We start from the raw sequence: 72,089 nt of genomic DNA, 5'->3' as shown, positions 1-72,089 counted from the left end.
CGTATATTCGCGGTTCGCACTACGGCCGGAAATATATGTGTAGTGTGAACATAGCCTTAGGGTGCGTTCACACATACAGGATCTTCAGCAGATCTGCAGCAGATTTGTTGGCGCAGATTTGAATCTGCAGCAGATCCGCAAAAGATTTGATGGCCTAGAATTGATTTGCTTTGAATCCGCAGCTTCATCTGCACCATCAAATCTGCTGCAGATCCTGTACGTGTGAACGCACCCTTAAGAGTTTTTTTTTAACACACCAAAATAATATTGATGGGTTAAGGTTTTGTGCCATTGAAAAATAAGAATGCCTCCTAGGGGTGGGGACCTGAATCACAAGTTGCATGACCCTGAGGCGTTTTGGATGTTCTTATTAGATAGCTGCTTTCCTAAAGGGTTAAGTCTAAAAAAGGAACTCTTGTCATACTATTTGGAAAAATGTCTTGCTGCGCTTATAGTTACTACTAAGATATTTGCAGCATGGTTTATAGGGTTATAAACACATATAGAGCCATCCAATGGCTGCACAAGTCTTTATTTTCTGTTTGTAATTATGTTTATATATTCTTTGCACTTTGTTCTTTCTCAGTAATGTTGTATGTGATATTGCTTGTTTTTAAAGCTGTTGTTATTAGACTGGGTTCACTTTAAGGGATTGTCTCATTAAGTGACGTCAGGGTTACACCTGTTGGCACTCTGGTCAAACCTTTGGCTACAAAATAGTCTTTCCTTTGTAGCACAGCAAGCAATGAGTAAGGGTGCTGGAACCACACCACAAATGCATTGGTTTTAAATCCAATGGATATGTGTGCAGACTGTCACTGTGTTGGTTTTAGAGCATGAAATAAAACAGACTTGTGTTTGACCTGGTGAATCCAGTGAATCTTTCTTTGTTACTTGATGTTTACACATATTGGAGTGGGGATCAGTGCAAACAAGATCAGAGACAGTAAACTGGACTTATTTTTTCTTTCTATATGTCCTGATAACTAAAACAGGAGCCATAGAAGTCAGCAACCAGGGTAGTACAACTAAAGCTGCTGAAAAAAAATATTAGGACCTAAAGGAGAACCTTAACAGCTTGCTTAACGGACATTGTGGAACTTGTGTTCCTGGATTTGTGTCCCTCTGTGCCCTCGACCAGCATTAGGCGGAACTTCATAGCCGTGGTACACAGGTACTTTCAAGTTTATCATCACTTACTCAAAGTGATTAAAGCCCTTAAAATTGAAAACCAAGTGCCTGGATAGGTCCCCCTTTAAGGTAGCCCACTACATACTCTAAGTCAAGTCTATCTCCAGTAACCAGAGACTGTCTTAGGAAAACTTAAAGTATAACTGTCGTTGTAACTTTCAACATCTTAATGAACAGCAGATGTGATATAAAGCAATTTTGCAATTTACATTCATTTTTTTTTACTTATCATAGAAAACACGACACTTCCTGTTTTCTGACTTTTTTTTCTCAGAACACAGGAAACAGTCAGAATACAGGAAATCCTGTGTTTCCCAGGCAATCTAAACGTTCACAGAGAGAAAGAACTAATGTGATTGATAGATACATAAGGCCGGGACTCTCTGTACTGGCTGGAATTCCTGTGTTTAGTCTATTTTCTTTAATCAGCACAGAACTAAAAATGTGCCTTTAGAAGACTGGACCCAGATTTCTGGTAAGTTCAGTTTTGTTTTACAGTATGATAAAAAAAAAAAATTATCTCAAACTTGCTGTATTTTACTATCTTCTTTCATCAGTTAGGGCTACAGTTATATTGTTTAAGGACAAACCCTTGTCTAGGAGCCTACAAGATGGCTTGGAAGAACAGACAAAACTAGTGTCAAGCTGCTTGCTTATTTTTGAATTGTTCTGACTTTTACTGATTAAATTATGACAGTAAGGCTATAAGTATTAGGTTGTCTCCCTGGTGGTACTCTACTATAACTCCAATGAACAGTCTTCATGTGCAAAACTGTATTCCAAAGTTATTATATGGTTTGCAGGGCATAAAATACATAATTCATAAATTAAACAGCGGCTAGATCTCCTCATTACTGAATCCAGATTGCAGAATGGCAATCAGATGTCTCACTGGACCAAAACTCTTCCTCTATTAAAATAACAGATGTAATCCCTATTATTGTTCCATTTAATGTAATGCAAACGTGTAATTGGCATGCTCCTTAGCTGAAAAACACTCAAACTGAATATGTATCAAAGGAAGACACATTAAAAATTCAGCAAATTCTGTCATATGCATGACAGAATCAGTCCAATAATATCTTCCTATTTTGCTTAAGCCTATTTTTTTAAGTGACCAATATAATTTAAACCCTTTCAGAGTACTTTCAGCCAAACATACAGTCTTGATTAAGTCTTTTTGTGTAGTATTTTTACACCATGTATTTCTTAGATGCAAAGTTTGTGTCCTAAGTTTATCCTGCCTTCCATTTATTGAAGGGGAGGTTTGACTATCTAACAGCTACCATGGTGAGGCTGCATTTTCACGATCCACAACATGGAATGCCTGTACCAGACTCTCCCAGCATCCCTGTAATTAGATGCTGGGAGCAGGGGAACTGTACAGATACGTGCTGCGCTGTAAAGAAGCAGCCTCAAAGCATATCTGTACAGTTCCCCCACTCACAGCATCTAATTACAGATGCTGCCCGGGCGGGGGAGAGTCCGGTACAGGCATTTCACGTCCATGTTCCATGAGGAACACGGAACGTGAGAATGCAGCCTTATTCTTTTAGCTACCATAGAAATAATGCTTATGTCACCTCTCCCTTTTCCCTCTGTACCATATAAGACTGGCTGGAAGCAATGTGACCATTTTAAGCATTATATTTCTTTTGACTTTTCATTCTGCGGATTGCTTTACAGTACAGTACTATAGACATTATGCTTTAGTGAAGTTTAATAATTTAATAATTATAAGTATAAATTATAATTATAATTTATACTTAAAATATAGTTATATCTAAATAATTATAAGTATAATTATTAGAATTATGGATCCAAAAGCCTTAGCAAATGTACTAGCTGATTATAACGCAACTATAAATTTAAAAAAAAATTACCTGACAACATCTTAACCATCTCCTACCCTTATCACATTATTCTTGGATAAGCTAACTCTTCATCAGATTACTCATGATTAGAGATGAGTGAACCTCGAGCATGCTCGAGTCCATCTGGACCCGATCGTTTGGCATTTGATTAGCGGTAGCTGCTGAAGTTGGATAAAGCCCTAAGGCTAATTAGAAAACATGGATATAGTCATTGGCTGTATCCATGTTTTTCAGACAACCTTAAAGCTTTATCCAACTTCAGCAGCCACCGCTAATCAAATGGCGAACAATAGGGTTTGGATGGACTCGAGCATGCTCGAGGTTCGCTCATCTCTACTCATGATTAGTGATGAGCAAGTACTAACATGCTCAGGGGCATGGACAGGTAATGGACAGGAAATAGCAGGGGCAGCATGTATGGATGCCTCTGAGGCTGCCTAATCACACCATTATGCCAAATTCTGGGCAACAGCCTGGTTAAAACAGAGGTAGGCATATGAACCACCCAAAAACTCAGCCTGACACAGCATGGCGGTGAGGACACAGGGAACCATTAAAATAGACGTAGCATATGATGAACCAATCAAAAACTTAGCCTGACACAGCATGGCGGTGAGATCACAGAGAACCATTAAAACAGTGGTAGTCAATGAACCACCGTAAAATTTACCCTAACACAGCATTGCGGTGAGAACACAGGGAACCATTTAAACAGAGGTAGCATATGAACCACCCCAAAATTTAGCCTGACACAGCATGGCGGTGAGGACAGAGTGCCCATGGTAGAAGCGCTAGCCAGTGAGCCTCCCAAAAATTAGGACAGACACAGCATGGCAACGAGCAAACAGAGAACCATTAAAAGTGAGTGAGGAAGCAAGTGAGCCTCCCAAAAAATTTGAGTGAGGCCAGGGGCTGGGATTTATAGTGGACACGAACCTAGGTGCTGACAGCTAACTGGCTAGGCCAGCTGTCAGTCACCATCAAGGATATAAGTGATGCCAATCGACCGGGGTTGATGAGGCCCTGGCTGCGACTACACAAAAAAAAAGATAACACAGCTGGCTGGATGCCGGGGACGCGATCGGCGGGCCCCCGGCAACCAGTTCTGCTCCTCCGCAGACGTAGTGACATCAGAGCATGGCAGTGAGGACACAGAGAACCATTAAAAGTGAGTAAGGAAGAAAATGAGCCTCCCAAAAATTAGGCCAGACACAGCATCGCGGAAGAAGGCTTGGCTGTTGGCTGAGAATTGAAGGAGGAGGAAGAAGAGGAGGAGGAGGAGGAGGAGAGGAGATACCAAGAATCTTCATGTTGAGCTGCTTTCCCCGGGTGGACAGTTGAATTCAGGTGAAATCCAGGCTTTGTTCATTTTTATAAACGTCTGCCTGTCAGCGCTTTCAGTTGACAGGTGGGTGCGCTTATCAGTAATAATGGCGCCAGCTGCACTAAAGACCTGCTCTGACAACACGATAGTGGCAAGGCAGCCCAGCACCTTCAAGTCGTAAAGCGCCAGTTTGGGCCAAGTATTCAGTTTTGCAACCTAGTAGTTGTATGTAGCAGAGTGATCGGTAAGGTCGTTGATATGGTCAGCAAGGTATTCCCTTACCATCTTTCTGAAGGCCGCCCCCCTTCTCTGTCTTGACTGGGGACAGTTGACATAGTCTTGCTGGGGTGCCATAAAACCGTCAAAGGCTATGGAGAGTGTTCCCCTGCCCCTTGACAAGCTGCCTGCTCCACCCCTCCTCTCCCCCGCTCTTTGGACCACAGAACTACTTCCTCTACCGCTAGTGGTGTCAGATGGGAAGTACATTTTTAGCTTCAGCACCAGGGCCTGTTGACATTGATTCACTCTCATACTGTGTTCCTTGGCCAGGGTCCCAACAGGCAAGAACTCCCTCTCCTCAATAGGCTCAATTTCCTCCTCTTCAGGCCATACACACTCAACAACTAAGGATTGAGCATTGGTACCCTCTCCAGTCGCGGCAGCAGTCTGCTCCTCTTCCTCCTCTTCTTCATCTACCTCATCCTCTACTCCATGGTGTTAAACTGACATCAGGGTGGTCTGGCTATCTACCAACAAAACACAGTAATCACTGAACTCAAGGAGAACAGCGAAAAAAAATTCCAATGAAGTACTCAATCAAGAGTCTCCACTGATGCCCCCAAAAATATGCAAAACAAGAGTCCGTGGAGCCTCAGTTACGAGTCTCAAAACACGGGATAGCAAGATATCTGTAGCCTGTTGCCAACGGGGTGCCTCCATGATGGGGAGAGCACCACACCACCCTGATAAATAACCCCTTAAGTCCCACTCGGTTGCGAGTATTGGAACATAGACAGAGAAACAACAGGGTGGCCCCTTTTGTCAATGTCTAACTCAAGGTGCGAGTATTGCAATCATGACAAAGGCTTGCAAAGGCAGGCTTTCACCCACAGACAGCCGTTTCGGGGTTTTTGCCCCTCGTCAGTGTGGGGTAGGATTCTGGCTAGTTGGGGCAATGAAAAATCAACCAACAAAACACAGTAATCACTGAACTCAAGGAGAACAGCGAAAAAAATTCCAATGAAGTACTCAATCAAGAGTCTCCACTGATGCCCCCAAAAATTTAAATATGCAAAACAAGAGTCCGTGGAGCCTCAGTTACGAGTCTCAAAACACAGGATAGCCAGATATCTCTAGCCTGTTGCAAACGGGGTGCCTCCATGATGGGGAGAGCACCACACCACCCTGATAAATAACCCCTTAAGTCCCACTCAGTTGCGAGTATTGGAACATAGACAGGGAAACAACAGGGTGGCCCCTTTTGTCAATGTCTAACTCAAGGTGCGAGTATTGCGATCATGACAAGGGCTTGCAAAGGCAGGTTCCTGGGTCCTTCGGCAGCACACAATGGGTTAAGTCTAGGTTCCCTAGAACAAGGCAGAAGAGACATGCAAAGCAGTAACCAATAAGAATTGGTCACTACCCATATAAGGCAGGAAGGACCACCCACAGTCAGAGTTTTTTTTCTTCTGCATGGTAAGAAGAGACAATGTGTTTATTCATGCTTTAAATAGTCATTTTATTTGTTTCAGATTGCCTTTTCAGTGCTGGGGGCACAACGATCTATACCTCATGGGTTACAAAATCACAGTGTGTGGTTTTCTATGACGGTATATTGGTATATTGAAGGATCGGGAATCTGGTCAGCGGTGGCGCATACCCCTCGATCCCTGGGAATATACTCAACATCCTTGCGGTGGCAGGAAAATGATCGCTTCTCTGGCGCGTGAAATTGCTTTTTTTCTCTGCGGGACACATAAGGGGTAAGTGTTATTCCCGGTGACCGTATTGATGCATTATTTCCAATGGGGGAATCGGCTCCAGGTAGGATTTATGTGTTTCTTTATTTATATACAATCACCCCCATCATGCTCTGGTCGTATTACCAGAAACCTGTGTCCAGCCTGGACTCTGATGGGAGAGTAGTGCTGACGTCATCCCGCCGGAGCCTCCCGCCCGCTGTTTTTTTGAATTTGGCGCCAAAAAAAAAAAAAAAAAAAAAATTTTGAAAAAAAAAAAAAAATTAAAAAAAAAAAAAAAAAAAAAAAAACGTTCCACTATCTCCGCTCCTCCACTCAGTGGCAAAGACTCCCCTGTCAGTTGGCAGTATGGGAGGAGTATGGGCGGTATGGAGGCGGTCCAGGGGCGTGCTACAGCATGGCAAGGACTCGCTCCTCTTTTTATTCCAGCGTGCTGCAATAGGTCAGTGCCCTCTGCTAGGCAGCCGCTCGCTTGTGACAAAACCGTGAGTACCGCTACCCTGTAGTTTTTTTTTTTTCTGGGACTCTTTCATGAATGTCAGTGTTGCATTTTATTTATATGTTATAGATTCAGCATGGATTCTCCTGCAAGGAAGAATACAAGCAAATCTAAGCATAGATTATGCATGTCATGTCAGCAACCTCTGCCAGAGGATAATGCCTCCGATACATGTGCGTTATGTGTTTCTGCGGTACCAGCGTCTAACACCTCACTGGCAGAGTCCATCCGGGAGATTATAAGGAATGAACTGTCTAATATGTTTGGCGAGGGACCTGCAGCTAAGCGCAGGAAAGTGTCTAAGGCGAATAATTCTCCGGCTGGCTCATCTAGGGATGAATTGTCCTCCTCAGATTCTGATGATGATATCACTAATGATTACTACTTGTTTCATAAAGATGAAGTCTCAAGGCTCGTAAAAGCGGTCAAAGGGACTTTAGAATCTGACAAGTCTGTAAAAAATAAGTCACCCAGGGATGCACTGTATTATTTCCCTACTAATGATGACAGAACCTTTCCTTCCCATCCCTTACTAACATCTTGGATGCAAAAGGACTGGGGGAAACCAGATAAACGGCTGGATGTAGGATCGAGGTTTAAATCCGTTTATAGGTTACAGGAGGCGCACACCTCCTCATGGGAAGCTCCTCCCAAGTTGGATTTGGCAGTTGCAAAACTGTCCAAAAAGTCTATATTCCCGCAAGAGGAAGCATCCATGTTGAAAGACCCCCTGGATAAGAAAGCGGATGTGCTTGCAAAAAAATCCTATACGGCAGCTGCGGCGGTTTCAAAAGTGGCTTTGGCTTCAACGCCGGTGGCAAGAGCTCTCCGCGTATGGCTCAGTGACATCACCAAGGATCTCTCTTCACAGGTACCTAGAGAGGAAATCCTAGAAAAATTACCAACTATGAAGGCGGCAGCAGAATTTCTGTGCGATGCTCCATTAGATACGCTGGCTTTGGCTTCAAAAATCATGGCATCATCCAATTCAACCAGAAGGTGTCTATGGTTGAAACAATGGCCTGGGGACGTATCCTCTAAGCAACATTTCTGCTCCCTCCCTTTTCAGCCTGAGTCCCTGTTCGGATCCCAATTAAAAGACATCCTGAAGGATTTGCATGAGGAGAAAGGCACGTCCTTTCCCTTCCCAAAAAAGCCATTCTCCAGATCCAGAAGGCAGAACAAGTCTCCCCCCAGGGGACGCAGGGATTACAGGATTAATAGATTCAAGAATTTCAGATCCAAACAATCTGGAGCAGCATCTTCTTCCTCCAAGAAACCATCAGGGAAAAAAGATGCGAATTTATGACGCCAATTTTCCAAACTTAAGCGTAGGAGGGAGAATCGGGCATTTCTTGGACGCATGGACAGAATCTACAACAGACGAGTGGGTTATATCCCTCATCAGGAACGGCTATTTTCTGGAATTGAGATCAATTCCTCAGGACCGGTACTTCCTCAACAAATCCTCAGATCCATATCTTCTCCCCTTGATAAGGGAGTTCATCTGCAAGAATGCTCTAGAACCAATCCCAAGTTCTCAGAGAGGCCGAGGTTTCTACTCGAGGATCTTCGTAGTGCCGAAAGCCAGCGGGAAATACAGACTGGTTATAGACCTGTCCCACCTAAACAAGTTTATGAAAAAAATCCCATTCAAGATGGACAACATCCGTTCAGTAATTCCACTCCTGGACGAGGGGGATCACCTGGCATCATTGGACCTTATAGATGCATACCTACATATCCCGATAGCCCCAGCCCATCGGAGGTTCCTGCGGGTAGCAATTCTGTGGAATCAGAGGATTCATCATCTTCAGTTTCGCTGTCTTCCCTTCGGGCTCTCATCAGCCCCCAGGGTCTTCACGAAGGTTTGCATAGTCCTTTCGGCAATACTAAGAATCAGAGGAATTCGTGTGGTCCCGTATCTGGACGATTGGCTGCTCATCGCCAAGTCTGCAGATCAGCTGTCAGGTCAACTCACAGAGTCTATCCATCTGCTTCAGCAACACGGGTTTCTGGTGAATTTTGCGAAGTCTCAACTGACTCCTTCTCAGTCCTTGACATTTCTGGGATTTGTAATCAACACGATACAAATGAAATTATATCTATCGGAAGATCGGATCAAGAGATTGAGAAGACAAGTATCTTTTCTTCTGAACAATTCTACGTGTACCATCAAGACTGCTATGAGAGTGCTAGGTACCCTATCATCGACCATAGATGCGGTCCCATGGGCTCGAGCCCACATTCGTCAACTACAAAAGGACATATTGACAGCCTGGGACAGGGATCATCGGACTATACAGAGGTTAATGACAATCTCAGGATCAACCCGGTTGGACTTGCGCTGGTGGCTGAAGCCTCAACATGTCTCCCGGGGGATGTCGCTCATACCTCAGGCAAAGATAATATTAACAACAGATGCCTCACAGTTTGGATGGGGAGCACACATCCAGAACTCTTGGATACAGAGAGAATGGTCGACCAGAGAAAAAGCGATGTCCTCAAACAGAAGGGAGCTCAGGGCAATAAAATTGGCCCTTTTTCATTTTCAGTACCAGCTGAAGAATCAGAACATTCTAGTGCAATCAGACAACCTCTCTGCGGTTTTTTACCTGAACAAGCAGGGGGGCACCAGATGCCAGTCCCTCCTGGAAGAAAGCCAAGCGATTTTTCGCTGGGCAGAGAAGAATGTGGCACAAATATCAGCGGTCCATATCAAAGGGACATCGAATCAATCAGCGGATATTCTCAGCAGGCACACTCTATTCCCAGGGGAATGGTCCCTCTCGCCGACGATATTTCATCAAGTGACTCGGAGATTCGGAGTCCCAAACCTAGACGCCTTTGCGTCTCGGGAAAACGCGAAACTCCCCAGATTCTGTTCGAGAGATCCAGCTCACCATCCAACATTCCTGGACGGTCTAGCGACTCCTTGGGAGGGAAATTTTGTCTATGCCTTTCCTCCTCTAGCCCTGATCCCGAGAGTCCTCTCGAAAGTGAAAACAGAACGATCCAAATGCATTCTGATTCTTCCCTACTGGCCGCGCAGAACATGGTTCTCCCTAGCAAACACGCTTGCAAAAGGAAGAATATGGAGGCTTCCAATGGTTCGGGATCTGCTCTCCCAGAAGGGGTTCCTACACCCAGATCTAGAACGTCTGAAATTAACGGCCTGGCGGATGAACTAAGCGGCATTAATACAGAGAATCTATCAGAAGATGTCCTGAATACTATAGTCAACGCTAGAAGAAAGAGCACTAGACTCAAATATGCGGGAGTCTGGAAAACATTCCAAGCCTTCTCCTCAGACCATTCAGTCGCAAGTGTTCTGAACTTCCTTCAAAAAGGATTGAACCAAGGTCTCAAGTTAAGTACGATTCGCGTACAATTCGCGGCAATCAATTCCTTCATGGCAGGGAAATACTCGGGGGACCCCCTGATTACAAGATTTCTCAAGGGTGCAAGGAACTTGAAACCACCGATAACATCCCCCGCTCCATCATGGGATCTGCATATAGTGTTGGAAGCCTTCAAGGGGGCTCCATTTGAACCATTAGATTCAACAGAACTACATTACTTGTCCTGGAAAACAGCATTTCTGGTGGCCATGGCGTCGGCCCGTAGGGTCAGCGAAATACAGGCCCTCTCCTGCCGGGAACCATATCTGAGAGATTTGGGGGATGCTTTGTTCTTGCGCACCATGCCAGGTTTTCTCCCGAAAGTCGCTTCACAATCAGCGCTGAATCAAGAAATTGTGCTTCCGAGCCTTCCAGCATCAGATGACTCAGGCAACCCTCTGGATGTCAGGAGAGCAGTCTTGGAATACCTAAGAAGAGTAAACTCATTCAGACTCGCAGAGAACTTATTTGTTCTATATGAGGGGAAGATGAAGGGCTTTAAAGCCTCCAAGAGAATCATCTCTAGCTGGATCCGTAATGCCATTACGCTATCCTACTCTCTACAAAATCTGCAGGCACCAGTAGGAATTAGAGCTCACTCAACCAGGGCAATGTCCTCGTCATGGGCGGAGTTTGTGAATGTACCACTACAAGAGATATGTAGAGCAGCGACGTGGTCAAGCACCTCTTCATTTACATCACACTACAGACTAGATGTCACAGGCGAAGCAGCCTTGGGCAGGAAGGTGCTAGAAGTATAAGTATTGGATTTGTACCCCCCCTTTAATTTCACTGCTACGTAGTCCCATTGTGTGCTGCCGAAGGACCCAGGAATGAAGGAATTTCGAATACTTACCTACCGGGAAATTCCTGTTCCTGGCGTCCGTAGGCAGCACAACGCACCCTCCCTATTAAATTGTTTTGCTGCATACGAACTCTGACTGTGGGTGGTCCTTCCTGCCTTATATGGGTAGTGACCAATTCTTATTGGTTACTGCTTTGCATGTCTCTTCTGCCTTGTTCTAGGGAACCTAGACTTAACCCATTGTGTGCTGCCTATGGACGCCAGGAACAGGAATTTCCCGGTAGGTAAGTATTCGAAATTCCTTCACTTCCACCCACAGACAGCCGTTTCGGGGTTTTTGCCCCTCGTCAGTGTGGGGTAGGATTCTGGCTAGTTGGGGCAATGAAAAATCAACCAACAAAACACAGTAATCACTGAACTCAAGGAGAACAGCGAAAAAAATTCCAATGAAGTACTCAATCAAGAGTCTCCACTGATGTCCCCAAAAATTTAAATATGCAAAACAAGAGTCCGTGGAGCCTCAGTTACGAGTCTCAAAACACGGGATAGCCAGATATCTCTAGCCTGTTGCCAACGGGGTGCCTCCATGATGGGGAGAGCACCACACCACCCTGATAAATAACCCCTTAAGTCCCACTCGGTTGCGAGTATTGGAACATAGACAGGGAAACAACAGGGTGGCCCCTTTTGTCAATGTCTAACTCAAGGTGCAAGTATTGCGATCATGACAAGGGCTTGCAAAGGCAGGCTTCCACCCACAGACAGCTGTTTCGGGGTTTTTGCCCCTCGTCAGTGTGGGGTAGGATTCTGGCTAGTTGGTGCAATGAAAAATCAACCAACAAAACACAGTAATCACTGAACTCAAGGAGAGCAGCGAAAAAAATTCCAATGAAGTACTCAATCAAGAGTCTCCACTGATGCCCCCAAAAATTTTAATATGCAAAACAAGAGTCCGTGGAGCCTCAGTTACGAGTCTCAAAACACGGGATAGCCAGATATCTCTAGCCTGTTGCCAACGGGGTGCCTCCATGATGGGGAGAGCACCACACCACCCTGATAAATAACCCCTTAATCCCACTCGGTTGCGAGTATTGGAACATAGACAGGGAAACAACAGGGTGGCCCCTTTTGTCAATGTCTAACTCAAGGTGCGAGTATTGCGATCATGACAAGGGCTTGCAAAGGCAGGCTTCTACCCACAGACAGCCGTTTCGGGGTTTTTGCCCCTCGTCAGTGTAGGATAGGATTCTGGCTAGTTGGGGCAATGAAAAATCAACCAACAAAACACAGTAATCACTGAACTCAAGGAGAGCAGCGAAAAAAATTCCAATGAAGTACTCAATCAAGAGTCTCCACTGATGCCCCCAAAAATTTTAATATGCAAAACAAGAGTCCGTGGAGCCTCAGTTACGAGTCTCAAAACACGGGATAGCCAGATATCTTTAGCCTTTTGCCAACGGGGTGCCTCCATGAAGGGGAGAGCACCACACCACCCTGATAAATAACCCCTTAAGTCCCACTCGGTTGCGAGTATTGGAACATAGACAGGGAAACAACAGGGTGGTCCCTTTTGTCAATGTCTAACTCAAGGTGCGAGTATTGCGATCATGACAAGGGCTTGCAAAGGCAGGCTTCCACCCACAGACAGCCGTTTCGGGGTTTTTGCCCCTCGTCAGTGTGGGGTAGGATTCTGGCTAGTTGGGGCAATGAAAAATCAACCAACAAAACACAGTAATCACTGAACTCAAGGAGAACAGCGAAAAAATTCCAATGAAGTACTCAATCAAGAGTCTCCACTGATGCCCCCAAAAATTTAAATATGCAAAACAAGAGTCCGTGGAGCCTCAGTTACGAGTCTCAAAACACGGGATAGCCAGATATCTCTAGCCTGTTGCAAACGGGGTGCCTCCATGATGGGGAGAGCACCACACCACCCTGATAAATAACCCCTTAAGTCCCACTCGGTTGCGAGTATTGGAACATAGACAGGGAAACAACAGGGTCTGGCTATCTAGCATCGAATGTTCTTCACCCATCTCCTGAGATGAAGGCAAAGTGTCAGACTTAAGGCTGAGCAGGGAGGTTTGAAGCAGACACAGCAGCGGGATTGTGAGGCTGCTGATAGCGGCATCTCTGCTGGCTATCTGTGTTGACTCCTCAAAGGTGCCCAGTGGGGGGGGGGGAGAGGGGCTCCTTTACCATAATGATGAGGTGGTGTAATTTTCTGTGTTCATGGTTTTGGGAGAAATGTTCCTAACATATGAGCTTTTTCCATTACCTAGTTGGATATATCTGGTTTACCATCCCTGGCCCTAGAGTCTGTCTGATCTAACTTTATCTCTCTCGGAAAAATGAACAAGATGTAAGTATGAATGTGGGGTTCTTTCTTGGATTGCTTAATTTATCAACCAGCTACTGTCCTAAAAGAGTCTGCGGGGATGGAGATAAAGTGCATAAGAAAAAAGAGAACTTAAAGGGTTTGTCCAGGATTTTTCAATAAACTAGCATTGTATTGACCTCTGTGGGTGTTGCATATTCTACATACGCTTCTATTTTTTATTTAGAGTGCTTACTGTGTTCTCCGTCTCAGTCACATGACCACTCTGCCTGTGTTTTCTTTACTTCCTGTCATGTCCTGTTCCTTTTTTGTTTCCTGTTCCTGCCAGTGAGGGAACAGTGAGTCATCATGGCTACTGTAGTGTATATGTAATCCAGGACTACAACTCCTATCATGTACATGTGTGCTGGGGTTTGTAGTCCTACAACAGATAAAAGAGTAAAAAAACTAGTTGATTTGATAACATAAGTAATTGGCAGACACTGAGCCACCATGCTGCTCAATAGACACTTGTAGTAATACAGACATTTCCCTGCCTATGGGTAGAGTAGGAGGAGCTATATTCAGAGAGGAGGGGCGTGCAGAGCTGTGATGTCACTGCTGACTCCTGTGACCTGGAAGTTCATTATGTAAATAAACACAAATCCAAAAAGCAGCAAATGAGGAGGAGGCCCAGGGGCACAGATGGAAAAAAAAAGTGAGACAAAACCACTAAGAGAAAGGGACATATTACATGTTATTCTCATTTCCAACAAGAAAAAAATTGTTGGACAACCTCTTTAATGACTTGGGTCCTGGAGTCCTAATCTTGCCTCTTTTGGTGAACTGATAGCCTTTCTTTATCAATAAAATTGACTGATCTCCATTTGAGGTTTATCCTGTCCCTCCAACGTAGTAATGTCATGATTATGATCATGGTCAGCATACTTCACAATTCTTGAAGATGAAGAGCAAATGTAGACTGAACATTTATGGATCGTTTGATACATTGTCCAGCACTAGTGCTGTAAACAACGTCGTAAATTTTTAAAATTAGTGTCCAGTATTTTGATGGACTTTTGAATGTGTGCAGTGGGCATTTTAGGGCCTTAGGTCCACTGCCCTTGTGTATTAGTACATGTATCCTTCAAAAAATGAAGGATACAAAAAATGCCGGTCATCCCAGGTGCCAGAGGCAAGTGGAGGTACTGCTTGTGTCCCACCCATTCTGCTCCATCACCCTGCTCTGTCTGTGTGTGTGGTGGACCTGGGTGTGTGTGGTGGATCTGGGTGTGTGGTGGGCCTGTGTTTGTGTCCTGTGTGTGTGGTGGACCTGGATGTGCGTCCTGTGTGTGTGGTGGACCTGTGTTTGTGTCCTGTGTGTGTGGTGGACCTGGGTGTATGTCCTGTGTGTGTGGTGGATCTGTGTTTGTGTCCTGTGTGTGTGGTGGACTTGGATGTGTGTCCTGTGTGTGTGGTGGATCTGTGTTTGTGTCCTGTGTGTGTGGTGGACCTGGGTGTGTGTCCTCTGTGTGTGGTGGACCTGTGTTTGTGTCCTGTGTGTGTGGTGGACCTGGGTGTGTGTCCTGGGTGTGTGTGGTGGATCTGTGTTTGTGTCCTGGGTGTGTGTGGTGGATCTGGGTGTGTGTGGTGGATCTGGGTGTGTGTCCTGGGTGTGTGTGGTGGATCTGGGTGTGGGTCCTGGATCTGGGTGTGTGTCCTGGGTGTGTGTGGTGGATCTGGGTGTGTGTCCTGGGTGTGTGTGGTGGATCTGGGTGTGTGTCCTGGGTGTGTGTGGTGGTTTTGGGTGTGTGTCCTGGGTGTGTGTGGTGGATCTGTGTTTGTGTCCTGGGTGTGTATGGTGAGCCTGTGTTTGTGTCCTGGGTGTGTGTGGTGGATCTGTTTTTGTGTCCTGGGTGTGTGTGGTGGATCTGGGTGTGTGTCCTGGGTGTGTGTGGTGAATCTGTGTTTGTGTCCTGGGTTTGTGTGGTGGGCCTGTGTTTGTGTCCTGGGTGTGTGTGGTGGATCTGTGTTTGTGTCCTGGGTGTGTGTGTTGAGCCTGTGTTTGGGTCCTGTGTGTGTGTGTGTGTGTGGTGGATCTGGGTGTGTGTGGTGGATCTGGGTGCGTGTCCTGGGTGTGTGTGGTGGATCTGGGTGTGTGTCCTGGGTGTGTGTGGTGAATCTGTGTTTGTGTCCTGGGTTTGTGTGGTGGGCCTGTGTTTGTGTCCTGGGTGTGTGTCCTGGGTTTGTGTGGTGGGCCTGTGTTTGTGTCCTGGGTGTGTGTGATGGATCTGGGTGTGGGTCCTGGGTTTGTGTGGTGGGCCGGTGCTTGTGTTCTGTGTCCTGGGTGTGTGTGGTGGATCTGTGTTTGTGTCCTGGGTGTGTGTGTTGAGCCTGTGTTTGGGTCCTGTGTGTGTGTGTGTGTGTGGTGGATCTGGGTGTGTGTGGTGGATCTGGGTGCGTGTCCTGGGTGTGTGTGGTGGATCTGGGTGTGTGTCCTGGGTGTGTGTGGTGGATCTGGGTGTGTATCCTGGGTGTGTGTGGTGAATCTGTGTTTGTGTCCTGGGTTTGTGTGGTGGGCCTGTGTTTGTGTCCTGGGTTTGTGTGGTGGGCCTGTGTTTGTGTCCTGGGTGTGTGTGATGGATCTGGGTGTGGGTCCTGGGTTTGTGTGGTGGGCCGGTGCTTGTGTTCTGTGTCCTGGGTGTGTGGTGGGCCGTTTGTGTGCTAGTGCCATCCTCTGTCGGGCCCACCTCCTGGAGTGGTATGGTGTTACTGGTCAAGAGGGGGCCCCAAGTTGACCTTTCGCACCAGGGCCCATGACATATTAGCTACGCCCCTGCATGTAAGATAATATCAGATAAAGTCCTTTTTGTGGGAATCAACTTCAAAGATAAAAGATGCTTGATCATAATATGTGCATGGAGATGAAAAGAAAAAAAAAAAAATTAAAAGTTCTTTGCTTTATTGCAATATAAGCATTACAGGTAGAGAATACAGCATGCTGTGCGCGTGGGACCACAATGAAATGATAAAGTGCTGCAAATAAATTAGTAACACAATGAAACTGCAATGTGTGAACACAGCCTAGATGTTCTGCAACAGCTTTGGGTGGGGAATAGGCAGGGAAGAGAACTGTGATGGAACAGCTGAGGGAAAGCATTACATTCTGGAACCTTTAGTACTATGTACATCTGCTCAACCAGGAAATACAGAAACACAAAACAGAACAAAACCCCCCAAAACAAATGGATTTTTGGTAGTTTCAAAACTGGGATAGATAGGTAAGTATTGTTATATGCTTCTGCAGAAGTTTCATTTTTTTTTTAACCTCTACCTGGAGTTCCCATTTAACCATGGTGTTTCGTAATTTGGCTTTTCAATCTAAAAAATATCTTTGGGGGTACGCCACACTATAATTATGCGCGCCGGCCTGCCTCCTTGGTGAATTTTGGGGCCAATGGACCGACACAGTGTATGATAACATGCTGCTTTTGTTAGTATTTTCCACCCTGGATGTTGGGCTGGGCCCTAAATTTAGAAATATAACTTTATTCTGTGAGCTGGGTGAAAATGGCAGAAATAAATTGGCATCATGGAACTCGCTTATCTATTTATGGTATTGCATATATTCTGAGTATATATATAAATATATATATATATATATATATATATATATGTATATGTGTGTGTGTATGTATATACATATTTGGTATACAAGATATGAATAGTTATCTGTGGTGATGATAATGTTTATGGGGACAGTTGATTGCTTACTGTCTCTATGGTTATCACAGTAACAGATGAACTAGGTTATGGTATTGTGGAGTTTGACTACACACATGATTAAGTAATAATAAATAACTGGATGGTAAATATGTATAAATTATATAAAATACATTATAATTAAAATAAACTGAAATTAACTAATAACTAATCAAAACAAATAAATATAAATGAATTAATAATCAATTAAATGATGAGAATCAAACTAAACCATAACATATTCAATAATAACAATTTAATTGGAATATACTAAACTAAGTACAAGTTGTATACTGTGGTCAGAATCGTGAGAATGGGAAATACATTCTACAGATAATGTTTGTTGTGCTTGAATACATTGTACCCACGCATAAGAACAGGAATGTACGGGTTCTGTACTGAGAGATTGAGCCAGCGCTATGTGATTTTGTTAGAACCAGGCATGATATGGTTTCTTACTAAGCTGGTTCCAAATGTATCTATAAGAGTGAATATCCGGCATATGTTTTTTTAATTTTCCCGCATGTGCGGGGATAGTGAGGCATGGACATTGTCTACTGTCTATGTGAATATGCCAGAACTAGGCATGACATGGCTTCTCATTAAACTGGTTCTAAGTGCCTCCGTAAGAACATTCATTCGGCATATGTTTCTAAGTTTTCCCGCATTCGCGGGGACATTGGGGCTTCGGTATTACTACTTGTCATATGACTCGAATGACATAGTTGTATGCATCACATGACTAGATGAATTGGAACATGCGCACTACGTCTAGGCTCGATGCATTGAGCCGACCTGTATGAGGAGTATCAGGTGATTGGAATGACGTAGTAGCGCATGCGTAGTCTGTATTGACACACACCTGTGTCCGCCATGCTGGGTGCACTGTGGATCTGTCCGGCTCCATCAGGTATAAAGTATATGTATTAATTATTGATTACACAGCTGCTATTCATGTTCGCATGATATTTAAGGAAGCACTGGAAAGTAATCCACACTCCTGATGAAGTCATCGGAGGGTGACGATACGCGTGGAGTCTGCTCCAAGGTGGCTGCTCCATGATTGTCTGAGGTTTATTTGATGTTGACAGTGTATTGGCTCATATACACTTTTCTGTGTAGGGGGATATTATTTTCTTTTCTTCTCACATGATTATACAGTGTATTCTGTATTGTATACTGAAAGCTGGCGGTTGTTGAGTCAGTTGATGTTCCCGCTTGGGAGCAAGTGGGACCTTTTGCACTATTTGGCACTTTATCTCAGGGCACCTTATTTCAGTGCACAGTTTGATTTTGAATTTGTTTAGTTTACCTATGCATATATTTGTCTGGTATCATTCTTGTATAAGCAAATTTGTGTATATTTATTTATTTATTCATATATATTTATGTATTGTTCTAATGTCCAATACCTGCAGTTCATTTACAATCTTGTATTTATAAGTCTCATTATTGATTATTTCTCGGATCATGATAGCAATATTACTTGTTAGCAGCCCCCTGATGGTTTATACCCGTTGAATATTTTTAGGTTAACCTTAGATTTGTTATCCCTTATGGCAGGGGTCCTCAACTGGCGGACCGCGGTCCGAACCCGGACCGCGGAGGCCAGCTGTCCGGACCCCTGGTCAGACCTCCTAACCGCCCCGGATCCGGTCCGTCCCGCTCCCCACCGCACTGCCTCCCGCCCCATAGGCGTACTGTCCTTAGATGTCAGTACCCCGGTGGGGCTGGGGGCAGTGTCGGTCCGGCCCCCGGCTGATACGCGCTCTCTGGGGATGTCCCGGGGATTCCCCAGCAGAGCGCGCACCACAGACCTCAGTGTACGCTGCCGGCCTGTCCTTCCCGGAAGTGCAGGCCGGCGGTGTACGCTGAGGTCACTGATGCGCGCTCTGCTGGGGAATCCCCGGGACATCCCTACAGAGCGCGTATCAGCCGGGGGCCGGACCGAAGGGAAGAGAAGAAGACTGCCGCAGCGGGGAACGAGGTGCTAGGTGAGTTGTTTTTGTTATTTTTTTTTTCTGTCTGGGGGGCATCTACAAGGGGAGAGCGCACAGGTGGACTATATACTACAGGGGGGAACTCACAGGGGGCTATATACTACTGAGGGGGCTATATACTACTGGGGGGAGCACACAGGGGGCTATATATTACAGGGGGGACCTCACAGGGGGCTATATACTACTGAGGGGGCTATATACTACTGGGGGGAGCGCACGGGGGGTTATATACTACAGGGGGGACCTCACAGGGGCTATATACTACAGGGGAAAGCACAAGGAGGGCTATATACTACTGGGGGGAGAGCACAGGGGCGCTATATACTACTGGGGGGAGCTCACAGGGGGCTATATACTACAGGGGGACAGCGCATGGGGGGGCTATATACTACAGGGGGAGCTCACAGGGGGCTATATACTACAGGGGGGGAGCTCACAGGGGGGCTATATACTACTTGGGGGGAGCTCACGGGGGCTATATACTACAGGGGGAGAGCACAGGGGGCTATATACTACTGGGGGGAGCTCACAGGGGGCTATATACTACTGGGGGACAGCGCACAGGGGGCTATATACTACAGGGGGAGAGCGCACAGGGGGCTATATACTACTGGGGGGAGCTCACAGGGGGCTATATTCTACAGGGGGAGAGCGCACGGGGAGGCTATATACTACTGGGGGGAGCTCACAGGGGGCTATATACTACAGGGGGAGAGCGCACAGGGGGGCTATATACTACTGGGGGAGCAACAGGGGGCTATATACTACTGAGGGAGAGCGCACAGGGGGGGCTATACACTACTGGGGGAGCAACAGGGGGGCTATATACTACCAGGGCAGTCACCCCCTTTGTACCTAATATCAAAGGCCTGGTGAGAGAGAAAAAAATGCCAGTTTTCCCGCTAATAAGCAGCAATTCTGTATATCAATAGTTGTACGTTTGTGACAAAGTAACAAAACACGTTTCCTACTGATGTTCAGCTCGGACCTTCACCTGACAATAGACCCCGGTAAGTGGACCTTCACTAAAAGTTGTTGAGTACCCCTGCCTTATGGGAATTTTTAAGTGTTTTTAATCACGTTTTTCAGTGTGTCTTTTAATTTTGTTTGTTACAATAAAATTATCCTTTTGTGATTCAATTATAATTTGTGGAGTGAACTCTCCATTTGTGTCTGGTCTTTTTCTTTTTGTATCTAATGGCAGTGTTCTTCAGACATTGAGTGACACCCCTACTTTTTATTAAGTTTGTATTTAGGTTGAGCCCCCTAACATTGCTACAGTCCCTGACAGATAGCAGACATCCACGTCATCTCCTCATTGTAGATTTGAGATAGCTGACTGACCTGACTACCGCTTCTTACCGAGGTTGACATCTGGCATTCCACAATGGCTTTGCATTGCTGGTAAACCCTGGCTACCATCTGCCTACAACTACTGGGTTGCAAAGCTGCATACGTGGCCCTAACTGCCGCTTTAGGCCTTGGAGGTGCTGGCCTGCCCTGTCGCTAGCGTGTTGTCAGAGCGTGTCTTCAGTGCAGCTGGTGCTATCATCAATGATAAGGGCACCCGCCTGTCAACTGACAGTGCTGACAGGCTGACGTTTATAAAAATGAACAAAGCCTGGTTTTCACCTGAATTCAACTGTCCACCCAAGGAAAGCAGCTCAACATGAAGATTCTTGTTATCTCCTCTCCTCCTCCTCCTCCTCTTCCTCCTCTTCCTTCAATTCTCAGCCAACAACCAAGTCTTCTTTCGCCATGCAGTGTCTGGCCCAATTATTGGGAAGCTCAATTGCTTCCTCACTCACTTCTCATGTTTCTCTGTGTCCTCACTGCTATGCTCACACTATGTCTGCGGAGGAGTGGGACTGTTTGCCAGGGGCCAGCCTATCGCGCCCACGCCAACCAGCCAGCTGTTTTATTTTATTTATTTTTTTGTCTAGCCGTGGCCGGGGCCTCACCACCCCCGATCGAGAGGCATCAGGTGTACCCTTGATGGTGACTGACAGCTGACCTAGCCAGATTGTACCGTACAGCCACCCAAAACTCGTGGGTACTGTAATATGTAGCAAGCAGTCCTGTCTAGAGATGAGCGAACATGCTCGTCCGAGCTTGTTACTCGATCGAGTATTAGGGTACTCGATGGTACTCGTTACTTGGACGAGCATCTCGCGATACTCGAGGAAATCTCATCATCCATTTCCTGTAAGTTTGCGCGCTTTTTCGCAGCCAATAAACATGTACTCTTTGGTACATCCTGCGATGACGTGGGACCCACACATGTCGATAGCAGCGATTGGTTGGCCAGATCAGATCACCCTGCCATATAAAACTTGGCGTCGGCAGTGCTCGCTTCAGACGCATGCTGTGAGAGATCAGGGACAGAGCTGCTGCTGGTCAGGGAGAGTGTCAGTGTAGGCTTTAGCGTTCCAGTAGGCAGGGAATACTAGCAATATAAACAAACAGCGCTTTTCAGGGCTTAAAAGCTTTTATTAATACTATTACTACAGACTGCTGGCTGGGAGTTACAGTGCTGCTACCGCGATTTAACCAGCACACTGTGGTGACTGGCTGCTGGCAAAAAGGGGGCATTAGGTGTTGCATACACACCCCTAAGAAGTGCTCAGTGTACTCCTTTTTGATTTTGGGGTTGGTGGTCCTGGTGTACTGCACTGTATAGCTGGGATATGTAAAGCATCCTGCATAGAACTTACTTCACTGCTCATTGTATTGGGGTGACAAAGTGTGTACAGTTGGTGCCCATACCAGATAGCACCGTCAAGCCCTCCCTAAACTACTGTGTACTGCACTGTATAGCTGGGATATGTAGTGCATCCTGCATAGAACTTACTTCACTGCTCATTGTATTGGGGTGACAAAGTGTGTACAGTTGGTGCCCATACCAAATAGCACCGTAAAGCCCCCCCTAAACTAGTGGGCACTACACTGTATTGCTTCTGTATCACTTCTAATGGTTCTCTGTGTCCTCACTGCCATGCTCTGATGTCACACTACGTCTGCAGAGGAGCGGGACTGGTTGCCGGAGGCCTGCCGATGGCGCCCCCGCCAACCAGCCAGCTATTTTATTTTTTACTCTTACTCTACTGTGTCAGGCCTAATTTTTTTGAGGTTCCACGCCTGCCTCATCTAAAGGCCGGTAATGGCCACTTTATGTTTTTTTATTTTCTAACCTTCAATTTAAATTTTAAAATTAAATTGACTTCAATTCAAGTGCAATTTTTCAGGGCTGTCTGGTCATCTCTTGTATCACCAGGATACACGCCACTGTTCAAAGAAACAGACAGTGATAATGGTGGATCCTAATTTAGCATCCTTGTGTTATCAATTTCAAACCATATAATTTGTGGATGTCAACTTGCGGGGGTTCTCTGCCGTCTTTTCATTTTTTAGTTCGGGGCCTCTTAAGAAGACTGTATTGTTATTCTTCGTCCCTACCTCCAAACAGATACCTATCACGCACAACTGCATGAGGGTGTGAGGCTAAATCTAGCCATAATACAGCTATTTTAGTTTTGGGCGCAGCAGCACTGCCGTGGGTAAGCGCCAACAGGCGGTGCTCAAACTGCTGAACAGCACCTTCTACCATCCTTGGATGTTTTAGCCGATTTGAAGGCAGGATTGACCAGGCCTTTTACCAGTAACTTCTTTCCTTCCTTGGATGTTGTAGTAGCCTTTTTGAAGGCAGGATTGACCAGGTCTTTTTAATACACAGTCTCTTAAAGACTCTTTAAAGGATTTAAAGTGTATTTGATCAAATTCCGTGGCCTCTTAAGCAGACTGTATTGTTCTCTGTGTCCTTACTACCATGCTCTGACGTCACACTACGTCTGCAGAGGAGCGGGACTGGTTGCCGATCGCGCCCCTGCCAACCAGCTGTTTTATTTTATTTTTTTTTTGTCTAGCCGTGCACCACCCCCGGTCAAGAGGCATCAAGTGTATTCTTGATGGTGAGTGGTGAGTGAGAGCAGGCCTAGCCAGTTAGCTGTCAGCATCCTGGTTCATGTCCACTACATATCCCAGCCCCTGGACTCACTCCAATTTTTGGGTGGACTCACTTGTAATTGCTCTCTGTGTCTTGCCTAATTTTTGGGAGGCTCACTAGCTTCCTCACTCACTTGTAATGGTTCTCTGTGTGTTCAAGGCCCTGCACTGTCTGACCTAGTTTTGGGGAGCCTCACTAGCTTCCTCACTCACTTGTAATGGCTTTCTGTGTGCTGAAGGCCATGCTGTGTCTGGCCTAGTTTTGGGGAACCTCACTAGCTTCCTCACTCACTTGAAATGGCTCTCTGTGTGTTCAAGGCCCTGCAGTGTCTGACCTAGTTTTGGGGAGCCTCACCAGGTGTGCCTGCCCTTGCCTCCTTTTTGCTGGCCCTTAACTGGCATCCATGTTGACTACTGCTGGGCCTCTACTGGCATCCATGTTGAAAACTGATGGGCCTGCCCTTGCCTCCTTTTTGCTGGGCCTTAACTGGCATCCATGTTGACTATTGCTGGGCCTTTACTGGCATCCATGTTGACTACTGCTGGGCCTTTACTGGCATCCATGTTGACTACTGCTGGGCCTTTACTGGCATCCATGTTGACTACTGCTGGGCCTTTACTGGCATCCATGTTGACTACTGCTGGGCCTGCCCTTGCCTCCTTTTTGCTGGGCCTTAACTGGCATCCATGTTGACTATTGTTGGGCCTCTACTGGCATTCATGTTGACTACTGCTGGCATCCATGTTGACTACTGCTCTGCCTGCCCTTGTTTTTTTTTTTTTTTATTATTATTATTATTATTTGTATAGCGCACACAGATTCCGCAGCGCTTCACCTATCTGTATGTTTTTGGGTGTGTGAGGAAACCGGAGTACCCGGAGGAAACCCACGCAAACATGGAGAGAACATACAAACTTATTGCAGATGTTGTCCTTTGTCGTCTTTGAACCCAGGACTCCAGCGCTTCAAGGCTGCAGTGCTAACCACTGAGCCACCATGCTGCCCTTGCCTCCATGTTGGCTACTGCTGGGCCTTTACTGGCATCCATGTTGACTACTGCTGGGCCTTTACTGGCATCCATGTTGACTACTGCTGGGCCTGCCCTTGTCTCCTTTTTGCTGGGCCTTTACTGGCATCCATGTTGACTACTGCTGGGCCTTTACTGGCATCCATGTTGGCTACTGCTGGGCCTTTACTGGCATCCATGTTGGCTACTGCTGGCCCTTAACTGGCATCCATGTTGACTACTGCTGACTACTGGTGTGCCTGCCCTTGCCTCCATGTAGGCTAATGCTGGACCTTAACTGGCATCCATGTTGACTACTGCTGACTACTGGTGTGCCTGCCTTTGCCTCCATGTTGGCTACTGCTGGGCCTTAACTGGCATCCATGTAGACTACTGCTGGGCCTTTACTGGCATCCGTGCTGACTACTGCTGATCACTGTGGTTCCTGCCCTTGCCTCCATGTTGACTACTGCTGGGCCTTTACTGGCATCCATGTTGACAACTGATGGGCCTGCCCTTGCCTCCTTTTTGCTGGGCCTTAACTGGCATCCATGTTGACTATTGTTGGGCCTTTACTGGCATCCATGTTGACTACTGCTGGGCCTTAACTGGCATCCATGTTGACTACTGCTCTGCCTGCCCTTGTTTTTTTTTTTTTTTTTTATTATTATTATATGTATAGCGCACACAGATTCCGCAGCGCTTCACCTATCTGTATGTTTTTGGGTGTGTGAGGAAACCGAAGTACCCGGAGGAAACCCACGCAAACATGGAGAGAACATACAAACTTATTGCAGATGTTGTCCTTTGTCGTCTTTGAACCCAGGACTCCAGCGCTGCAAGGCTACAGTGCTAACCACTGAGCCACCATGCTGCCCTTGCCTCCATGTTGGCTACTGCTGGGCCTTTACTGGCATCCATGTTGACTACTGCTGGGCCTTTACTGGCATCCATGTTGACTACTGCTGGGCCTGCCCTTGTCTCATTTTTGCTGGGCCTTTACTGGCATCCATGTTGACTACTGCTGGGCCTGCCCTTGTCTCCTTTTTGCTGGGCCTTTACTGGCATCCATGTTGACTACTGCTGGGCCTTTACTGGCATCCATGTTGGCTACTGCTGGGCCTTTATTGGCATCCATGTTGGCTACTGCTGGCCCTTAACTGGCATCCATGTTGACTACTGCTGACTACTGGTGTGCCTGCCCTTGCCTCCATGTAGGCTAATGCTGGACCTTAACTGGCATCCATGTTGACTACTGCTGACTACTAGTGTGCCTGCCTTTGCCTCCATGTTGGCTACTGCTGGGCCTTAACTGGCATCCATGTAGACTACTGCTGTTGCCGCAGTGTGTGCACGGTGCTGAGGTGTTAATAAAGCTCAACTCATTTAATCCTGGCCGGGAGCTGGACTCATTTTTCCTGTTCATTATACGAAGACTACTGCTGGGCCTTTACTGGCATCCGTGCTGACTACTGCTGATCACTGTGGTTCCTGCCCTTGCCTCCATGTTGACTACTGCTGGGCCTTTACTGGCATCCATGTTGACAACTGATGGGCCTGCCCTTGCCTCCTTTTTGCTGGGCCTTAACTGGCATCCATGTTGACTATTGTTGGGCCTTTACTGGCATCCATGTTGACTACTGCTGGGCCTTAACTGGCATCCATGTTGACTACTGCTCTGCCTGCCCTTATTTTTTTTTTTTTTTTTTTTATTATTATTATATGTATAGCGCACACAGATTCCGCAGCGCTTCACCTATCTGTATGTTTTTGGGTGTGTGAGGAAACCGAAGTACCCGGAGGAAACCCACGCAAACCTGGAGAGAACATACAAACTTATTGCAGATGTTGTCCTTTGTCGTCTTTGAACCCAGGACTCCAGCGCTGCAAGGCTACAGTGCTAACCACTGAGCCACCATGCTGCCCTTGCCTCCATGTTGGCTACTGCTGGGCCTTTACTGGCATTCATGTTGACTACTGTTGTGCCTGCCCTTGCCTCCATGTTGGCTACTGCTGGCCCTTAACTGGCATCCATGTTGACTACTTCTGCCTACTGGTGTGCCTGCCCTTGCCTCTATGTAGGCTAATGCTGGACCTTAACTGGCATCCATGTTGACTACTTCTGACTACTTGTGTGCCTGCCTTTGCCTCCATGTTGGCTACTGATGGGCCTTAACTGGCATCCATGTAGACTACTGCTGGGCCTTTACTGGCATCCATGCTGACTACTGCTGACTACTGTGGTGCCTGCCCTTGCCTCCATGTTGACTACTGCTGGGCCTTAACTGGCATCCATGTTGACTACTGCTGACTACTGGTGTGCCTGCCATTGCCTCCATGTTGGCTACTGCTGGGCCTTAACTGGCATCCATGTAGACTACTGCTGGGCCTTTACTGGCATCCATGTTGTTTACTGTTGTGCCTGCCCTTGCCTCCATGTTGGCTACTGCTTGGTCTTAACTGGCATCGATGCTGACTACTGCTGGGCCTTAACTTGCATCCATGTTGACTACTGCTGGGCCTTAACTGGCATCCATGTTGACTACTGCTGGGCCTTTACTGGCATCCATGTTTACTACTGCTTTTTACTGTCGTGCCTGCCCTTGCCTCCATGTTGGCTACTGCTGGGCCTTAACTGGCATCAATGTGGACTACTGCTGATTACTGGTGTGCCTTCCCTTGCCTCCATGTTGGCTACTGCTGATCCTGCCTGGCCTCCATGATAACTACTGATGCTCCTGCCTGGCCTCCATGTTGGTTACTTTTGCTCCTCCCTGGCCTCCATGTTGGTTACTGTTGCTCCTGCCTTGCCTCCATGTTGGCTACTGCTGATCCTGGCAGTTCTCTGTGTGCTTAATGCCATGCAGTGTTTGGCCTAATTTTGGGGAGGCTCACTTTCTTCCTCACTCACTTTTAATGGTTCTCTGTGAGCTCACTGCCAGGCTAGGTCTGGTATAATTTTTGGAAGGCTGATTGGCTACCGCTTCTACCTTGTTCACTCTGTCCTCACCGCTATGCTGTGTCAGGCTGAATTTTTGCGTGATTCATGATAAGCTACCTCTGTTTTAATGGTTCCCTGTGTTCTCAATGCCATGCTGTGTGTTTTTGGGTGGTCCCTATGCCTACCTCTGTTTTAACCAGACTGTTGCACAGAATTAGGCATAATGGTGCCATTAAGCTGCCTCTGAGGCATGCATACATGCTGCCCCTGCTGTTTCCTGTCCATTTCCGTTGTGTTTCCATCAATTTCTGAGGTTGAAAGGTTTTCACATGACCTTCCCTCTACCGAACTTGAGTCTCCTGCAAAAATGCTCGAGTCGCCCATTGACTTCAATGGGGTTTGTTACTTGAAACGAGCACTCGAGTATCGGGAGATATTAGTTTCGAGTAACGAGCACCCGAGCATTTTAGTACTCGCTCATCACTAATTATTACTCCTATAATTCCTTGTATCCTGGTTTTCTGTGAATATCAAGATGTGTGACGTCACCCCTGTTAGGGTGAGACCTTAAATTAGTTTTCTCAGATATATCTGGGTGCTGCCTAATCAAAATGTAATGTGACAGCTGTCTGTGAGTATTAACCAAGACACATGAAAGCAACTTCAGTGTTCAAGCTTATCGAATTTATTAAGAAAAAATCAGTTCATATTTTTACAATAAGGTTCAAAAAATAGGAGAACCCTGTTTAGCCGCAACAACAAAAAGTAAAAAAAAAAAAAAAAAAAAACCCAAAAAGTCCCATCACTCTCCGAGAAAAAAAAAAGTCCCATTGGCTGTCTCATCAGCTATCCCATCCCTGCACAGTTGTGTAGAAAAATGTTGGCGACTCATTGGGATTCTTGGTGTCCAAGACCGTGCACCCCAGTGCTGATGTCTGGTCCTTTAATTATGGGCAAGGGCAGTACATGTCTATTAGTGCCCATTGGGTCAACATTCCCCCAGAAGACCACCAGAAAGTTAGCCCTTGCTTGCCACGGTCATCTCCTTGGTGCTTTAGGGGGACAGTTCTGCAAAAGTTCTGCCTCCACCAGCTTGCAACCATCCACCACCACTTTGACTGCAGTCCAACCTGCCCTGGTAAATTACCAACAATGTCAGGCCCGGCGCTCTCAGGCTGTCCTCCATTTTGTGAGCCTGGGTGAACGAAGCCACAGTGGGCAGGAGCTCCTCCGGACCATCAGAGAGAAAATATATGAATGGCTGACCCAAGGTCCACTAACGGTGGGAAGTGTTGTAGCCCACAAAGGGAGGAACGTTTTCTCTTCAGTGCAGCAGGGAGGGCTGCATCATACACCTTGTATGGCACATGTGATAAACCTCATAATGCACAGGTTTCTTTGAACATGTCCTGCCAATTGTTGATCCCTTTTGAGGACGCAACTCTGTGAACAGGCATCAATGACATCATCCCACTCATCCGTGTTCTTGAAAGTGCAGTTAACAACATAATCAGCGAGGATTTCCAGGCCACCACTCCAAGGCTGAACATCCTCCTCCTCCACCATGAGTAGTCTGCTCTTAATCATACTTGCCTGGGTGCAATCAGGTACTGCCTCCTCCTCCTCAAATAGTCTGTTCTCAATCATACAGGGCTGGGTGCAATCAAGTGGTGCCGCCTCCTCCAATAGTCTCTTTTCAACCATACTGGGCTGGGTGCAATCAAGTACTATTGCCTCCTCCTCCGTCAATTGTCTGTTTTCCACCACACTGGTTCCAATAAAGTACTAATACTGCTGCTGATTCCACTGTCAAATGTCTGTTTTCCACCCTACTGGGTCCAAGGAACTTTGTGTGCTATGTCCCATGTAATCACTTACACCTTGGCTAATTTTTTTTCCACTATTTTTGTACTTTAATTTTTTCCACTTTTTTTTCATTGTAATAGCAACTGCAACTAAATGAAACTATACCCTATCAGACTCCCACTATTGTAGCTGCAATTATTCAGCTGTTATTGCAAGGTTTGGTTTAGGAACTTTGGTATAGGACTTTTTCCCTGCACTTACACTGCATCAAGGCTTCACTTTCTGGATAAAATGGTGATGTCACGACCAGTATTAATTGAACTGTTCAAGAAAAGTAAGGTTTGAGTCGAACATCTCGATTTTCTCAAACTCGAACTGAACATTTTACTGTTCGTTCTAGTTAGCGTTCAAGCGCCTTTTTGCCAGCCAATCCATGCAGAGCACATAGAAGTGCCAGAAATGTCATTGCTGAGGTGCAGGGGTCTCATTGGCTACTAAAATCAAATGACCATTTCATATGCTGCATTCTGGACGCCATTTTCTCCTCATTCACTGGGCTGTACACACTGCTATCTCAGTGTTATATTGTCTCCCTGAATGCTGCAATTTCAATTAGTCACTTTGCAGCTTTGTGGATGCCATTGTCTCCTCACTCACTGTGCTGTGGAGACTGCTATCTCAGTTTATTGTCTCCCTCCATGCTGCCATTTCGATTATTTACTATGCTGCATTCTGAAGGTCATTGTCTCCTCAGTCACTGTGCTGTGCACACTGCTATCTCAGTGTATAATCGTCTCCCTGCATGCAGCCATTTCGATTAGACAGATAGAGAGTGAGATTAGTGATATTACTAAGATAGGTGTTAATATTACAGAGATTAGTGGGTTGTTTATCAAGGTTAGGCTAGCATATTGGATTTGCCAGTTTATACATAGTGCCCAAAAGTGTATTTTGGTCTGTTCATATCTGTTATACAGTAATTAAACTCACATCTCGTTTGTGTATGTGCATTTAAGTTATTACAGCTTTATTCCTATAAGCTGTAAAGTACGAAATAGTAGACACCTGTTATACAGTAATTAAACGTACATCTCGTTTGTGTATGTGCATTGGTTTACTTATTACAGCTCTATTCCTATAAGCTGAAAAGCGTCCTCTGTCCATCAGGAAAAATACGAAATAGTAGACATCTGTTACACAGTAATTAAACGTACATCTTGTTTGTGTATGTACATTTGTTTAGGTTTAACAGCTCTATTCCTATAAGCTGAGAAACGTCCTCTGTTCATCAGGAAAAATGTGAAATAGTAACATCTACTATACAGCAGTTAAACGTACATCTTATTTGTGTATGTGCATTTATTAAGTGATTGCAGTGGTATTCCTATCAGTTGACATACATTCTTTGTCTGTCATAAAAAAATATGGAATAATTTTGGGGGGCGTGTCCTGCTGTGGATGGAGTAGGAAGCAGAAGAGAGGAGCTCCCGCTCACCACAGCCTAAAACCGGCTATTTCAGCAGTTTCACCCAACGTGAACCGACTCAGAAGGTGCCGCAGGGTATCAGTGACACCCGAGAACAAGGCCACCAGAATGAGTAAAGGGAAATCTAAGAAGAACCCGCAAAAGCTAACGGAATTCTTCCCCACCATGGAACAGACAGAGCAAGATGGCGCCGACGAGCAGCCGTGCGGGAAAGACAGCAGCTCAGATATGCAGCCTGCCTATGCAACTACCCTGCGCAAGAGACACAGCACGGAGGTGAGCAGCCCGTCACATATCCGAGACCCGCTATTATCGTTGGCCTCCTCAGACAGTAGCTTGGCCTCTGAAGGGGCAGGGGATGCTGCTAGCATGGCGGCTGAAGAGAGAGGAGCCGCACATTGTTCTCCCCTCCTGGATTCCCTAGTGGACTTTGACACCCCGTCCCTGCCGCCGACCCCCTTATCCTGGAAGGGGATCCCTATATCTGGTCATGCAAACCTTGGGGCACCAGCTGTAAGTGTTGGAGGGACATTTCATGATGGGGCTGCACCAGTTACTGTGGCCATACTAAAATCATTTATAGAGGACCTTTCACAGAGTGTGAACTTCTGTTATTTACAATGTTACCAGGCTGTGAGGGACATGTGATTTATAGGTTTTGGCTGTACTGACCTATCCCCCCACGGACAGACAAGAAGTCTGTATCACAACTTCTTTATATGTTTTGAGTATATTGTTTTACCTGTTTTACTTTCCTTTTGCAGCTCAGTGTGATAGTCTAATGCCGTTTAAAATTATGTGGCAGTGGTGTTTTGGCAGCGTGGAGACCCAGCCTTTTTGCACAGCGATGGTAAGCATACTTATTAACCCTTATAATGGGAATTAAGATACTGTCCTTAAACACCAAAGGATTAAATTCACCGTACAAAAGATCTATGCTGTGGAGGGAAGCCAAGTCGCAAGATGCAGACATTTTAATGCTTCAGGAGACCTACTTAGATAAATCGGATCTCCACCGACTACATCATAAATCGTATCCTAATATATTCTTAGCTCCCGCTGTTGGGAAGAAGGGTGGGGTCGCCATTGCTGTCAGAGACACCATAGCGCTCACTGAGGTAAAATGTATTGCAGACCAGCTAGGTCGCTATGTGCTTTTGGTGGGTAATTTTAACAATACCACATACTCCCTGATGACGGTGTATGCACCTAACAAAAGACAACATAAGTTCTTACTTAAAGTATTGTCAGTTTTAAATAAGGAGCAACACGGCCACGTAATAATTGGTGGTGACTTTAACAAAGTGATCTGGCCATCTGTAGATTCCACCGCCTCCCGTAAAAGTAAGGAGCCAACCCCATTTGCTAACACCTTACATAAAGCACGTCTTCACGACATATGGAGACTACAGCACCCCTCTGATACCGACTACACCTTTTACTCACACCCAGGTAGGTCATACTCCCGCATTGATTATTTTCTAGTAGGCCACTTACTCATACCCAACATTATAGCATCCCATATTGGCACAATTTCGTGGTCAGACCACGCACCTGTTACTTTAGAACTCAAAGAGCAGTACTTCACCCCGAGAACAGGTGTCTGGAGGGCTAATAATTACATTTTAAACCATCACCAGTACTGTGAGTCCATTGAGAAGGCCCTGAAAGAGTACTTTGAGTTTAACGACACCAGCTCGGTGAATGATTTTACACTATGGTGTGCCCATAAGGCCTCCATACGAGGGCACCTTATAAAGCTGGCAGCTTATGATAAAAAAACAACGGATGGAAAAGCTCCTCTCTCTTCGGGCCCCCTTGGCAGACTTACATAGACAGAATAAGATACAATTCTCCCCAGAGCGAGCCGCTGAGATTTCTCAAGTATCCAGCGAGCAACATGAGCTTAATACTTATACATATGACCTTGCCTTGCGCAGACTTAAAACATGTTACTACTGGCATGGCAATAAACCTTCAGTTTTACTAGCCAAGCAGCTCAAACACCAGGCTGCAAAATCCCGTATACCGTATTTATATAATCCCCAAGGAATTAAAATCATGGACCCCCAAGGTATTGCTGATGAACTTGCAGCATACTATGACTCATTATACAACCTGAATAGGGACCATTTAACGTTCCAACCCTCCCCAACCTCTATCAATGCGTTCCTTGATGGTATTTCCCTGCCTAGATTATCAAATGCACAATTAGAAAACATCTCCCAACCAATTACTGAACAAGAAGTGGCCATTGTTGTAAGATCCTTAAAAAACAATAAATCCCCAGGGCCGGATGGCCTCACCAATGAGTACTTTAAATCATATAGTAACTTAATAACACCGTACCTAGTGAGATTATTTAATGTAATGATGAATACAGGTAAAATTCCCGAGGAAATGATGAAAGCACTTGTAGTTACATTGCCTAAACCTGGCAAAACACCGGATGTAGCTGCACATTTTAGACCAATATCCCTCCTCAATGGAGACATCAAAATATATGCCAAATTAATTGCACATCGTTTGTCTGACCTAGTTCCCCTCTTAGTCTGTAATGACCAGGTGGGTTTCGTCAAGGGTAGACAGACCTGTGATGGAACTCGCAGATTCATAAACTTAATAGCTGCTGTAGAGCGGAAACAAACGCCTTCTCTGCTCCTCACGTTGGATGCAGAGAAGGCGTTTGATAGGATTCATTGGGGTTATCTTCGCTCTGTACTGCTCAAATTTGGTATCCAAGGCCCCTTATTAAACGCCATCATGGCACTGTATACATGCCCTGCCGCCCAAATATACTCCTCAGGCACCATGTCCTATGCCTTTAATATCAGCAATGGCACGAGGCAGGGTTGCCCCTTATCCCCTACCATTTTTGTCCTTGCAATGGAGCCCCTAGCCCAACGAATTAGAGAGGAAAACGGTATATCTGGAATACTAATTAACAATCATGATCACCGCATTGGGCTTTTTGCCGATGATATCATACTCTCACTCTCATCGCCAGAAAGGTCATTACAGAATGCTACAGAAATACTTACAGAATTTGGTAAGGCGAGTTATTACAAGGTCAATCCATCTAAATCTCTGATTCTTGACATGGGCCTCCCACAAACAACTAGAGCTTCTTTACAAGCCTCTTACACCTATAAATGGGCAGACGGGCAAGTGCCCTACCTGGGAATCACTTTGACATTCCCCCTGAAGAATATTGCCACGGCCAACCTTACTGCACTATTATCCACATTGGAAAAAGATACGGAAAACTATTCTAGATTACCAATATCATGGGTAGGACGGATTTCAGCTGCGAAAATGATGATGCTTCCCAAGATATTGTACCTTTTTAGGAACCTACCAGTTCCCATATCAGCTATAGCACTGAAACGTATACAGTCCGTCCTACTTAAGTTTGTGTGGAGGGGGCAGAAAGCCAGGGTTGCGGAAATTTTTTTTATGCCAACCAGTATCACAGGGGGGGTTAAGCTGTACCAATGTGTCCCTATACTACTATGCAGCTCTTGTGGATCAATTGAGAAACTGGCACACAAAAGATACTTCCAAATTATGGGTGGGGATGGAATCGGCCCTTACTTCTGGAAGGTCATTAGTCTCCTTACTGTGGGCCTCCAGGCTTAAAGCGGAATTTCCTACAGGCCTATTCCCTACAATGATAGCAAGTCTTAAAGTTTGGAACGCAAAATGTGTAGCCTTAAATCTAACCCCACTACACCCCCTTACGATGCCTTTAGAGCAGGGGCGCCGCAATCATGAGGCGACCTGAGTCGTCTGCCTCAGGCGGCGCCACCAGCTGTCTTCATGGGGGCGGCATTCAGTGGCAGATTATAATATGAGCGGTTCGGGCGGCCGCCCACATTATAATCCGCCACTGATTGTACCATGTACCGGAGTCCCCCCGCGCCCGGACAGCATCTGTAATGAGATGCTGTGAGCCGGGGAGACTGTATTCATAAGTGCCGCGCTGTAATGAATCAGCCGTGCGGTGCTGTTACTACAGCGCGGCGCTTATGAATACAGTCTCCCCCGCTCACAGCATCTCATTACAGATGCTGTCCGGGCGCGGGGGGACTCCGGTAAATGCATTCCACGTCCGTGATCCGTCAGGATCACGGAACGTGGGAATGCAGCCTTAGTCCCCCGGCTGATGTGTGGCTGCCGGAGGTGTCCAATCCTGTCTCCGGCAGCGCGCGCATCAGAGAGATCCCCGTGCGCCGGAAGTCACAGCCACAGGCGCACGGGGAGCTCTCTGATGCGCGCGCTGCCGGGGACAGGACGGGACACCCCGGGCAGCCGCACATCAGCCGGGACCAGACCAGAGAGGCTCGACGGGGGAACGGATGGCAGGTGAGTTGTGTGCTGTTTTTTGTTTTTGTTTTATCTGCTGTGCAGGGGGGGGGGGGGAGAGGGGGACCATCTATAAGGTAGGGGGGAAGGGGACCATCTATAAGGGAGGGGGGAAAGAGGGGGACGATCTATAAGGTAGGGGGGGAAGAGGGGGACGATCTATAAGGGGGGACCATCTATAAGGGGGGGGAAGAGGGGGACCATCTATAAGGGAGGGGAAAGAGGGGGACCATCTATAAGGTAGGGGGGGAAGGGGACCATCTATAAGGGAGGGGGGAAAGAGGGGGACGATCTATAAGGTAGGGGGGGAAGAGGGGGACGATCTATAAGGGGGGACCATCTATAAGGGAGGGGGAGAGGGAAGAGGGGGACCATCTATAAGGGGGGGAAGGGGACCATCTATAAGGGAGGGGGGAAAGAGGGGGACCATCTATAAGGGAGGGGGGAAAGAGGGGGACCATCTATAAGGGAGGGGCGGGAGGGGGACTGTCTATAAGGGGGGGGGGGAGGGGGACCATCTATAAGGGGGGGGAAGAGGGGGACCATCTATAAGGGAGGGGGAAAGAGGGGGACCATCTATAAGGGGGCATCTATAAGGGAGGGGGGAGAGGGGGACCATGTATAAGGGGGGGAGGGGGACCATCTATAAGGGAGAGGGGACCATCTATAAGGGAGGGGGAGAGGGGGACCATCTATAAGGGAGAGGGGACCATCTATAAGGGGGGGGAAGAGGGGGACCATCTATAAGGGAGGGGGGAGAGGGGGACCATCTATAAGGGAGGGGGGAGAGGGGGACCATCTATAAGGGGGGGGGGGAGAGGGGGACCATCTATAAGGGGGGGGACCATCTATAAGGGGGGGAAGAGGGGGACCATCTATAAGGGGGGAAGAGGGGGACCATCTCCTAAAGATCAGCACCCTCCTCTCCTGACATCCTCTGTGCTGCTGTGACCTCTCCTAAAAGATCAGCACCCTCCTCTCCTGACATCCTCTGTGCTGCTGGGACTTCTCCTATAGGATTAGCACCCTCCTCTCCTGACATCCTCTGTGCTGCTGGGACCTCTCCTATAGGATTAGCACCCTCATCTCCTGACATCCTCTGTGCTGCTGGGACCTCTCCTATAGGATTAGCCCCCTCCTCTCCTGACATCCTCTGTGCTGCTGGGACCTCTCCTATAGGATTAGCCCCCTCCTCTCCTGACATCCTCTGTGCTGCTGGGACCTCTCCTATAAAGTCAGCCCCCTCCTCTCCTGTCATCCTCTGTGCAGAAAGGGACCAAACATTATGTTTATTGGGGACAGCAGTGGGGGGGGGGGGCAGTAGTGGATTATAATGTGGGCGGATTGACGGGCGGGGGGCGTCATTCTATAGTTCGCCTCGGGCAGCAGAGAGGCTAGAATCACCCCTGCTTTAGAGACATTAGAATTTCTTATACCTGATTGTAACTTACAAACGTGGATATCTAGGGGTATTCATACAATCTCGTCATTGTATGACAATGGGACTTTAGTTCCATTCTCATATCTCACATCCAACTTTGGAATTTCTCACAAAGACTTTTATAAATTTCTGCAGCTAAGGCACTGCTTACAAGGTATCAATATGAGTAGTAACCCTGCTATTACTAAATATGAATCACACTTTAGGAACCCTATACCTCTCCCTAAAGGTTTAACAGTGGCTTATAGAGACCTGCAGCCTAGATTAGGGAATTTACCTTTTATTACTAAGTGGGAACAAGATCTAGGGCAGTGTTTCGACATAGAAAGTTGGTACAGCATGTTTGCTCTTGTCCCCAAAATCTCGCATTGTATAAACCACCTAGAAGCATCTAGAAAGTTACTATACAGATGGTACCTAACGCCTTATAGGCTTTCTAAAATATACCCTGGGACATCTGCGGTATGTTGGAGGTGTGGCGCTCACGTGGGAAATCTATTGCATATATGGTGGGATTGTGCAGCACTCCGCCCGTTTTGGGGTGATGTTCGTTCCCTCTTAGAGACAGTACTGATGTTTCCACCCACGTGGGGTCCACATCTAGCCTTATTGTCTATGGGCCTGGATGATATGCATATATCCGACGTAACAGTGCTCATACATATTTTAATGGCCTCCAGAACGGCCATAGCTAAACGTTGGAAGTCCACAGATATCCCCAGTGTCATGGAAATTAGATCTGTTACAAATTTTAACTACCAAATGGAATTATCCATTGCAATGAGAACCAATAAGGTTAAACGACTGGAGGAGGGTTGGTACAAGTGGTGTGATTTTCAGAAATCCCACCCTCATTAGGATTTGAGTTTTGAGTTTTGTAAGCTATATAGTTTTACTCTTCTAGCACTCCTTTGTACGCTCCCCTCAACTCTCAACTCTCAACTACCTATTGAACCTGATCATTTATATATTTTGGTACTATGACACTAAAGCTGCCTGTTTTTGTTTTTGTCTTTGTTTTTGCCTGTCTTAAACTGTTATATCTTGTTCAGTAGTCCCTTGAGGGACGTGAGTTCTTCTCTATGTTCTTACCTGTGTCATGTCCTTGAAACTCAATAAAAATTTGTCAAAAAAAAAAAAAAATTGAATAATTTATAATTTTCATAAACTGTTATACCCAGTAATTAATCGTACATCTGATTTGTGTATGTGGATTTATCAAGAGTGGGTAGATCTGTTGATTTTGTTGTTGTTGTTGTTGTTGTTGTAACATCTATCTAAGATTTCATATCTATCTTGTGAACATGGTGAGAACCAAAGGTGGTAGGCGAGCAATATCAGGTGTAGGAAGGGGAGATAGAGGTAGTGCACAAGGCACTACCAACATACAAGCAAGAACATCGTCAGTAGCAGGACCATCAGGCCTGTCCTCTTTTGCTATGTTTTCTGTGCACCTTATTAATGAACAGCATCGTCAATCTGTTCTTCGATGGTTATCGGACCCTGAATCAAGCACTTTAACTTCCTTTTCCTCTCAGTCACGGCCACAAATGTCATCATCGTCAGTTTAATTGGCAGCAAACATGAGTAGAATGTCTCTACCGAATGTACAGGCCACTGAAAATAATCCAGATTCTTAAGAGCTCTTTGACCACACAACGCAATTGGGGTCAGAAGGCGGTTCAAAAGATCAAGAGGCCAAATATGATGATTTAGTCTGCTCTGATGCCCAATTGCTGATGCCCTAAGAGGAGCATCAGGAAGATGGTCTGTGGTCAGAAATACAGAACAGTCAGCAATACCTGAAAGTGCATCTGCCTTCTAGCCTGTAGTTTGAGGATGTAAACAGTCAGATAGAGGAAGTCACCTTTCACGACGATGATGATGATGATGATGATGATGATGATGACATTGCGGATCCAACATGGTCTTTGGAGCGACAGATGCAGAGGGCATCTTCAGTGGAGGATGAGGAGGATGAGGTAGTTACATTGTGGATCCGACCTAAAAAAGGGAGAGGGCAGTCGCACAAGTCCGCTGATATTACTGCGCCAGCCATGGTCAGTGGTGGCAGCTTGGAGACAGGTGCTACCAAATTTTATCTGGGTCACACCACACTCTTACCAACAATTATAAGGAGGGACACACCAGGCTCTTACCCAAAATTTTTAACAGGGTCACAACAAGCTCCTACCCACAATTATAAGGCAAGTCACAACAGGCTGTCACCCAAACAATTTTTAAAAGGGTTATTACAGCCTATTACCACAATTACCACAATTTTAATAGAATCACAACAGGCTCTTAAGCACAATAAGAAGGGTCATAACTAGTGTTGATCGAACTGTTCGAGAAAAGTTAAGTTCGAGTTAAACATCTCAATTTTCTCGAACTCTAGCCGAACATTTTACTGTTCGTTTGAGTTAGCGTTCGAGCGCTTTTTTTGCCAGACGAGTGCAGAGCAGAAACATCATTGCTGAGGTGTAGGGGTCTCATTGGCTCTTAAAATCACATGACCATGTCACATAAAAGTCACTATGCTGCGTTCTGGGCACCATTTTCTCCTCATTCAGTGTGTTGTGTGGACGGCAGTACTATCGTCTGCCTGCACGCTGCCAGTTTGATTATTTGCTGTGCTGTGTTCTGGACGCCATTGTCTCACTCACTCACTCATTGTGCTGTACAGACTGCTATCACAGCGTATCATTTATCTGCATGCAGCCATTTCGATTAGTCCCTATCCTCTTTCTGGACGCCATTGTCTCCTCACTCACTTTTCTGTACAGACAGCTATCTCACAAATAAGCAGTGAGATTAGTGATATTACAGAGATAGGCATTGAGATTAGAGAGATTAATGGGGTGTTCATCAAGGTTACAATGCCATATTTGCAACATGCATTTTCCTGTCCATAGACACCATTGCAGCCACAGCAATATGTATCTTTGGGATTGCAGGTTGCATATTGGATTTGACAATTTATACATAGTGCCTAAAAATGTATTTTGGTCTGCTCACATCTGTTATACATTACTTAAACTTACATCTCATTTGTGTACGTGCATTTGATTAGTTAATACAGCTGTTTTCCTCAGCTAAAAAACTTCCTCAGTCTGTCAGGAAAAATTTGAAATAGTAGACATCTGTTATACAGTGATTAAATGTACATCTCGTTTGTGTACGTGTATTTCTTGAGTTATTACAGCTCTATTCCTATAAGCCTAAAAAACGTCATCTGTCCGTCAGGAAAATTACGAAATAGTAGACATCTGTTAAACAGAGATTAAACGTACATCTCTTTTGTCTATGTACATTTGTTCACTGATTACAGTGGTATTCCTAGAAGCTGACATATGTTCTTTGTCCGTCATAAAAAAATACGGAATTCTTCACATCTGTTACACCCAGTAATAAATTGTACATCAAATTTGTGTACGTGGATAAATCGAGAGTGGGTAGATCTGTTATTTTTTTTTTTTTTTTGTATTTTCTATCTAATATTTTATATCCATCGTGTAAACATGGTGAGAACCAGAGGTGGTAGGTAAGCAGTATCGGGTGTAGGAAGGTGAGATAGAGGTAGTGCACAAAGCACTGGCACTGCTTCCAGTGCTCTGGCCAACATACAGGCGAGAACATTGTCAGTAGCAGGACCGTCAGGCCTGTGCTCTTTTGCTAGGTTTCCTGTGCGCCTTAAGGCTATGTTCACACTACGTAAAAGTACGGCCGTTGTTGCCCTTAGAAAGGGAGAGAGCGGTCACACTAGTTTGCAGATATTACTGCACCAGCCGTGGTCAGTGGTGGCAGCGGGTAGACTGGTAGGAGGTTTTCGCCCGGGCAAGAACCTCTGAAGCCTGGGCCTGTTTTGCTCAAGCCTCTGATTCTCCAACTAAGGTGATATGTCATATTTGCCGGCAATGCGTCAGTAGGGGAAAAAATGAAAAGTGTTTAAGTACCACGAGCATGAACAGGCACATGCAGAGAAAACATGAATTGCTGTAGAATAGTCGCTCTGAGAAAAAAGGCCACACAGGTCCTGGGCTTTAAACTACCGTCACATCTACCAATTCCTCCTCCTGAACTTCCAAGGCAAAGCGGCCCTCAAAGATCCTGTCGGCCGCTCCCTACTGCAACCAACACGGCTGACACCTTCGCCTACCACCAGTGCGACCTGCATGCTGTACAGGTGCCAGTCCCACAGCCAGCCTTCTGTGTACCAGGTGTGGGAGCATAAGAAATGCTTTCACCCCAACCATCCCAAAGCCAAAAAAATAAATGTCTGTTGGCTTTTGAAATGTTGCCTTTTCGCCTGGTGGACACACGTCTTCCATGCCCCACCCTCTCCAGCGGTCAAGGCAGCGGTGTAATGCCATAATGTAGTACGAAATGTCGCATGGCCTGACTAGCAGTGGTGTGGACCTCAGGATGTTCACTCATAGACAGTGGATACAGGTGAAAAATATGTGCGCTATCCTTGCCAGTTTTAAAGAGGCCACCAAAATGGTCAGTCAAGAAGATACCCTTATCAGCATCACTCTTCTAGTGATATTTTTACTGTAACAAGCGTTACGCACTCTGCGGCAGCAGGTCTCAGCAGTGATAGAGGAGAGGGAGGAGGAGGAAGAAGAGGAGGCAGACACGGAACCTTACTAACCGGAGAATGTAGAGGACCAAACTGTTACCCAGTTGTATAGGTCTCCTTTAGGCACTGGATCTAGGTCGAGGGCGGGTGCAGGCCGGCGGTACCACTCCCACGGTAGAGCGCATGAGGCTAGTAAAGGTCAGGAGGAAGAAGTGGAGGATGATGAGGAGGCAGGGGTGGACACCCCCGGTCCTAATTCCCCTTTACTGGTAAGAGGTTGGCACAGATTACAGGGGAGAAGGAAGAAGAGGAAGAGGATGACAATCTTGTTAGTGCCCCTTGACCCCGAGGCTTGACCCCGGTAGCATCTCACACATGAGTGCTTGGATGCTACATTACTTCTAACACAATCCACGCATCAAGGCAATAAAAATGAACAGCGATTACTGGGTGGCAACCCTCCTTCATCCAAAGTGAAATATTTCCTTCCACCCACAGAAATTGATAGTAGAATAAAGAGTTTTGAGACAGTGCTCATCGACCAACTCAAGATATCTTTTAGGTCTTCACATTCTAAAGTCACGGCAAAACAGCGCCAGAAACGCGACAGTAGTAGAATCAAAACTAGCTGCCACAACAGGCAGTGTAGCAGAACCCTTCTGGGTGACATTTGGCAATCATTTTTTACCACCTCATCAATGCCGGCAAGGCAGGGCAGCATTATGACACACAGAGACCGCCTTAAGACCATGGTCCATGATTATCCGCGCATTAACATCATTTTTTTTTTTTCTTTTTTCTTTTTTGGACTTGATCTTGACCCATTCAACTTCTGGGTGTCCAAACAGGATGAATGGCCTGAGCTTGCTCGACACGCCATAGAAATGCTATCTTGCCCAGCAGTCAATGTTATCTCAGAACGCACATTCAGCGCACAGGTGATAGCTGAAAAATGTATCTGTCTATCCACTGGCAATGTTGATCATTTGACATTTATAAAAATGAATCAAGCGTGGATCTCTGATCATTTTGTTGCCTTGTTGCCGTTGTCACTGACTAGTAAACTGTAGCATGTCTTTTTGGAAATGTGAAATACACATTTCCACTACACTACATCTCACGTTTGTAGTTCCTATGCCTGCTGCTTCTAAAAATTTGATTCTTCTGCTGCCCACAGCTAGTGTTCCAAGTGTTACAGCTGAATGTACAGTATTTTGGAAAAATACACCTTTTATGAGCTTGATGCGCACTGCATACACCTCTGTCTCCTCATCCTCTTTGTAGCCCTCCAAATGGTTATTTTTTTTTAATGCCTCCATCTCTCCTGCCATGTTCTGCAACCTGTTTTAGTTGAACTGCAACCTCTGTCTTCCCTGCTGGGCTCTTCTCGCTGCCACCAATGGTACCAATTTTTCAGGAGTGGGTAAAAAGCCCATTTTTGTCAGTCTGCATTTTTTTTTTTTTTTAAATAATTTGAACATCTGTTAAATTAATCAATCTTTGGTACAAAGGAGACTGTGGTTAACTTTTTCTGAGTGGGCAAAAAAAACATTTTGTCAGTCTGCATTGCAAAATAATTTTTTTTTTATTAATCTGAACATCTGTTAGATGAATCAATCTTTGATACAGGAGGAGTTGGTGGTCACATTTTTCATGAGTGGCTAAAAAGCCCATTTTGGTCAGCTTATATTGCTGAATAATTTTTTGAAAAATCAATCTCAACTAGTGATGGGCGAGTAATAAAATGCTCGGGTGCTCGTTACTCGAGACAAATCTCCCTATACTCGAGTGCTCGTTTCGAGTAAGGAACCCCATTGAAGTCAATGGGAGACTCCAGCATTTCTGCTGGAGACTCCAGTTCGGTAGAGGGAAGGTCGTGTGAAAACCTGTCAACCTCAGAAATGAACAGGAAACAGAAGGGGCAGCATGTATGCATGCCTCTGAGGCTTCCTAATGGCACCATTATGCCTAATTCTGTGCAACAGCCTGGTTAAAAAATAGGTAGGCATATGGACCACCCAAAAACTTAGCCTGACATAGCATGGCAGTGAGAACACATGGAACCATTAAAACAGAGGTAGCATATGATAAACCGCCTCAAAATTTAGCCTGACACAGCATGGCGGTGAGGACAGAGTGACCAGAAGCAGTAGCCAGTGAGCCTTCCAAAAATTATACCAGACACAGCATGGCAGTGAGCACACAAAGAACCATTAAAAGTGAGTGAGGAAGGAAGGGGGTGTGGCTTGCCTATGGCGGAGTGAGCAGCACGGCGGCTGAGCTCCTGGGCCCGACTTCACTTCCTCCCTCCCTGACCGCAGCTAACGGGTACTAAAGCCGACTAAACATACTATGGGGAAGACAGGCAAGAACAGGGGGCCCCCCGAGACTGATCCCCCCGGGATTCGGCAGTTTTTCGCTGCTACGCAGCAAGGAGCCAGCACCCGGAGAGAATCCAAGATGGCGCCGAGAGCGACACGCGCTACCTCTCCTCACACCACAGCTAGCCAGTGCTCCATCTCTCCTGCACTGAGTAAGGACGCTGACAGCAGGGAAACATTACCAGAGTCAGAAGATGAAGACTGGAGCCTGAGAGATTTGGGCAAGTACATTAAGTCGTTACCGACTAAGCAAGACTTTGAGCATTGTGTGCATAGAATTGAGGAGACTTATAAAAAAGAGTTACGCACTATGAAAAAAGATATTGGCATACGCTTTGACGACATTGACAAGATCCATGAGGGATTTCACTCGCATTTGGCCGCTCAGCGCACAGTGATCCGATACCATTCTATGAAAATAGAGGAACTGTTGGTGCGTCAGGAGGATGCGGAAAACCGCAACCGGAGAAATAATGTTAGGCTACGGGGCCTGGCGGAATCAGTATCCGACCTGGAGGCCGCAGCACAAACCATTTTTTCGCAACTATTGCCGCCTGACCATCCAGGCCCAGTGGAGCTGGACAGGATTCATAGGGCCTTAGGGACATCATATGCCGGGTGCACTTCTTTAAAGTTAAAGATGCTATCATGGCGGCGGCAAGAGAGAAAGGGGAAATAGACTATGATGGCTCATCCGTTATGCTGCTGCAAGATCTCTCTAGCCGCACTTTACAATTACGCCGTGCTCTAAAGCCTTTGCTGGAGTTGCTCCGCACTAACGGGATCTCCTATCGCTGGAGTTTCCCCTTTCACCTGCGAGCACATAAGGATGGAGTTACTGGGATCTTTCGCCAGCTGGGCGACCTCCCTAAGTTCTTGGGGACTTTTGAGCTCCCTACGGTTCGTCTCCTGGACTGGCCGACACCCCCATTGCTGCTGGATCCTAGTTTCGATGAGGCGCAGGAGTGGTCTCCAGTAGCAACCAGGAAGAGACCGAAGAGAGGGATGGAAATCCTAGCTGATTCCGGTGACACTTGAGGAACTCTGAGACTGTCCCCAGTGCCCTCTAGGTTGGCACTAGTTTGTGCCGACTCTGTGACTGTTGGACATGCCATGTTGGATGTCGGGCCATTTCCTGGTCCTGTAGATTTTTCTTGCCTTGGTCACACCTGTTTCTTTTGTCCTTTACTTATGTAGCCCACTGCGTTTTTTTCCCTTTTTCCTTTTTATTTTTTATCAGTGGCCTTATTCTTTTGCTTCTCTTCCAGTCATTTCCTAAGTACCCGTTCAATTGTAATGTTATGGTATTATATATATGGTGTTTTAGGTTGGGGGTGGGGGGGAGGAGGGAGGGGGTGGGAGGGCCTGGGGGAGTTTTGTTGGTTTTCTTTCCGTTTTGGTTTCCACAAACCCAAGGGCTTACTCGTCACTCTGACGAGTGTGGTGTTGAGCGCGGTGCTCTTCACCATACAAAATTTAGCCACGTGACACTGTATGTTTGTTGGTTCTATGTGTCTTCCATATGTTTCACCTACTTGTTCCTTTTTTGTTGTTTTGGGCCTGTTTGTTTCTTTCTTGAAGAAAGTTAGCCTCCCAAAAATTAGGCCAGACACTGCATGGCATTGAGCACACAGAGAACCATTAAAGGTGAGTGAGGAAGCAAGTGAGCCTCCCAAAAATTAGGGCAGACACGGCATGGCATTTAGCACACAGAGAACCATTAAAAGTGAGTGAGGAAGCAAGTGAGCCTCCCAAAAATTAGGCAAGACACAGCATGGCATTGAGCACACAAAGAACCATTAAAAGTGATTGAGGAAGCATTTAAAAGTGATTTTGGGAGGCTAACTTGCTTCCTCACTCACTTTTAATGGTTCTCTTTATGCTCAATGCCATGCAGTGTCTGGCCTAATTTTGGGGAGGCTAACTTACTTCAACACTCACTTTTAATGGTTCTCTGTGTGCTCAATGCCATGCTGTGTCTGGCCTTATTTATGGGAGGCTCATTTGCAGGGCCGTTTCTGCCATGAGGCGGAATACTCATTCCATTAGAAGTGAACGTGGAAGCAAGTGAGCCTCCCACAAATTAGGCCAGACACAGCATGGCATTGAGCACACAAAGAAACATTAAAAGTGAGTGAGGAAGCAGGTGAGCCTCTCAAAAATTAGGCCAGACACTGCATGGCATTGAGCACACAGAGAACCATTAAAGGTGAGTGAGGAAGCAAGTGAGCCTCCCAAAAATTAGGCCAGACACAGCATGGCATTGGGCACACAGAAAACCATTAAAAGTGAATGTGGAAGCAAGTTGTTCTCCCAAAAATTAGGCCAGACACTGCATGGCATTGAGCACACAGAGAACCATTAAAAGTGAGTGAGGAAGCAAGTGAGGCCACCCAGTGAGTGAGTCCAGAGGCTGGGATTTATAGTGGACATGAACCCAGGTGCTGACAGCTAACTGGCTAGGCCAGCTGTTAGTCACCATCAAGGGTACACCTGATGCCTCTCAACCAGGGGTGGTGAGGCCCCGGCCACTGCTAGACAAAAAAATAAAATAAAACAGCTGGATGGTTGGCGGGTTGCGATCAGCGGGCCCCCGGCAACCAGTCCCGCTCCGCCGCAGATGAAGTGTGACGTCAGAGCATGGCAGTTAGGACAAAGAGACCCATTAGAAGTGACTGATGAAGCAATTGAGCCTCCCAATACTTAGGAGAGACACAGCATGGCGGAAGAAGACTTGGGTGTTGGCTGAGAAATAAAGGAGGAGGAGGAAGAGGAGGAGGAGAGGAGATACCAAGAATCTTCAAGTTGAGCTGCTTTCCTGGGTGGACAGTTGAATTCAGGTGAAATCCAGGCTTTGTTCATTTCTGTACTCATCAGTCTGTCAGCGCTGTCAGTTGACAGGCGGGTGCGCTTTTCAGTGATGATGGCACCAGCTGAACTGGAGACCCGCTCTGACAACACGCTGGCGGCAGGGCAGCATTGTACCTCCAAGGCGTAAAGCGCCAGTTCGGGCCACATATCCAGCTTTGCAACCCAGTAGTTGTAGGTAGCAGAGTGATCGGAAAGGAAGTTGGTATGGTCAGCAAGGTACTCCATCACCATCATCCCCCCCTACTCTGTCTAGACTGGAGACGGTTGACATAGTCTTGCTGGGGTTCCATGAAACTGTCAAAGACCTTTGAGAGTGTTCCCCTGCCCCTTGACAAGCTTCCTGTTCCACCGCTCCTCTACCCCGCTCTTTGGCCCACAGAACTACGTCCTCTGGCACTAGTGGTGTCAGATGGGAAGTATATTTTCAGCTTCTGCACCAGGGCCTGTTGATATCGATTCACTCTCATACTGCGTTCCTCGGCAGGAATGAGAGTGGAAAAGTTCTGTTTGTACCGAGGGTCCAGAAGGGTGAATACCCAGTAATCTGTGTTGTAAAAAAAAAATTTTAACCTGAGGGTCACGGGAAAGACAGCCTAACATAAAGTCAGCCATGTGCGCCAGGGTCCCAACATGCAAGAACTCCCTCTCCTCACTAGCTTCAATTTCCTCCTCCTCCTCCACCAATTCCTCCTCTTCAGGCCATACACACTTAACAACTAAGGATTGAGCATGGGTACCCAGTTCAGTGGCGGCAGCAAACTGCTCCTCTTCCTGCTCTTCGTCATCCGCCTCATCCTCTACTCCGTGGTGAGAAACTGACGTCAGGGTGGTCTGGCTATCTTCACCCGTCTCCTAAGACAAAGGCAAAGTCTCAGACTTCAGGCTTAGCAGGGAGGTTTGAAGCAGACACAGCAGTGGGATGGAGAGGCTGATGATGGCGGCATGATGGCGCCGCACTTTGGTGAGCAAGTCAGCCAAATTGCGGTTGGTGTTAAGGAACCGCTGCACCACTAGGTTGAACACGTGGGCCAGGCATGGTACATGTGTGAGGCTGCCGAGTTACAAAATAAAGAGTCATATACACACTGACAGGTGGGGGAAGTAAATATGTGAGTTATGGTGCGTTTATTCAGACAAATTTATCTGGCAGATTTTTTACACCTAAGCCAGGAACAGACTACAAATAAAGAACAGGTCATAAAGGATAGACTGAGATTTCTCCTCTTTTCAAATCAAATCCTTGCTTTGGCTTCAAAACTCTGTCAGATAAATCTGTCTGTGTAAACACACAATTAGGCAGGAAAAACTGTGGCAAGTAAACATTGTTGCAGTAAGGGCAGAATGGTGGGGATCTATTAGGTTGGCCACCCAGTAATAAGCACTGGTAAGAATACAGGCAATTGAGTGGTCATTGCCCAGGCATTACAGCATGTAGTTGCTTATGTCCCCCAGTTCTTGCATAGAAGCAAGGGCAAGCCTTCTTCAGTGGGACGTGTCTCCTTTGGGTCTTCTGCATCCCCCCAACCATGATCCAGTGACATGCATGAGCTGCTTTGGCTGACGCCCTGCTGTGAGATAAAATCCTTCTTCTTATCCTCTAAATCTCAGACAAATCTCCAATGGCTGGACAGTGGTGTTTCTTAGCAGCTGACGCTATAGCAACCAGCCCCCAGAGCCATGTATGGATGACTGGCCCGACAACTGCATTAATGGGCGTTTTCCCTCCACCTCCTCCTGTGCTACCATCACATCATCAATCAGGACATTTAAGTGTTTTCTCAAGCAGGCATAGGAGGCTAGCACTGATGGTGGTGTATTTAGGGCTGACTATCATAATTTGCATATTAAAATCAGCACAACACGGCACACACATACTGCATGTAGACCTTCTTGTTGGTGGTCAAGTGCTGTCTGCACTGTGACTCAACCGTGGGTGAAACTCCACTACTTCCTGCTGACGCTTACACACTCTCTGCAGCATACAGTATGTAATGTGGTTTTAAACCTTGTAGTTATGTCACATATGAATGTGTGATGGTTGGTTGTTTTTTTTCACTTGTGGCACTAGATGGTATTGTCCTTGTCCAGCAAACAGGTGTGATGGTGGTACCTGCTTTGTGTTTGTAGCTGGCTGTAATCACCAAATGGTTGGTGACCTACCGGTTTGTAGTGGGTCCAGAAGTGAAATTAGAGGGGGGCAAAGGGGGCAGTCGCTCCTGGGCCCACCAAGGCTGGGGGCCCCCGGGCCGGGGCCGCAGAGGCCGGATGTTTATTAGGCCGCTCTGCCACTTTAAGCCTGGCCGGAAGTAGCGGCCACTGCTCTCAGGGCAGACACTGCAGCTTCCTGTCTGTGTGTCTGCTCACTCTATACCAAGGCAGTAGAAACACAGACAGGGCCCCCTCCTCACAGCCCGGGCCCCTCCCCCGCTCCCTCACTACCTCCTCTGGCTGCTTCCTGCTCTCAGATGTCGGGACAGAAGAAGAGGAGGGGTCCAGAGTCCAACTGTGAGGAGAAGATCAGAGAGCTGCACCACATGGCCCCCTCAGAGCTTCCCTGCAATTACAGTAAGTGCTGTGTGTCCTGGGTGCATGGGATGTGTGTGTGTCCTGGGTGCATGGGATGTGTGTGTGTCCTGGGTGCATGGGATGTGTCTGTGTCCTGGGTGCATGGGATGTGTCTGTGTCCTGGGTGCATGGGATGTGTCTGTGTCCTGGGTGCATGGGATGTGTCTGTGTCCTGGGTGCATGGGATGTGTCTGTGTCCTGGGTGCATGGGATGTGTCTGTGTCCTGGGTGCATGGGATGTGTCTGTGTCCTGGGTGCATGGGATGTGTCTGTGTCCTGGGTGCATGGGATGTGTCTGTGTCCTGGGTGCATGGGATGTGTGTGTCCTGGGTGCATGGGATGTGTGTGTCCTCGGTGCATGGGATGTGTGTGTCCTGGGTGCATGGGATGTGTCTCTGTCCCTGAGTGTATGGGATGTGTCTGTGTCCGGGGTGCATGGGATGTGTCTCTGTCCCTGAGTGTATGGGATGTGTCTGTGTCCGGGGTGCATGGGATGTGTCTGTGTCCTGGGTGCATGGGATGTGTCTGTGTCCTGGGTGCATGGGATGTGTCTGTGTCCTGGGTGCATGGGATGTGTCTGTGTCCCTGAGTGTATGTAATGTGATGTAAGAAGAGATAAGTAAAACTTAGTGTTTTAGGCTATGTTCACACTACATAAGTTCCGTAGTAATCATGGCCGCAGTAACAATGGCCGTGATTTCTACGGAACTTATGTAGTACTGCCTTTTGAGGAATCCCGGCCGGAGTGTATACACTTAGTATACACTCCGGCAGGGATCCCTAGCAGCGCTGTAGAAAACTGACATATCCGTTTTGTGCGGCCGCTATTCAATTGGCAGAAAGCCAATGGAGCGTGTGGCTCTGGCCGCACGCTCCATTATGTGCAGTGGGGAGTTGTGATGCGGATGCACCCGCATTAGAACTCAGCGGCGCTAACTCCCATTGTACCCTGGTGGCAGGACATGATGAGAGTTGTAGTTTGGTAACAGCTAAGGAGTCACTGGTTAGGAAGCAATCATTTAGGTAGAGTTTATTTAGTAGTGTTCTCAAACCTGAGAACTACAACTCAACGACAACTACAGTGCAAAACTACAACTCCCATCATGTCCTTCTGGCAGGAGATAGTGGGGATTGTAGTTTAGGAACAGCAGGAGGGTCACATGTTGGAGAACACTTTACTAAATAAACTGTACCCCTAAATGATTGCTTCCTAACAGTGGCTCTTTAGCTCTTACCAAACTAAAACTGTCATCATGTCCTGCCACCAGGGTACAATCGGAGTTGTAGTTTTGCCACTGGTAGGGAAACAATAATTTAGGGGATAGGTTTATTTAGTATAGTGTTCCCCAACAAGTGACCCTCCAGTCGCTACAAGACTAGAACTCCAATCATGTCCTGCTAACATAATGGAGGTTGTAGTTTAGGAACAGCTGAGGAGCCACTGGTTGGAAAACAATGATTTAGGAGGTCAGTAGTAAAGTGGACAGTGGTACAGTACATTAGAGAGGACAGTGGTACAGTACATTGGAGGGCAGTAGTAATATAGTTTATTAGGTAGGCAGTGGCAAACTACATTGTGGGCACAGTATAATACGAGGACAGTGGCATTGTTTAATATAGAAACAGTTCATAAGAGGCACAGTTTATCCAGGGGGCAGTGGTACAGTTCATTAGGACAAAGGGGTACCATTTATTTAGCACAAAGGGGGGGGGGGGGGGCTAACTGCAGATGGAAGCACAAAGTGGGGGCCCAACTAGTGTTGAGGGCACAAAGGGGGGGGGGGGGGGTAACTACAGAGGGCAAAGAGAGGGAGCACAACTACAGATAGGGCACAATGATGGATCCTAAGTACAGATACAGGCATGAAGAAGGGATCTAAGTATAGAAAGAAGCACAGAAAAGGAAAATGACTACAGATTGGTCTTCACAGAGGTCTCAGTTACTGTTTAAAGGGAACCATTCACCCCGTGGCCCCCGTTAGAAACAGACAAACAGTTACATAAAGGTCAATATACTTACCATATCGCTCCCGGTCCCGTCCCGGATCTCGTTGTTGACACGGAGAAATCGCCGATTCTTCTTCTCGCGCCCATTATGGTAATGAGCGCCGCCGGCCCAAAGTCCAGCCTTCTCCCCGCCTCCGACACTTGATTGACGCCGGGTCTTCTTCCTCCTCGTCTTCTTTCTTCTCGCCGGATCCCGCACAGGCGCCGTGACGGTCGTTTTCGGCGCATGCGCAGTTCACAATTGAAGCCGCTCCACAGCTTCAATGTTTACTGCGCGTGCGCCGATTGTCAGAGCTGAAGTGACGTGTTGGACTTCGCGCATGCGCGGTACACAGGAACGTCACGAGCACGTATCCTGTTTACCGCGCAGGCGCAGAAGAGATGACGAGACCTTCGCAACGGCGCCTGCGCGGGATTTCGTGAGGAGACTGAAGACTGAAGACGTCAATCAAGTTCCAGGAGGCGTGGATGGGCGGCGACGAGAAGAGGACCTCATGAATAAGTTGGACTCGTCCGTCGTTTCCTATGGACGTTGGACTCATCTCAGCTCATTACCATAATGGGCGGGAGAAGAAGAATCGGCGATTTCTCCGTGTCAACAACGAGATCCGGGACGGGACCGGGAGCGATATGGTAAGTATATTGACCTTTATGTAACTGTTTGTCTGTTTCTAACGGGGGCCACGGGGTGAATGGTTCCCTTTAAGGGCACTATGATGGAGAGTTTGTATAGAGGTGGTTAAAGGTGCTGTAAAAGTAAGGTGCTGAAGATGTTTGTCTGGCAGATACTGCTGTGATGATTTGTGGTTGGAAGAGTCTTCACGATGAAAAAGAAAAAGAAACCTGACCGACTCTGATCAGAAAAGACGTCACCTGTGAGTCACTGGATGTGTCTGCACTGTACTTACACCTCTATTTGTCTGGGGTCTACTGAGGTTCCCTGTGGGTAACATAATAGGTTTGGGGCCCTGAGTGGGTCCCTTGGGCTTCTGTCACGGTAGTCCTGAGTGGCAACTGACCCACCCAGACTATTGGTACCGCCACCCACAGAAAAGGAAAAAGTAACCCAAGGTGTGCAGTTTGTGTGTATGGGTGCTGGTACTGATAAAGTATGACGGAGTACCAGTGATATAAAAATAGAACAGCTTTACTGTGCAGTCTTTCATTAGTACAATACTCTTCAGTAGAACAGATAAATCTTGGATAAAGACTTTAGTGCTGGAACTTGTTTGTGCTTGAGGAGGTACTTGGAGCTCTATATTACTACAAATTATTATTATTAAGGGTCCATTTACACAGAAAGAAATTATCTGACAGATTATCTGCCAAAGATTTGAAGCCAAAGCCAGGAATGGATTTGAAAAGAGAAAAAATCTCAGTCCTTTATGACCTGATCTCTGTTTATAGTCTGTTCCTGGCTTTGGCTTCAAATCTTTGGCAGATAATCTGTTAGATAATCTTTCTGTGTAAATGGACTATGAGACAGCAATGAGTTTGTCAATCTACAACACCTCAAATGGGAGCAGTTCAAAGGCCAGTAATTTTTAAATGTTCCTATTTAGAACCAGGGCTGGTGAGTGTGAAGGTGAAAGTTACTTCCACTTTATTTCCAGTGTTTGGGGCTGGAAGGCTGAGTGCTTCCCTCAAATAACATGGAGACATGAGTCATGACTACTTACTGCTTGGGGGCTTGGGGCTTACTTCTTGGCTGATTTGCAAGGGGGTGGGGTGGAGGGCTCTGTGCTTTCAGCAATGGAGGAGCGCTTGGGAGACAAACCCAAGGCTGTAAAATCTACCAAAGCCTCAATGCCTTATCAATCAGAGAGCAGTATTGGTGACTAGTAAATGCAGCAGAGGAAGGTGTTAAGCCCCTATTACACGGAGCGATGTGGAGAGCAAGCGAGCACTGACCTGTCAGGTCGCACTCGTTTGCTCCTCGTTCCCCCACCCGCTGGTGGCGCTATTACACGCGCTGACAGAAAGCAAGGAGGAGCTGGTAACAGCTGAGAGGGCTGCGAGGGGCTGTCCGGGCGGTCGTCAGATCATCCAGGCAGCCCATAGTAGACAGCAGTAGTCTGCTGTCGCCACTCATATTGCACAGAGCGATGGCAGCAGATCACTACCAGGCTTATCATTGCTGCTTTAGCCTGTTGAAAGACAACGATCAGCTGTCATCGTGCATGTTGACTGATAGTTGTCTTCTTATCGGCCGATAATCCCTTTTTATAATAGGGCCTTCATATTTCGGATTCATAGCAAGCACAGATATTCCAAGTCTACATCCTCTCCCTGCAGCAGTGACTCAATCTCCACCACCAACAGCAACACCATTACCACATCCCTTTTTTGATGTTGTCTTCATTTTTGCACACTTAATTATTGAGAACACTGACACAGTAAGTGCATAGCTCAGGCAACACTTAAAGAAAATGATTGTGAACAGTAGTGACAGTGTCACTCTGCAACACTCTCAACAATTATGGTGAACAGCACTGACTGCCTAACTCCACCAATACTTTGAATATTGCCACAGACACTGGCTAACTGTGTAAACACTCTCTTTTATTTACTGGACAAAGCACTAACTTGCCTAACTGTCTCAACATTTGGGATTATTAGCAACATCACTCAATTGCCTATCTGTCTCAATGGTTGTCTATATTAGCCACAGCAGTCATTTGGCTAACTGTGTCAACACTTGTATTATTGGCCACAGCACTGTGTGGTTAACTCTGGCAATACTCTGGGAATTATTGTGAACAGCAGTGAGCTAAACACTATTTTCTAGCTTCTAGTGCCCTGAAAAGAGCAAATAGTGAACTACTTTGGCCCACGGGGCTCAGTGGTTAGCACTATAGTCTTGCAGTGCTGCAGTCCTGGGTTCAAATCTCACCAATGGCAACATTTACAAAGAGTTTGTGTGGGTTTCCTCCCACACCCAAAAACATACAGATAGGTGAAGCGCTGAGAAATCTGTGCGCTATATAAATAAACCTTATTTTTTTCAGGGCAATTGTCCCTGACAACACTCATGGAATTATTGTGAAGAGCTAAACACTATTTTCTAGCTGCTAGTGTCCTGAAAAGGGCAATTGGTAAACAATTTATGCCCACAGGATTTGTCTTTCCCAGTGTCAGGTACTTTCCCTACCATTTAAAAAAAAAAAATCCCCCATTTTGCTTCCTTTTGCAGCCCTCTATCAGTTTCTACAGCCATTTTTGGGCTAATAACATTTTCAGCCCCTGGAGTACCACATAAGAGGAAAATATTACCTAATAAAGGCCCAGAGGAGCCTTATGACTATATGGGGGGAGATTGGATGATTACTTATAATCATTTCATTGTTTTGCAACCTTAATATTATTGTTCCTTAGGGTCCATTTACACAGAAAGATTATGTGACAGATTTGAAGCCAAAGCCAGGAATAGATTTGAAAAGAGGAGAAATCTCAGGCTTTCTTTTATGACCTGGTCTCTGTTTATAGTCTGTTTCTGGCTTTGGCTTCAAATCTTTGTCAAATAATTTGTCAGATAATCTTTCTGTGTAAATGGACCCTTAGTTTGAAGATGGATATAGTGAGTAAACACCCTAGCTAACTCATCTGAAGGAAGTGCAGAATCTGCAGAGAACATGGAATAGAATAATAAATACACTGTGATAAATGTGTGAAAAAAATCTGAAATCAATACAAAGAATGTGGATTTCCTTTGACACATTAATCAGCGCCCTGAATGAGATCTGTTCCCACTTTTAACTGTTTTATTTTCTTGACATAAAATATAGGCTATATTCCAGATATATGTAAGATGCACTATGAGATATTCAGCAATGTCTTATTAGAACAATAGTCCCTTTGTTCTCCTTGCTAAGTTTGAATAAACCATTCTTCCATAAAACAAACCATGAAAATCTAAACTGCCATATGCAAACTAGAGAAAGGCTTGAATGTGCCACAATTGTATAATGTAGAATCTTCTTTGATCATGACAGAATACATATCTGAGAATTTATGGGCTAATTTTCTTTGCTGAAAAATATTACTAAAAAATGATTGTTTGAGATTGGCTTTGAACTTCCTTATTTATTTATTTCCCGTCCCCAAAAAAATCAGTTTTGGAAATTGAAACACTCACCTTCAGTATACTGTATCTCAGTCTCAAACAAGTACAAATACAACTATAAGGTTTAGACCTTAGTGAAGGACTACATTTATATAGCTTACTTTTGTCAAATATTAGCAAAGCAAAGTAAAATAAAATTCCTATGCTGGGGGGTAAAGGGTAAAAGCAGCATAAAAAAATCAACTTGTATATCTTTGCACAAAAAGGGTTAATGGGGGAGATTTATCAAACATGGTGTAAAGTAAAAGTGGCTCAGTTGCCCCTAGCAACCAATCAGATTCCACCTTTCATTTTCCAAAGAGTCTGTGAGAAATGAAAGGTGGAATCTGATTGGTTGCTAGGGGCAACTGAGCCAGTTTCACTTTACACCATGTTTGATAAATCTCCCCCAATGTTTTTATTTTTTTAATGAAGGAAATTGATTAAATCATTATTTACTAAATCTAATTCAGCACAGACCAAGCACCCTATAATGACAGTAAATGGCTTCCATTTGCAGGGCAAACATAGTACCCCCAAACGTTGTTCTACTAGAGTGTTCAGGGCCTATCTCACAACTACCTGAAATATTAACCCCTTGACGGAGCCAATTTTCGTTTTTGCGTTTTAGTTTTTTCCTCCTTGTGTTTAAAAGGCCATAGCACTTGCATTTTTCCACCTAGAGACCCACATGAGCCCTTATTTTTTGTGTGGCCTATTTGTTTGGTATCGCCGCTTGCGTAATCGTCCGAACTACAGTGGTACCTTGGTTTAAGAGTAACTTGGTTTAAGAGCGTTTTGCAAGAAGAGCTCACAGTTTTTCAAAATTGTGACTTGGTTTAAGAGCATTGCTTTGGTTTAAGAGCTCCTGGTATTGGGTGGGAGCGTGAGTGGGGGAAGGGCATGGCCTGCATAGCGGGGTCTGCAGCACAGTACTCTGACCCGGGAAGTCTCTCTCACCTCCCAATTTATAGCAGATCCACTTCAGGCTGGGGCTTGCATCAGGGGACAGGACCCCCTCTCTCCCCGGACAGAGAGTGCTGCTATACTGTGTCCACATCTGCCCTGCTCATTCCTTCATGCTCCCTGCAGTCTCTATCAGTCCTTGTGTTTCCCATCCTCTCCATTCCTGCTATAATGTGCTTACACTCACACTCAGCTATACACACTGCTGCTATAATGTGCTGCACTCACACTCAGCTATACACACTGCTGCTATAATGATTATAAAATGATTTTTGGGGTGTGGAAGCAATTGCCTACATTTCAATGATTTCTTATGGGAAAATTTGCTTTGGTATAAGAGTGGATTTGGATTACAAGCACGGTCCCGGAACGAATTATGCTCTTAATCCAAGGCACCACTGTATTAATTAATCACATTCCTGATCTCGCACAGTAAACTGTATAAGCGCAAAAAAATCCCAAAGTGCAAAATTGTGCATTTTTGGTTGCATCAAATCCAGAAAAAATGTAATAAAAAGCGATCAAAAAGTCATATATGCGCAATCAAGGTATCGATAGAAAGTAAACATCATGGAGCAAAAAAATGACACCTCACACAGCCCCATAGACCAAGGTATAAAAGCGCTATAAGCCTGGGAATGGAGCGATTTTAAGGAACATATATTTGTTAACAATGGTTTGAATTTTTTACCGGCCATCAGATACAAGAAAAGTTATACATGTTATGTATCTTTTATATTTATATCTTTTCAATCGTAATGACTTGAGGAACATGCATAACAAGTCAGTTTTACCCCAGGGTGAATGGGGTAAAAAAAAAAAACCTAAATAAAAAAAAAATGTCTTTTTGTTCAATTTCACCACACATTGAATTTTTAGCTGGTTTCACAGTGTACTTTATGCACAAATTCAGCCTGTCATTGCAAAGTACAATTAAAGGTAAACTAAGAGCAGGCTAAAAGAATCTAACCTGCTGTCGTGAATTCCTGGTTTTGGTTGCAAAATACTGTCCAAAAATACTGTGTGGGAACATAGCCCATAGCTTGTAACTTTGGAATTATCATTTAAATGGTTTGCCATATTTGTTAAAATTCGCTAAACATGGCTGCCAAGATGGCGGCCTCACATGTTGGCTTGCAGCACTGTCTTTTGGAGGGAGCAAGAAATTACCTATAATCCCTTGCATCTGTCAAATCAGCTGCAGGCCCCTCTTTGATGTCAGCACCTCCTCCTCACCCTCTTTATAAGGTGATTCGCTTCCTGGAGGCCATTTTGTGTGTGTAGTGGGGATTAGGTGGCAGACAGTGAGAGCAGAGCAGGGAGAGAGATTTAAGGCCATAGAGCATAGGAGGTTGTATTGTATTGTATTTATTTTATCCACAGCTGTGCAGCCAGTGTGCAGTATAGTAATAAACTGGGTGCTGCTGCTGCATTTAGTCTTTCTTTCTTTCTTGCTAAAAACTGGCTGCTGTGTGTGTGCAGTATCATTTTCGGTTTATTGTACATCACTGTTCATAACAAAAATGACAAAGTATGCAAAAAAAAAAACTAACCCTTCTCAGGGTATTGCCAGTGTCAGCGGCCAAAGTGGCCCAGAAGGCGGTCCCAGTACAACAGAGATTCCTAGGAGTGGTGATTGGGTATCTGAGACCAAAATGCAGTTGCCAGTGCCATCTGCAAGACAGCTCCTTCTGGAGCTTGGCAGAATCCCTCAAACCAGAGACACTGGATTTGGAGGATCTGTTCAAGGCACCTCCTGAGAGGGAAGAAGATGTCCAGCCAGTGCTACTTCACTTGACCCAGAGCAGTGAAGAGAGCCAGACAGGGGCAACTTCTAGCCGCATTATGGGATCATACTGCATGGCTGTTGACGACTCAAACTTGGAAGAGGACAAGTTTGTATCTTATTATGAGAAGGAAGATGATGACGTTACAAACCCCACTTAGGATCTATGTTCAAATGTACTCCAGCACCACCAGTAGGATAAAACATTATTTTTTATTTTTGTCTGAGACAATACAGAGCTGAAATAGGCACATTGTTTTATGCATTTCGGCTATGCGCCTTGTTCACAACCACTAGTGTTACAAAAGTGAAAATCCCCCATTTATGGGGTAGAAACAAATTAACACAGAGTCACATGACACAATTAAAAACAACAAACCTGTCAAAAGAGACCTCTTTGCAAAAGTTTTCAGTAGATCACTAATAGCATGTTAAGGCTATGTTGATACACAGTAGCCCCACAGTAGCCCAGTCTCCCTGCACACTCCCGCCCCCACTGCTATGCTTGTTCATAATCAGGCAGTGCTGATGTTACTGAGGCAAGGCAGGAGCAGAGCAGGGCACGGCACTTGGGGAAGGGGGGGGGGGGGGGGGTTGATTTGGAGTGATGGCCCCTGAAACACACACAACAGACAGGCAGACAGGACACTGTACAATGCACACAAGAAGCGCCCCTCCCCCACCACGAGCATCTGTCCTCACACACAGCCTCAGCCTCCTATATGCTTCTTCCCTGTGTCGGGACACAGGAGGAGGGGAGAATGTCTGCAGCTGGGAGCAGGTCCTGGAGCAGAAGATTCATTTCATTCTGCGGACCCTCATTTAAGTCTGTATGTGTGTACAAAAAGCATGTAGGTATGTCAGTATGTATTGCCTATGTGTGTGTAGTGTGTTTTTGTGTGTGTGTGTGTATATATATATATATATATATATATATATGGATGTGCTCTGTATGTGTACTATGTACTGTATGTATATATGTGTGTATGTCAGTATGTGTTCTGTTTATTGTCTATGTGTGTGTACTATGCACTGTATGTATACATGCCAGCATGTATTGTCCATGTGTGTGTTCTATGTACTATATGAATATATGTATGTGACTGGTCATTGTCTGTGTGTGTACTGTGTACTGTATGTATATATGTATGTGACTCTGTATTGTCTCTGTATGTTCTGTATGCATATATGTATGTGCGCTGTGTGCATTGTCCATGTGAGAATACAGAAGGAGAATACCCATCCGCGCTCTGGCTGCTTCTGGGGCTCCTGTAGGTCCCGCTCAGCCAATCAGTGCGCTGTCCCGCTAAACGGGACCTAGAGGAGTTAGGAGCCACAGAAGCAAGCTGGAGCATGGACAGGTAAAGTATTCTCCTGTCAGCAGTGGGTTAAGGGGGCAGCGTTTACATAATCGCAACGGAATGAAAATTCCGCTGCTAGTATGTAAACCCATTCAAACTGACAGTACAGGGAATCACAGCTGATTTAACACTGTAAGTTCCTGTCATTTTCTATGGCTGTACATACTTGCAGAAGCTTTTCCATTCCACTGCAAGTATGTAAAGCCCCTTCCCACTAAACTGACCGGTGCTCGGCTAATATATTACCTGCCCACGCTCCTGCTTGCTTCTCAGGCTGTGCAGGACACTTGGGAGCCTGAGAAGCAAGCCTGGATGGGACTGAAGAGGAGCTGCAGCAGCTGTGACAATGACTACAGTCTGGCTGCTGAACATTAAAATTTAGAGGGTGGATTGTGTGAGGAGAAGTACAGATAAGAACTCTTCCCCCTAAACATACAGATAACGCTTCTCACCTGTGCCCCCCATTTCCAGTGTGTCCATCCCCCTTCTTAGCTCTTCTCCCCTAGAGTCTTCAGTAGTCCCCCCTAAACTACTACACCCTTGTGTTACACAGTGGTCTTGGCTATGATAGGAGATGTGGGACTGTAAGGGCCCTTTTACACAGAAAGATTATCTGACAGATTATCTGCCAAAGATTTGAAGCCAAAGCCAGGAATGGATTTGAAAAGAGGAGAAATCTCAGGCTTTCATGTATGACCTGATCTCTGTTTATAGTCTGTTCCTGGTTTTGGCTTCAAATCTTTGGCAGATAATCTGTCATATAATCTTTCTGTGTAAAAGGGTCCTTAATTGCTGTCTTGCTGCGCAGGGGACCTATGCTGTGTTAGGTTAAAGGGGCACTGGCACTACAAAATACTAAAGGGGGGGGGGGGCGCAAAACTGAATGTTTGCCCCGGGTGCAGAAAAGGCTAGCTACACCTCTGAGAGCAGTCACCGAAACAGAGAGGCAGAAAGCGGTCAGATAGGCAAAAGCGTAAGGTGAGTACGAGGAGTTCTTGAAGATTTTATTTCCCACACATCCCGGCAGAGTGCTGACACTAATTAAACAAGGGCCTCCTATCTGGCACCTATCTCCTGCTGCAGTTTTGCTTACTCTACCTCAAGCTGCTGTTATTGCTGTTGCTAATGTTTTATTGCACTTAGTACCAAAGCACTCTTACCTTTTGTATTGCACTGAAGATCTATTTAAGTTCAGCATTGTTTAAAGAGGGACTCTCTGTCATTGCACCTTGCATCTCACACTAGTCCTACCAAAGGTTAAGTTGCCCATGTGTCCAGGGGTGGGTGTTAACACTTCTGTCCACCGTGACAAGTATTTCCAAAACAACAGAGCCCACCCGCTAGTTCAACACCAGTATCCAACGCCCTGGGCCAGCGCGCTCAACGTGGCATCACGAACAGGATTTGTCGGTTTTTGCACAAGTAAAACCCCTCAAAAGTGTATGGGAGGCTGTCTCAAGTGTTTTTCTGTGAAAATCTGGAACTTTTTGTGAAGTGCATTTTTGGTGCAATACTGCCTAGTTACTTGCTGAGGCTAGGTTCACACTGCGTTTTCAGCATCCGTTTAACGCATCCGTTTTTTGCAAAAAACGCATGAAAAACGGATTGCAAAAAACGGATTCATTTGTGTGCATCCGTTTTTCCATTGACTTCCATTATTAAAAAAAACGGATCCGTTTTTTTTGGCGGACCAAAACGGACCAAAAAACGTTACTGACCCTATTTTTCTGGACGTTAAAAAAAACGGATCCGTTAAACGGATGCTGAAAACGCAGTGTGAACCTAGCCTGAGACCCTGTTTATTGTACAAATGCGAATACACCTGCAAAAGCACAAAAGTGTGTCATTTCTACCGCTTTACAGAGGCCTGGATTCAACTTTAACCATCGCCCAAGTGAGATTTTCTAAAGCCTCCTGCTGTCCAAGAGACTTTTCTCAAAAAGCCCTGCCAAAGTCTGCAGAGATTTGTAAACATCTGCTCAAAAGATTCGCCTCAAAAGAGGATTCCTTACAGTGTGCCAGCTCAGCCCTGAAAAAGTTTGCTGCCTTACAGAGTCTCTGCAACACCACAAAGAGTTTAGACATGAGCGAAGCTGCCGAGGTTCGGGTTCGTATGAACCTGAACTCTCGGCGTCTGATTCCCGCTGTCTGCAGCCTCCGTGGAGAGGGTGGATACAGCTGGAGGACCACCTGGAAAACTGGGATACAGCCTATGTCTCCCACTGATGGCAGCTTCCTCCAGTCTCTGACTGAGATGAGACCAGTGACCAGTGACCAGTGATATCCCATTCAGCCAATCACTGGCAGCGGTGCTATCTCTGTCAGTGATTGGTTGAGTGGGCTGCCACTTTCAAAGCGAGGGACAGGCCAATCAGTCTATCATTGACTGACTGAGACATGACAGTGCGGCATCCAGTGGCTGAGTAGGCAGTAACTCTCTTCTCACTCAGGACATGGAGGCAGCGGTGATGAGTGGGGTACATAGGGGCAGTGCAGACAGGCGAGCTTGCTCAGCCACACTAAAACAGCTAAATGCATGCAACTGTTTAGTGGTTTTAGTCTGGTTTATTTGAGGTTCAGCTCAGACAAACCCAAACTTTGCTTTGAACCTGCTGAGCTAAACTTTTGAAAAATTCACTCATTTCCACCTAGAATGCTTTACATCAGTTTACTTTGTATGGGTGTTGGAAGCATTTACATGTCCTGGTATGCTCCAAATCATTACAGATGTGTCTGTCTATCTATCTATCTATCTATCTATCTATCTATCTATCTATCTATCTATCTACGCATTATCTATTGTAACATATAAATGCAACCTTGAGTGCATGGCTCCTAAGATTGCAGCCAAGGGCCATGCAGATAAGGTCCTGTTGACAATACTTTCAACTTCTACTTCTACTTCTACTACAGTACCTTCCATGTAGAGTCCTTGCCATTTAGCTCCTTGAGTGCAATACTTTCATTTGCAGCTAAGAACAGACATGTAAGTTTATAGATGTCAAGGTCTACCGGTGCTAACATATTGTTCTGTTTTACAGACTATTCTGTTAAGATTGATTGAATAACTGTAGGTTGTGATTCTCATGTTCCAAGAGTTTGTCCTTGGATACGGGCAATTTAATAAACCAAAGAAAATCAAATGAATTAAGTTATTAAGAACAAAATCCATGAAACATTATTGCAGGTTTAAAATCTTGAAGTTTACAAAAAAAAAAAAAAAAAAAAAAATATATATATATATATATATATATATATATATATATATACATATATAAATATATATATATATATATATATATATATATATATATATATATATATATATATATATATATTACAATTTGACCACAGACAATACAGAATTAGCTATGTAAAATATCTACGGTCACATTTTAATCATGTCTTTATATTTAATGAAGACCAAATGACATGTAAACAACCATCAATTTGTAATTTCTGCCACACTTGCCATGGTAGAATACAGCTTAAGTAGTACACAGAGATAAAATGATAGATTGCATTAAAAATTGATTTTCTACAATAGTAAATGTAAAATGTATCCCAAGGTTCCAGCTTAGATGACCTTAAGTACATTTATGAATTTGGATTAGCTCATGTCTTAGAAGAAATGTAATAAGATTAATTGAGGATTCTGTTAAATTTAGATTAGACTGGGAATGCAGACTTAAATAAGTCATATTTAGTGCTGATATATATACAAAAAATATAACCAATATGCTAAAAGTCATGCCTGTGGATATCGTTTAACCCCTTAAGGACCGGGCCTGAAACAGCCTTAGGGACCGGGTCAATTGTCACTTTTGCGTTTTCGTTTTTTCCTCCCATAATTCTTTTATTTTTCCACCTACAGGGTCATGTGAGGGCTTTTTTTTTCAGGAACAGGTGTAATTTGTAATGGAATCTTTCAATCCGCCATAAAATGAATGACGGAAGCACCAAAATATCATTTATGGGGTGAATTTGGGTCAAAAAATGTGATTACACAATTCTTTTTTAGGGGGGGGGGGGTTCTATGTTTACATAATGCACTTTACGGTAAAACTGGCATTTTTTCTTTTTATTTTTTCAGTCTAAACACAGGGATATGCATGGTTATTAGATTTTCTAACGTTTTACTATTTTTATTAGCAGTAAACCTTTATTTTTTTTGCAAATGGGTATATTTAACCCCTTAACGACATCGGGCGTAAACTTACGCCCTCGCAGCCTGGTACTTAACGCACCAGGGCGTAAATTTACGCCCGATGTTTACCCGACCGCTGCGTGTAAACACGCGGCGATCGGGTAATGATGGCTGCTGTTACTAACAGCAGACCACCGTAGCTTGCCGGCACGGGGGGGTGATTAACCCCTCCGTGCCGACGATCGCTGTAATTGGCTGATTTATCCAAATCAGCCAACTACAGTGATTTTCCGGTTCCCGGGTCATCGGTGACCCGGGGACCCGGAATTTAATGATGATTGGTGCTGTCCGAGACAGCACCAATCATCATTAGTGTGTATACTAGAGGGGGCCATGGTGCCACCCCCCAGATCGCTGCTATTGGCTATTTTTACTTTGATCTGCACGCCTCAGTCGGTTACCTGAGGTGAGCAGAGCAGGTGTGTGTGGTGTGTAGTGCACCATACTCACCTGATCGTAGCGTCCGGTGCGGCGAATCGGCGATTCCGTGGCGTCCGCGTTCGTTCGGCGTCGGCTTCTTTCCACGTCATCGTTCGGCTTCTTCGTTCGGGTCTTGTCGCGTTTTTTCCGGAGATCTTCGGCTATTTCCGTCAGGTACGTAGTACTGCCCCCTAGCGGCTGGTTAGTGTATATCATACACTAATCAGTGGCTTTGGGGTGAAGAAATAGCATTTTTTTTTTTTTTCCCCTCCATTTTTTTTTTTTTTTTTTTTTTTTTGCGTCCTTTCGCCGCTGAGTGCCGATCAGCTTTGCACGTAAGTGCGCCGCTGATCAGCAACTCCGCTTTTTTGGCGTAGGGGTTTTTTTTCCCCCCTTTTCACCCTTTTTTTTCTATATCCTACTGCCACTGTTTGCTGAAAAGTACCGCACATAAGTGCGACATTTATCAGCAACTCTTTTTTTGGCGTAAGTTCCCCCCCCCCCCTTACTGTGAAAAACACGTAAAACACAAAACACTACACTACACTACCACACATTACATTACAATACATCTAATAAAGCTTTACACTACACCACTACACCACATTACATTTACATACCCCCCTACCCCAATCCCCGTATAAAAATGTCACAGAAACGATTTTCGGTGGAAGAGGCGTACGCACTTATCGCCTCTGACACCGAAACAGCCAGTGAGGATGAATGGGGGGATCCTTCATTCCTCCATTCATCCTCATCATCATCATCCAGTGATGATGATTATCCACCACGGCGTCCAAGGAGAACGCCTCGGGCTGCCCCCCGTCAATCCATCCCATCCCCTGCCCCCCAGACAAGTCATCCCATCCCGCCCCCTGCCCCCCAGACACGTCATCCTATCCCACCCCCTGTCCCCCAGACAGGTGACCCAATCCCGCCCACTGTCCCCCAGACAGGTGACCCCATCTGGACCCCAGACCCCCAAAATCATCAGCCCTGGATTCCTGGCTTTACGGCAACGGCGGGAATCCAGGTTAACCCCACAGGTCTCAGAGAAATAGACTTTTTCAAACTCTATTTCTCTGGTGACCTTGTAAATTTGATGGTGGCGCAAACAAACCTGTACGCGCACCAATTCCTGGCCCAGAACCCCTCCTCTTCTTTTGCTAGGCCCATGGCGTGGACCCCTACTGATGCAGCCGAAATGACTAAATTTTGGGGGCTCCTGCTGCACATGGGCCTAGTAAAAAAACCCACAATGCGGCAATACTGGAGTGGGGATATTATATATAATACCCCACTTTACAGAATGGCCATGGGACGGGTACGATTCGAAACCCTCCTAAAATTCTTGCATTACAATGACAATGCAAGGTGCCCCCCACGAGATGACCCCTCATATGACCGACTGAACAAAGTACGGCCGGTCATAGAGCACTTCTCAGGCAAATTTACTGAGATGTATATCCCAGAGAAATACATCTCAGTAGATGAGTCCCTCCTGAGCTTCAAAGGAAGACTCCATTTCCGCCAGTACCTTCCCAATAAAAGATCGCGGTATGGCGTGAAATTCTACAAACTCTGTGAGAGTACCTCAGGGTACACTTACAGATTTAGAGTGTATGAGGGTAGGGACACCCAAATCCAGCCCCCAGAATGCCCCCCCATCCTCGGAGTTAGTGGGAAGATCGTTTGGGAGCTGATCTTCCCACTGCTGGATAAAGGTTATCACCTGTTTGTTGATAACATTTATACCAGCATCCCCCTGTTTCGGTCACTCGCTGCCCGAGCTACAGTAGCTTGCGGCACGATCCGAAAAAACCAAAGAGGCCTCCCAAGTCACCCTGTTAGAGAAACGATGAGAAGGGGTGCGTGCAAGGCCTATTCCTGTGAAAACATGTTGTTGGTCAGATATAAGGACAAGCGCGATGTCCTTATTCTGACCACAATTCACAGGAATAGCACCACCCCTGTCACTGTACGTGGTACCACGAACGTGGTGAACAAACCTGATTGTATTCTAGAGTACAATCAGTATATGGGAGGAGTTGATCTCTCAGATCAAGTCCTCAAGCCATATAACGCCACGCGAAAAACCAGAACGTGGTACAAAAAGGTGGCCGTACATCTGGTACAAACAGCGATGTACAACGCTTTTGTGTTGTACCGATGTGCCGGCCACCAGGGGAAATTCCTTGATTTCCAGGAAGCAGTAATCAAAGCCCTGATATTCTGCAGCCACGGAGCGGGCCCCAGCGCTTCTGGATATGAAGGACCCCGTATCGTAGAGGGACAACATTTTCCAGGTGAAGTCCCCCACACTGGAAAAAAGGGGAGATCCCAAAAGAAGTGCAGAGTGTGCCACAAAAGGGGGATCAGGAAGGACACCATTTACCAGTGTGACACCTGTCCTGATCACCCCGGCCTCTGCATAAAGGATTGCTTCAAGGCGTACCACACGTCATTGGAGTTCTAAATTTTCAATATTCTGTCCCTTATTCTTATTTCAGGGGTCACGTTGATCCAGGGATTAGTCTGATTGCCATTATGGAGTCGGGAAGGAATTTTTCCCCTGTGATGAGGCTACTGTTTTCTGCCTCACGAGGGTTTTTTGCCTTCCTCTGGATCAACACAGGTTGAATTTGATGGACTCCTGTCCTTTTCAACCTTATAAACTTCTAATTGGCCCAATACCCCCAAATTAATTAAAATTGTTCCTTTTCCCCAACTAAATAGGCATGGCCCCCATTCCCATTAGAGGATGCCATGGTGCAATTAGAAAGCCCCTGTGCGGCCAGGACAGTACAAACCCCCCACAAGTGACCCCATTCTGGAAACTACACCCCATAAGGAATCTAACAAGGGGGGCAGCGGGGATATGCCCCCCTGGTGACGGGCACATTTGTGCTGTGAAAGTGAAAAAAATAGTATTTTTCATCTTCACAGCACATGTTCTACATATGTGCTCGTCACCAGTGGGGTCCATATGCCCACTGCACCCCTTGTTAGATTCCTTATGGGGTGTAGTTTCCAGAATGGGGTCACTTGTGGGGGGTTTCTACTGTCTTGGCAGCACAGGAGCTTTGTAAATGCAACATGGCCTCCGTCCTCCATTCCAGCCTCTAAATGGCGCTCTGTCCCTTTGGTGGCTTGCCCTGTGCCCATATGGCATATTATGTCCACATGTGGGGTATTTTCGTACTCAGGGGAAATTACCCTACACATTTTGCATTTATTTTCTCTTTTAACCCCTTTTGGAAATGAAAAATATCAAGGCTGGACCAACATTTAGTGTAAAAAAAATATATATTTTTACACTAAATCATTGATCTAGTCTTTATTTTTTCATTTTCACAAAGGGTTAAAAGATAAAATAAACACTAAATGTGTAGCGCAATTTACCCCAAGTATGGAAATACCCCACATGTGGACATAAAGCATCATGCGGGTGCAGGGTAAGCCTCCAAAGGGAAGGAGCGCCATTTGGCTAGAATGGATGGTGAATGCCATCTCGCATTTACAAAGGCCCTGTGTTGCCAAGATAGTGGAAAACCCCCAAAATTGACCCCATTCTGGAAACTACACCCCTCAAGGAATCTAACAAGGGGTGCAGTGAGGATATTGACCCCTTGATGACGGGCACATTTGAGCCGTGAAAGTGAAAAAATGAAATTTTTTACTTTCACGTCACATTGTTCCACATTTGTGCCCGTCACCAGTGGGGTCCATATGCTCACTACACCCCTTGTTAGATTCCTTGAGGGGTGTAGTTTGCAGAATGGGGTCACTTGTGGGGGTTTACCACTGTCTTGGCAGCATAGGGTCTTTGTAAATGAAACATGGCCCTTGAAATCCATTCCAGCCAAATCCAGCCTCCAAAAGCCAAATGGCGCTCCTTCCCTTTGGAGGCCCGTCTTGCGGCCGCAATGCGCTTTATGTCCACATGTTGGGTGTTTCCGTACTCGAAACTAACTGCTCTACACGCTTTGAGCTTTTTTTCTCTTTTAACCCCTTGTGAAAAGGGAAAAAATCAAGTATAGACCAACATGTAGTGTAAAAATGTTTTCATTTTTACACTAAATCATTGACCTAGACTTGATTTTTTCATTTTCACAAGGGGTTAAAAGAGAAGAAACAAAACAAAACGCGTAGAGAAATTTCCCCCGTGTACGGAAATACCCCACATGTGGACTTAAGGCACTATGCAGCCGCAAGACGGGCCTCCAAAGGGAAGGAGCGCCATTTAGCTTTTTGGGGCTGGATTTCGGTAGAATGGATTTCAAAGGCCATGTTGCATTTAAAAAGTCCCTGTTCTGCCAAGCCAGTGAAAACCCCCCACAAGTGACCCCATTATGGAAACTACACCCCTCAGGGAATGTAACAAGGGGTGTAGTGAGCATATGGACCCCACTGGTGACGGGTACAAATGTGGAACAATGTGGCTTGAAAATGAAATATTACATTTTTTACACTATAATGTTGGTCTAGCCTTGAATTTTTCATTTTCACAAGGGGTTAAAAGAGAAAAAAAGCCACAAAATGTGTAGAGCAATTTCCCCTGAGTCCGTAAATACCCCACATGTGGACATAAAGCGCCATGTGGGTGCAGGGCAAGCCTCCGAAGGGAAGGAGCGCCATTTGGATTTTGGAGGTTGGATTTGGCTAGAACAGATGATGAATGCCATGTCGCATTTATAGAGCCCTTGTGCTGCCAAAACACTGGAAACCCCCCACAAGTGACCCCATTCTGGAAACTACACCCCTCAAGGAATCTAACAAGGGGTGCAGTGAGGATATGTACCGCTGGATGACGGGCACATATGTGCCGTGAAAGTGAAAAAATGAAAATTTTCAATTTCACGTCACATTTTTCTACATTTGTGCCCGTCACCAGTGGGGTCCATATGCTCACTGCCCCCCTTGTTAGATTCCTTGAGGGGTGTAGTTTCCAGAATGGGGTCACTTGTGGGGGGTTTCCAGTGTTTTGGCAGCACGAGGGCTCTGTAAATGCGACATGGCCCTTGAAATCCATTCCAGTGAAATCTAGCTTCCAAAAGCCAATTGGCGCTCCTTCCCTTTGGAGGCTCGTGCTGCGCCCCCTTGGCACTTTATCGCCACATGTGGGGTATTTCCGTACTCGGGAGAAACTGCACTACATGTTTTGTGTCTTTTTTTTCCTCTTATCCCTTTGTGAAAATGAAAAATTGAAGGCTAGAACAACATTTTAGTGTAAAAAATAAATTTTTCTTTTTTCACGCCATATTGTTCGGAAAATCTGTGAAGCACCTGTGGGGTCCAAATGCTCACCGCACCCCTTGTTACATTCCTTGAGGGGTGTAGTTTTCTAAATGGTGTCCCTTTAGGGGTGTTTTTTAGGTTTTGGCACCCCAGAGCCTCTGCCAACCTGAAGTGGTACAGTCAGAAATGACCAAATATAACGGAGCCATTGAAATGCACTAGGCGCTCCCTTATATCTGAGGCTTGTGGTTGCGTCAAATAGCGCAATAGGGCCACATATGGGGTATTTCTATAAACTGCAGAAACGGGGCAATCAATATTGGGGTGCATTTCTCTGGTAATAGGTTTATAAATATGAAAAATATTGGATTACAATAAAATCTCTGCACGGAAAATTAAAATTTTCAAATTTCTTACACACTTAGCTTTTATTTCTGTGACTCCCCTAAAGGGTTAAAACACTTTCTAGATATGCTTTTGCAGAGTGTGGGGGGTGCAGTTTCTGAAATGGGGTGCTTTGTGGGGCTTTCTAACATACAGGCCCCTCAAATACACTTTAAACCTGAACAGGTCCCTAAAAATATCTGATTTTGAAATTTTACTGAAAATTTGGAAATTTGCTGCTTATGTTTTAAGCTTTCTATTGTCTAAAAAAAATGAAAGATCGTTTAATAAATGCTGCCAACATAAAGTAGACATGTTGCTAATGCTATTTAATATATAATTTATGTGGTATAACCACTTTCTGTATACGCAAAAAAGTTTCAAAGTTGGAAAAATGAATTTTTTTACAATTTTTCACGTTATTTGGGGTTTTTTCATAAAGATTTGTTATGATTATCGACTCCAATTTACCAGAAATGTAAAGTACAATATGTCACGAGAAAACAATCTCAGAATCAGCCGGATAGGTAAAAGCATCCCGAAGTTATTAATGAATAAAGTGACACTGGTCATATTCATAAAATTTGTCTCTGTCATTAAGGCCATTTCAGGCTCTGTCCTTAAGGGGTTAAAATAGCCCTATTGTGAATCCCCTATGGGGTCGGATGGGGTGTAGTTTTTTTGCACCGTGATCTCTAGTCTTTTATTATTAAAGTATTTGTCTAGATCAGAAGTATTGATCACTTTTTATACATTTTTTCAAACATACAATATAATTTTTAAAAAGCAATCCCTGCGTTTTCCCCCCCACTTTTTGTTCATGCCATTCACCGTGCTGGATTGTTTTATTTTGTAAGATCAAATGGTTATGCACACTATGGTATATTATATGTTAATTAACTTTATTATTTTTATGTGTTTTATGTATAAAATGGGAAAGGGGGGGGATTTTCACTTTTATTGGGGGAAGGGCTTTGGGACATTTATTAAAACTTGAAACGCCCGATGTTTCCCCTATCGCTGCACCCTTCCTTGCTGGGATGGGTGCAGTGTGACATCAGTCTGGCCCCCAAGGGGTTAAGGGGGATGCAATACATCCTCCCTTAACCCCTTGGGGGCCAGACTGTAAGCAGCGATCTGTAAAGATGCTGCATACTGTAAGGAGCACAACACCACTCACAATGATGGGTGTTGTGCTCCTGTTTGTGTGTTTTTGTGTGTTTCTCCCTTTTTGTTTTTCAGATATCGGTATCCTGGGGATTACGTCGTATTCCGTGGACTACGTCGATGACCAGCGGTTGTTTTTTTTTTTTTTTATAAAATGGTCAATGAGGGGTGTGGGGGTGTTTTTATTTGAATAAAAAAATAGTTTAACTTGTGTCTTGTCTTTATTTCTTTACTTTATAGACTTAGTAGTGGAAGCCGTCTAATAGACGGAATCCATTAATAAGTTGGGGCCTAGTGTTAGCCGGTATAAAATGGCTAACACTAACCCCCCATTATTACCCCAGTACCCAATGCCACCAGGGGTACAGGGAAGAGTTGGGTGCCAGTGGTCCCGGAGCATCAAAATTGGCGCTCCTGGACCGGGCGGCAGCAGGCTTGTAAGATTTAGGCTGGGGAGGGCCTAAACCAATGGCTCTTCACACCCTGGTGTTACCAGGCTGCTGTCTTTTGGTTTTTAACCCGGCTGGTTATAAAAATAGGGGGGACCCTATGCGTTTTTTTTAAATAAATAAATAATAAAAAAAACGCATAGGGTCCCCCCTATTTTTATAACCAGCCGGGTTAAAAACCAAACGACAGCAGCCTGGTAACACCAGGGTGGGAAGAGCCATTGGTTTAGGCCCTCCCCAGCCTAAATCTTACCAGCCTGCTGCCGCCCGGTCCAGGAGCGCCAATTTTGAAGCTCCGGGACCACTGGCACCCGGCTCTTCCCAGTACCCCTGGTGGCATTGGGTACTGGGGTAATAATAGGGGGTTAGTGTTAGCCATTTTATACCGGCTAACACTAGGCCCCAACTTAGTAATGGATTCCGTCTATTAGACGGCTTCCACTACTAAGTCTATAAAGTAAAGAAATAAAGAGAAGACACAAGTTAAAAAAATTTTTTTATTCAAATAAAAACACTCCCACACCCCTCATTGACCATGTTATTAAAAAAAAAAAAAACAACCACTGGTCATCGACGTAGTCCACGGAATCCAACGTAATCCCAGGATACCGATATCTGAAAAACAAAAAGGGAGAAACACACAAAAAACACACAAACAGAAGCACAACACCCATCATTGTGAGCGGTGTTGTGCACCTTACAGTATGCAGCATCTTTACAGATCGCTGCTTACAGTCTGGCCCCCAAGGGGTTAAGGGAGGATGTATTGCATCCCCCTTAACCCCTTGGGGGCCAGACTGATGTCAGACTGCACCCATCCCAGCAAGAAAGGGGTTAAGTGACCCCCCTTCCTTGCTGGGAGGGGTGCAGTGCTGGGGATGGGGTGGGGAGAGCTCTATACTCACCCCAATGTGTCCTCTTCGCTGGTCCGCAGCACAATGAAGTCACTGTGCTGCGGACCCGCTAATTATATGTGCGCTCAGCCGATCAGCCAATCAGCTGAGCGCACATATAATTCTAAATGTTTCTTCTAATAATGCTATTGTGATAACATAATTAGAAGAAACATTTGATGTTTTAATTAAAGTAAAGTGATGATTAGTACAGAATGCTCTTTTGCCGGCAATATGAATTAACGGCTTATGGAGCTTCCTGTACTAATTAATATTTAATTAATAAAACACATTTTCGTTGAAATAAAATCAGTTTCGTTGTTCAATCATTTAATTCTAACGAATCCATCATTGTGCAATTAAATATACTGTCAAAAAATAAATATATATATAAATATACATTTATTTATATATATATATTTATTTTAACAGTATATTTAATTGCAAAATGATGGATTCGTTAGAATTAAATTATTGAACAACGAAAGGGACTTTATTACAAAGAAAATG

This window comes from Dendropsophus ebraccatus, chromosome 2 (genome assembly GCF_027789765.1).
Source record: "Dendropsophus ebraccatus isolate aDenEbr1 chromosome 2, aDenEbr1.pat, whole genome shotgun sequence".
NCBI lineage: Eukaryota > Metazoa > Chordata > Amphibia > Anura > Hylidae > Dendropsophus > Dendropsophus ebraccatus.
Note: the sequence above shows the minus strand (reverse complement) of the source record.